General features: G+C 43.5%; 2 protein-coding genes across 4 annotated transcripts in view; one reads left to right on the forward strand and one right to left on the reverse strand.

The window, feature by feature from the left end:
- Positions 1 to 17,175: 17,175 nt before the first annotated feature.
- On the forward strand, positions 17,176 to 58,838 carry Vkorc1l1 (vitamin K epoxide reductase complex subunit 1 like 1). 2 transcript variants are annotated; one of them, XM_005080336.4, is made up of 3 exons: positions 17,185 to 17,421; positions 50,500 to 50,609; positions 54,344 to 58,838. In XM_005080336.4, the coding sequence occupies exons 1-3, from the start codon at positions 17,228 to 17,230 to the stop codon at positions 54,568 to 54,570; spliced, it is 531 nt and encodes a 176-aa protein (XP_005080393.1). In that variant the 5' UTR covers positions 17,185 to 17,227; the 3' UTR covers positions 54,571 to 58,838. The 2 variants fall into 2 exon arrangements, with proteins under 2 accessions (XP_005080394.1, XP_005080393.1); XM_005080337.4 differs by lacking the exon at positions 50,500 to 50,609 and having other exon boundaries at positions 17,176 to 17,421.
- Positions 58,839 to 61,811: 2,973 nt separating this feature from the next.
- The window catches only part of Gusb (glucuronidase beta), an 11,654-nt gene continuing 5,374 nt past the window's right edge, over positions 61,812 to 68,091 (reverse strand). For both annotated transcript variants that reach the window (XM_040731403.1, XM_040731404.1), the window contains 4 exons: positions 66,058 to 66,142; positions 63,293 to 63,469; positions 62,612 to 62,747; positions 61,812 to 62,154 (listed from right to left, as the gene is read on the reverse strand). In XM_040731403.1, the coding sequence (XP_040587337.1) occupies positions 61,985 to 62,154; positions 62,612 to 62,747; positions 63,293 to 63,469; positions 66,058 to 66,142 (568 nt within the window). In that variant the 3' untranslated portion in view covers positions 61,812 to 61,984. The remainder of the gene's footprint in view (positions 62,155 to 62,611; positions 62,748 to 63,292; positions 63,470 to 66,057; positions 66,143 to 68,091) is intronic.

Consider the following 68,091-nt stretch of genomic DNA (forward strand, 5'->3'; position numbering starts at 1 on the left):
GCAGGCCTTAGCAGCGGCTTTCCATTGTATGAGTCCACTTCTCTAGAAACATTCTTTATGGACACAATGTTTCAAATTTGTGCTATTTAACCTAGCATCTTTGGGGGCATACTTGTGATAAACGCTACAGGGTGAATGTCTAGCATATTCCACACAGTGACTCTTCTCTGACTATACCATTCAATCCTAGGACCATGCCCTCTCCAAGAAGGCATAGACCTCCACTTTGAAATGAATCCCTTCTTAGGCATGCTTTCTCAGCCTAGGTAGCTGCTTCTCATGTTAGTGTATATACTAGTGGTTTTTTGTTTGTTTGTTTTTTGTGGTGCCAAGAACTGAATCCAGCTTCTTATGCATGAGTGCTCTCATCTCAGAGGTACACATCAGCCAAACTTTCTATCCTCCTGCCTCAGTCTCCTACTTTAGGGCTACATGTTCTTTTCTTTTTAATAAAACAGTCTCACTATAAAAAAGCCCTGGCTCCCACCTGGAGCTCACTATGTAGGACCAAACTAGCCTCAAACTCACAGAGATTGCCTGCCTTGGTCTCTTGAGAAGGTCATGTTCTTGTTGTCGAGACAGGGTCTCACTCTGTAGTCTTGATTGGCCTGGAACTCTCTATGAAGACCAGGCTTGCCTTAAACTCACAGAGAGCCACCTTCCTCTCCCTCCAAAACTCTAGGATCCACACAGTGCCATGATGTGTGCATCCCTCACAAAAATAAGTTAAAATGTAGTTTAAAAGAACTGCTATCTCTGATGAAGATGCTGTTGGGAAAAGCCAAGAGCCTATGTGACTCATGCCCCAGGGAGTTTCCAGGAGGTAAGAACGATGGAGACAGGACCAGTGACATTCCTTTATAATTAAGATTTGTGTCTTCATTTTTCACTTTTGACCTAGCACTGGCATTCCTGGGACACATGGATTACCCCTTAACTGTCATTTGATTTTTGCAGATTATTGGTGATTTAAGCTTTTACTAGAAAACTGCAAATATGTGGCTCTCTTTATCCTCATTTTGCATCTGTCCTGAAACTCACTCTGTTCTAGGCTGGCCTCGAACTTACAGAGATCCACCCATCTCTGCCTCCTGAGTGCTGGGACTAAAGTCGTATGCTACCACTGCCTGGCATTTCTTGGAATTTTGAAACCATGAGCCAGATTTGGTAGCACACACCTGTGATCTCAACACTTGGAAGATTGAGACAGGAAGACTGCAATCAATCTGAGGCCAATCTGGGCTCTGCAGTGGGTGCCAGGCTGGCCTGGACCGCAGAGTGAGCCCTTGCCTTAAAAAAACAAAACAAAACAAAACCAAACCTGTGAAGAAGTACAAAGTATTGTTAGTAATGAAAGTGAGATTACTGAAGGAAGTCGTGAGTCAACAGGACTTTGCTCTTTGTCACCTTCCAGCAGAGCATGGCAAAGGGCTGGAATGTCTAATCATCATCATATCCCTTCCACCCAGAACAAGAGGCTTTGCCATTATTATTGCATTTGAGGCCATCATCATTAAAATCAACAGCTATTTCCCAAACAGAGCTGTTAAGTAACAGCATTGGTCAGGAAGTGGGTATTGCATTTGTTTGGCCATAACTAGGTCCTGCCCTGGGCAGATGGAATATTGTGCATATGTAGTTGAACCACACAAATGTACGTAAGCATACACTTGAGTGTCAACTTGATGAAGCTTGCAGAAGTCGTATGGGTCCTGGCACCAAGCAAGTTTGACCTCTGCCCTTATTTCCTGTGTGATCAGAGAATTAAGAAATCCTCATGAATGGCTGGGTGGTTCAGTGGTTAAGAGCACTGGCTACTATTTCAGAGAACAAGCTCCCAGCACATGGTAGCCAGAGGGATACAAAACCCTCTTCTGGCCTCAAAGGGGGCTGTGTATATGTGGAGCACAGATAGACATGTAGACAGAACACACACAAAAATATTTTTAAAAGTTTAGAAATACTCAAGAACCTGAGTTTCTTATTCTGAGAAGTGATTATTACAATCTGTACTTTAATGAGTAATATGTAGATTAGACAATCCAGTATATGCAAAGTATCTAGTGTATAACTAAACAATTATTTCTTTTGGCTCATTCTCAATAAATGCTTAGTTAAATTTTTTTAAACAGGGTTTCTCTATGTAGTCCTGGATGTACTGCAACTCACTCTGTAGACCAGGCTGGCCTTGAACTCACAGAGATCTGTCTACCTCTACCTTCTGAGTGCTGGGATTAAAGATGGGTGCCTCCATCACCCAGCTACAATAATTTTTTTTATGGAACCAGGGAGAAGGCTCAGTGGGTAAAAAAGCTTCCTTGGTGTCTGAGTTAGGGTTTCTGTAGGTGTGATTAAAAGACACCAAACAACCCGGGGAGGAAAGGATTGATTTCACCGTACAGTTCACACACTCCATCATAGAGAGAACTCAAGGCAGGAACCTGGAGGCAGAACTGAAGGAGAGGAGGGGAGTGCTGCTTGCTGGCTTGCTCCCCATGGTTTGCTCAGCTCCTTTGTTTTACACCCAGGACCACCTCCAGGGATGGCACTGCTTACAGTGGCCAGGACCCTTCCACATCAATCACTAATGAAGAAAATGCCCAACGACTTGTCTAAGACCAATCTGATGAAGGCATTTCTTTGATTAAGAGTGTCATTTTGGGGGTTGGGGGGGACTGGAGAGATGGCTCATGGGTTAAGAGCACTGGCTGCTCTTCCAGAAGACCCATGTTTAATTCCCAGCAACTACATGGTAGCCCACAACTGTCTGTAACTCCTGTTCCAAGGGATCTGATGCCCTCCTACAGACATATCTGCAGGCAAAACACTGATGTACATAGAAATAAGTAAATTATTTTCTAAAGTCATTCTTAGATAGGTGGTGGTGGTACATGCCTTTAATCCCAGCACTTGGAAGCCAGAGGCAGGTGGATCTCTGTGAGTTTGAGGCCAGTCTGGTCTACAAAGCAAGTTCCAGGATAGCTAGAGCTGTTACACAAAGAAACCCTGTCTTGAAAAACCAGAACAACAAAAATATAAAATATTATATATAGCCAGGCGGTGGTGGCCCACGCCTTTAGTCACAGCACTCGGGAGGCAGAGGCAGGCGAATCTCTGTGAGTTCGAGGCTGGGCTGGACCGACAGCCTCCAAAACAATACAGAGAAACCCTGTCTCGTAAAAACCAAAAAAATAAAAAATAAAATATTATATATAACATATTACATGCACATATGTGTACATAATATATTTACATGTGAATAGTATATTACATAGTATATATACACATTATATATATGGTTGAGGCTAGAAAGATGGCTCAGTGGTTAAGAGCACTTGCTATTTTTGCAGAGGATTAGGATTTGATTACCAGTACCATAAGATGGCTCACAACTGTAATCTAGTTCTAGAGAATCTGACACCCTCTTCTGGCTTCCACAGGAACCAGGCATTCAGGTGGTTCACAGACATGGGTGTGAGCAAAATACCTACACTTATCAAATCAAACCATGATTCTTTTTTATCTACAATTTCTATCCTGGCTCATAGATGCTGTATTTCCTGACTTGGCACATTTGAGTTTCTGTTTAATGATTTTACACTGGATGAAATCTTCATGGAATACTCTTTTTAAAAAAAAGATTAATTTTATGACTGTGTGTGGGTGTGTGCAGGGGAAGCCAGGGCCTACAGAGACCAGAGTGTCAGAGCCCTCAGAGCTGGTTACAGACAGTTGTGAACTGTCTAGTGTGGGTACTGGGAATAGAACTCAGGTCTTCTGCAAGATCACTAGACTTTATGTTTTTGCGACAAGGTCTCACTATGCAGCCCTGACTGACCTAAAACTCACAGAGATCCACCTGCCTCTGCTTCATGAGTGCTGGCATTAAAGGCGTGTGCTTCCATGCCTGGCATGAGTCAGTTACTCTTATTTTTATCTATTTATTTTGGTTTCTGGAGACAGGGTCTCTCTGTGTATCCTTGGCTGTCCAGGAACTCCCTCTGTAGACCAGGCTGACCTACAATTTATGTCTCTATCTCCTAAATGCTGGGATTAAAGGTGTGTTTCATCACTGCCTGACTCATTATACATTCTTTACTGCTGAGTCATCTCTCCAGTCCCCACAGAATATTCTAGATGCCTTTCCTTTAGCTGTTAGTGTGGAATCATCTGATTGTGGTAGTGTCTGGCCAAAGGTCTTGTCATAAGTAGACCATACTATCCTGTCCAAAGGTTTGTAGAATGTTGTCTTTATCTTTCAAGCCAAAAAGCTTAGCAAGCACTGGGCCTAAGCCAGTTCTATGTTAATTTTTACAGGCTTATGATATGTCTTTTCCATCCTCTTCTTCTCTTCCCCTTTCTTCCCACTTCCTTCCTTCCTCTGTCTTTTTGTTTTGAGGCAGGATCTCTCTACATAGCCCTGACTGTCCTGGAACTCACTATGTAGACCAGGCTGGCCTTGATCTCACAGAGATCCATCTGCTGCTGCCTCCCAAGTGCTAGGATTAAAGGCATATGATTGACCATGCTTATTTATTTATTTATTTATTTATTTTTTAGATTTATTTATTTAGTATACAGCATCTGTCTGTATGCCCGCAGGCCAGAAGAGGCTGGAAGATCTCATTGCAGGTGGTTGTGAGCCACTACATGGTTGCTCGGAATTGAACTTAGGTCCTCTGGAAGAACAGCCAGTGCTCTTAACCTCTCCAGCCCTGCTTATTTTTTTTTATGTTTGTTTTGACACTGGATCTCACTCTGTAGCCTAGGTCAGCTTTGAACTGTGAGTGTCCTGCCTTATTCACCCAAGAACTGTGCTACTACACTCAACAAAATTTTTTTTTTTTTGGTTTTACGAGACAGGGTTTTCTGTATTGTTTTGGAGGCTGTCGGTCCAGCCTGGCCTCAAACTCACAGAGATCTGCCTGCCTCTGCCTCCCAAGTGCTGTGATTAAAGGCTTGCGCCACAAGCATCAACAAATGTTTGTATCTAAACTGAGTGAAAACTAGAAAATCAAGCAAACTGAGTCTACACTAGTGTAATGTTTTTGGGTTACATCTTTTCCTATCTGTTGCCTGTCAGATGACTATGTGTTCTCTTTTTTCCTTTCCTTTTCGTGTGTGTGTGTGTGTGTGTGTGTGTGTGTGTGTGTGTGTGTGTGTGTAAGCACACACCACAGTGCATGTGTGGTGGTCAGGGGACAACTTACTTCTCTCCTTCCACTGTAGAAGGCTTGATCTGTGGTTGACCACTGGTCATTTCACCAGTCCTTCATCTTATTTTTCGAGACAGGATCTCTCACTGAACCTGGAGCTCACTGATTGGCTGGACTGGCTGGCCGGTGAACACTCCCACCCCCCACCCCTGCCCCTAATGTTTCTTTTACATCAAGAGTAAGATAATTTGGAGGTTGGGCTAAATTTGCTGGATTGGGAGAGTACTTGCCTGGTATGCATGAAGTCTTGGGATTGGTCCTCAGCACTGCATGAACTGGGCGTGGTGTGATCCTAGCATTCAGGAGGTGAAGTGGGATGACTCAGGAGGATGATCAGGGTTTAAGGTCATCCATCCTGTGCTATGTAACAAGTCAGAGGGAAACCAGACTATCTGAAACCCTGTTTCAAAACATCAAAGAGAGAGGGAAGGACGGACACACACACACACACACACACACACACACACACACACACACACACACACACAGCAACAGAGAGGCTAAGATGAATAAAGCAAATTTACTTCTACTTGATGAGCCTAGCTTCCATGCAAATGTACAAAAAATAAATATTTCTTTTCCATCCACCTCAGGCCTCTGGGGAGGGTATTTGGAGAGTGGCCAACCCATTCCAGCCTTTGGCCTTCATTGCAAACCAAGCCGAGTGTCTTTCCATTCAGGCACATGTGCTGTTCAAGAGCTTGCATAAACACAGGTTGAGAAATAGCACTTGGAAAGGGTGTAAAAAAGGCAAAGGACATGGTGACTTGTCCTCTGAGGTGGAAGCATTTCAGAGGGGCCTCGGGCAGTTTCCCATTGAACTCCAGAAATGGAGGCAGGATCCTGTCTCACTAGACTTCCAGCAAGAGGCTCATTGTGGGAACAGCGGACCCAATGACTGCTCTTCTCAGCTTGGCATTTTAGACCTTTTGCTACTGTGAGAAATGCCTACTAGAAACCATTTGAAAGGGGAAGGGCAGTAAGCACAGGCCTTTAATCCCTGTAATCAGGAGGCAGAGGCAGGCAGATCTCTGTGAGTTTGAGGCCAACCTGGTCTACAGAGTGACAGCCAGGGCTACAAAGAGAAACCTTGTCTCAAGTGAACAAACAAAAGTAATTGTTTAGTCTCTTTGCTATTTATTTACTTTTGAAACAGGGTGCCAGGGTTCAAACCTAGATTCAGAACTTTCTGCTAGGTAAGCATTCTATCAACTAAGTCCCATCCCAGCCTGTCTTAGCCTTTTTGGCACCCAGTTTTCTCATCTTGACAACCAGGGTATGATGTGGTGGGATGTAGTCTGTATTCACAGCAACTGGAGAGGCTCAGACAAGAGTGATTGATGTTTGAAGCTAGAAGTTCAGAGCTAGCCTGGGCAGCATAATAAACCCATATCTCAAGAAATAAAAAAGATGGAAACAAAGAGTAAAATAAAAGTAGAGAATGAAACCACATGATCCCTAAGATAGTCCCCCTCTCCCCACCTCTGGTCTTTTTGAGATAGGGTTTCTCTGTGTAACAGCATCGGTTGTCCTGGAAATCACTCTGTAGACCAGGCTGGCCTCAAATTTACAAAGATCCACCTGCCTCTGCCTCCCGAGTGCGCCACCATTCCGGCCACATAACATGTTTTGATTATGTTCTCCTTCTCAGTTCTTCTCGGATCCTCTCCCTGTTCTCTATCCACCTAACTTTGGGACATTTTTCTTTTCTTACCTTTCCAGACCAATTTGTGTTGCCCAAAATATTCTTGGCTGTGTGGTTTTCCACTGGAGTGAGGTCAGCTCACTAGCAGCTGCCCTCTCAGAGAAAACTGGCCCCTCTTCTTGCAGCAGCAGACAATTGCCAATTGCTCCCCTCTCCCATTCTGGACTTTTATCTGGTTTGGGGTTGCACAGGTTTTGTGCATGCTGTCACAACCACTGGGAAACCGTATGTGCAGCGTTTCTGCTGTGTTCAGGTGTTTCCTTGTAGTTAGCCACTGCCTCTGGCTCTTACACTCTTTCCTCCCTCTCTTTTGAGTGATCCCTGAGCCTTGGTCATGGAAGGATGCATATATATATATATTCCCTTTAGGGCTGAGCATTCAGCAGCCTCTTATTTTCTGTGTCTTGGCCAGCTGTGGGTTTCTGTGTTAATAACAATTTACTGCAAACAGAAGTTTATCCAAAGATGGTTGAGAGAGGTCTTGATCTGATGGGCATATATGGAAAGAATAAACATTTTTAGCCAGGCAGTGGTGGCACATACCTTTACTTTCAGCACTTGGGAGACAGAGGCAGGCGGATCTCTGTGAGTTTGAGGCCAGCCTAGTCTATAGAACTAGTTCCTGGACAGCCAAGGCTGTTACACACTGAAACCCTGTCTCGAAACACCCTCCCTTAAATATATATACAGGCACATACATGCATATATATATATATATACATTTTTGTTTTGAGACAGGGTCTCAATGTGTAGCCCAGGATGTCCTTGAATTAGAACTCTCCCTACCTCAACCTCTCAAGTGTTAGGCAATATACTCTAGCTTTTATTAAAGCTGTTAAGAGACTAGAGTACATTTTGACCTTTTCACCAAGTCCATGGTGTATAGATGCTTACGTATCATGGTCAATGTTGCAGACACATTGTTTTTGTCCCAGCATAACAAGGATTTCATTTCTTTCATTTTCTTATTTTAGACAGGGTTTCACGTATCTTAGGTTGGCTTCAAGCTTGCTGGGTAGCTGAGGATGATCCTGAATTCCTGACCCTTCTGCCTCCAACTCCAGAGTCCAGGGTTTCAAGCATGTTGCGCTCCATATCCAGTTTTATGTGGTTCTGGGTAATGAACTCAAGACTTTGTCTATACTAGATAAACACTCTGCAAACTGGGCTGTCTCCACCTTGCCTGTCTGCTTTCTCTCTCTCTCTCTCTCTCTCTCTCTCTCTCTCTCTCTATATATATATATATATATATATATATATATTTTTTTTTTTTTTTTTGGAGACAGGGTTTCTCTGTATTGTTTTGGAGGTTGTCCTGTAACTAGCTCTTGTAGACCAGGCTGCCCTCAAACTCACAGAGATCCACCTGACTCTGCCTCCCGAGTGCTGGATTAAAGGCATGCGCCACCAACGTCTGTCTGCCCATCTGTTTTCTTTCTCTGTCTGTCCATCTGGCCGTCTGTCCATCTGTCTCCAGTGCTGGGGACTGACTCCAAAGCCTTCCTTGAGCATGGCAGACAAGTGATATACCTCTGAGTCATACCCCCAGTCCCTCACTGGGGGATCCTAAGCAATTTCTATCACTAAGCTACATCCCTAGCACAAGATTCCATTTCTTTTCTTTTTTTTAATTTATTTTTATTGTATGTGCATCAGTCTTTTGCCATGGGTGTCTGTCTCCTGGGACTGTAATTACAGACAGCTGTAAGCTGTCATGTAGGTGCTAGAAGTTGAACCTGGGTCCTCTGGAAGAGCAGTCTTAACCACTGATCCATCTCTCCAGCCCCATTTCTTTTCTTTTAAAGCTCATTTCACTTGTGTGCGATATGTGCGTGTATGAGTGATGGCGCTTGCATGTCTCAGTGTGTATGTGGAGGTCAGAGGATGACTTTCAGGCCCCCCCTTTCACTGTGGGTTCTATGGATTGAACTCAAACTGTGAGGCTTGCACAGTGTCTTAGGGTTACTGTTGCTGTGAAACACTGTGACCAAAAACAAGTTGAGGAGGAAAGGGTTCCACTTTACTGTTCATCGCTGCAGGAAGTCAGCACAGGATCTCAAATGTGGGAGGAACTTGGATGCAGGAACTGATGCAGAGGCCAAGGAGGGGTACTGCTTACTGGCTTGCTCCTCATGGCTTGCTCGGCCTGCTTTCTTATAGAACCCAGGACCACCAGCCAAGGGATGGCACCACCACAGTAGGCTGGGCCCTCCCCCATCAGTCACTAATTAAGAAAGGGCCTTATAATACAGTCTTATGGAGGCATTTTGCCAATGAAGGTTCCCTTTCAGACACCTTTGTGTATCAAGTGTGTGTCAAGTTGACTTAAGGGTAGCCAGCGAGTGCAGGAAGCACCTTTACCGCCTAAGTCATTTCATTGGCTCACAGCATTCCGTTTCTAATCAGGCCATGTGGATGTAGAATGAAAAGCTACTCAGCAAGGGACTATAGTGAAAATACAGGCATCATGTGAATGGTTGGCTTTGTGGGTCTTTTCAATCAGAGAATTCCACCTTTCTATGACCTGCACTGTGCTGGTTTTCTATCGCTCTAACTTAGGACCTGAAGAAATGATCTTAAGGGAGGAAGGGTTCATTTTGGCTCGTGGGTTCAGAGGTCTCAGGCCATGATTGAATGACTGCATTGCTTTGGACTATGGGGACTGCTGAATGCCATAGTTGGAATTTCCTTTGGGGATGCTAGCTCCCCAAAAAATGACATGGAGACTTGTTTGTAGAGAGAAGCTTTCCCGCCAGCCTTGTTCCAGAGCTGTATCAGTCCCAAATAAACACACAGGAGGCTATATTAATTATGAAGCTGTTGGCAGCTTGTTTGGTTTCTTACTGGCTATCTCTGACTTAAGTATTTACTCCATAATTGTTAATCTAAGTATTTCTCTTACCAGAGAAAGGGTCTGGACTTCTTACCCCTATGGCAGCTACATGGTGACTCCCTGTGTTTCTCCTTCCCAGAATACTCCTCGACTCCTAGTCCCACCTATCTTTCTTCCCTATTGGCCAACAGTGCTTTATTGACATATATACAGGACTTCTCCCATCATCTCCTCTTTTTTGAGTACTTTGTATTGGTATGGTTTTTCATTCTTGTTATTAATTATGAAAGCTCAGCCTCTAGCTTAGGTGTGTCCTACTAGCTCTTATAACTTGAGTTAACTTATTTTTTTTGAGACAGAGTTTCTCTGTGGCGTTGGAGGTTGTCCTGTAACTAGTTCTTGTAGACCAGGCTGGCCTTGAACTCACAGAGATCTGCCTGCCTCTGCCTCCCGAGTGCTGGAGTTAACTTATTTCTATTAATCTACATTTTTACCTCTCGTCCTGAGTGTCTGTTCCTCTCTGTCTGATGGTGACTCCACCTGTCTTCTTCCCCAGACCTCTCTGTCCTCAGAAGTCCTGCCTAACCTCTTCCCGTTGAGCTATTGGCCATTGTGCTCTTTATTAAATCATTCGTAGTGACACATCTTCAGACACTGTAAAGGAATATTCCGCAACAAAGCAGCTTGGTGGAAAGCGATGATGGAACAAAGTTGCTCACCACAGGGCAGCCAGGAAGAAGAGAGGGACAGGTAGGAGGGGGTCAGGGCAAGGCACACTCTTCAAATTCACTCCTCCAGTGGCCAGCATCCTCCCACCAAGCCCCATCTCCTAATAGTCCAGTCAGTATGAGTTTATGAGTGGATTAAGCCATTACTAAAGTTAGTACCCTCATTAGGTCTAGTCATCTCTCAGCAGTGCTAACTTCTAGAGACCTAGCAGCCTTCTTGAGGAATAGTGCATATCCAAACCATAGCACCGGAGTGTCTTCCTTTTCTTTTCTCTTCCTCCCTTTTCTGTAGTTGTCACCTTCTGACGTGGGTCCCAGTAATCTCCACCTCATGGTAGTTATCGTGTATTGTAATCTTTTCCTCATTAGTGTAGGTCAGACCTGCTCGATTGCCTGCTTGCTTCCAAGCAACATAATAAAGGAAAGCGATAACATGTCATTCCCACGATTTGATTACAAAAGATTGATGCTTCCGCCTGACTCTGTCTTTCTCTCTCCCCACCCCCTGCTTGCTCACACTGAGGAGACAAACTCTCATGGTGGGAAGATCAGATGAGTAGGAACTGAGGGTAATTCACAGCCACTGTCATCACAACACCGAGACCTATAACTGTCCAACCAATGAAGTGGTAGGTTGTACTAAGAGTATGTGAGCTGGCTTTGAACCTGGTTCTTCTGCAGGTGGACCTTAGCATTGTGGTGTTAGCCAGGCAGTGGTAACACACACCTTTCATCCCAGCACTTGCAAGGCAGAGGCGGGCAGATCTCTGTGAGTTCAAGGGCAGCCTGGTCTACAAAAGCTAGTTCTAGGACAGTGAAGTCTACATAGAGAAACCCTGTCTCAAAAAACTAAAAAACAAAAAATAACCTACTTGCTATTCTTCCATCTTCTGGGATTATAGGTGAGAACTACCATGCCCATCTGAGACTATCCTGTAATCCCAGCTACCTGGGAGTCTAAGGCTGAAGGATCATGAATTTGAGAACATTCTGGGTTACTTAGGGAGACCCTGTCTTAAACCAAGCAAACAAACAAGCAAACATGCAGATCTCATCATAAAGATTACTTAGGCACTTGGAAAAAAAAAAGACTGCCTAGGGCACCCAGACATGGTGGTGGATGCCTTTTAATCTTGGCATTTGGGAGACAGAGACATGTAGGTCTCTGTGAGTTCAAGGCCAGCCTGGTCTACAAAGTGAGTTCCAGGACAGTCGAGGCTTTTATACAGAGAAACTCTGTCTCTAACAAGCAAAAAAATCCAAACCAAAACACACACACACACACACACACACACACACATACACACACACACACACACACCCCACAACTGCCTAGACAATTTTGCTAAAAAATACACATTCCTGCCCTCTCCACAGGAATCCTATTCATTCATTCATTTTATGTTTTGTTTTGTTTTTTTTTTGTCTTTTGTCTTTTGTTTTTTTTAGACAGGGTTTCTCTGTGTAACAGCCTTGGCAGTATTGGAACATGCTCTGTAGACCAGACTGGCCTTCAACGAACAGAGATCTGTCTGCCTCTGCCTCCCCAGTTCTGGGATTAAAGGAGCGTGCCACCACGGCCCAGCTGGTATCACATTTTAAATTATGTATTTCATAGTTGTTGAAATGGAGATAAATTTTGAGTGTTTATTTTAGGCCATTGGTTCTGGAAGGTTTTAATCTTACCCAGTGCTGTGTTTCATTTTCACCCATGGAGAGGATTAAGGTAACAATAGGGAGCATTTACTGAACACTGCCAGGTGTCAGGCGCCAAGCATTTCATCCCTCTTAAGCCCTCCAGGCCATTAGTACAGCACTTCTAATTTATAGATGAAGACAATGGGGTAGAGGGAGCAAGCAGCTTGCCACACCCACAGCTAGTGAAATGTAGGGATCCTAGTCAATGCTCTTAAGCAATGGGGTACTATCTGGGATTATAGTTGGGAACCATTGTTTTCAGCTCTTCAAATATTATTTGCATATAAGATAACCTTTTAAAGAATTCATTCACCTAGTCATTCATTCATTCAAAATCTGCTTAGTAGGTTCCCACCCTTTGGCCAGATCCTGTCTTTCTGACCTATATAGTAGTTAAGAAAATAGAGAAAGAACTTTCACCTGGGGGACTTATAGCATAGGGTAGATACAACAGAAACAAACAAACAATCAACCAAACAAAAAAACTCCAAGATAAATAAGTATAACAGTTATTTTGTTATTCGGTGGTAAAATCCTAAATCTTTTTCTCCTTTCCCTTCCTTCCTTCCTTCCTTCCTTCCTTCCTTCCTTCCTTCCTTCCTTCCTTTCTTTTTGAGACAGGGTTTCTCTGTGTAGCCTTGGATGTCCTGGAACTTGCTTTTAGACCAGGCTGACCTCATACTCAGAGATTTGCTAACCTCAAAATCACAGAGATCAGTTTATCTCTGTCTCCTGAGTGCAGGGATTAAATACATGTGCCGGCACTCACCACCCAGCCTAATTCTGTATGTATATTAGATCATGGCACAGGGTTATTTTTGGTGGTGTTGTCTTTTTGTTGTTGTTGTTGGTTTTTGAGACATGGTTTCTCTGTGAAACAGTCCTGACTGACCTGGAACTCACTCTGTAGACCAGGCTAGCCTGGAACTCACAGAGATCTGCCTGTCTCTGCCTCCTGAGTGCTGGGACTAAAGGAGTGTGCCACCATAGCCTGACTCAGGGCACAGGGTTTTAAAAGTTTGTTTGAGAATCAGGGTCCCTCAGTGTAGTTCAGGTTGGCCCTGAACTTGAAATCTTCCTGTTTCAGCTCTCCCGAGTTTAAACATGACATATGAACTGTACTCATATTAATGAAAATGTACTCAAATATGAAAATAACACCTGTTTCCTCTCCATAGGCTGTTTTCTGAAAGGGACCTGGGGGACCTTGGACATTCAGACTGTATTCTAAAGCTTTCTGGCCCAGCTATTGTTATACCTCAAGACTGCTGCTCAATCCTTGCAGGGATTGTTTCCAAAATGATGGGGGAAAGCACAGAATTCAGAAAATCAAGTCTGAGGTTGTTGAAGAAGCATTCAGAAAACGTCAGGGCGCAAAAAAAAAAAAAAAAAAAAAAAGGCCGGGCGTTGGTGGCACACGCCTTTAATCCCAGCACTTGGGAGGCAGAGGCAGGCGGATCTCTGTGAGTTCGAGGCCAGCTTGGTCTACAGAGTAAGTTCCAGGACAGCCTCCAAAACAATACAGAGAAACCCTGTCTCGAAAAACCATAAACAAAAAACAAAACAAAATGTCAGGGCGTTGAGCTGGCAGCAATCTCTCTCTCTCTCTCTCTCTCTCTCTCTCTCTCTCTCTCTCTCTCTCTCTCTCTCTCTTTTGGTTTTTACGAGACAGGGTTTCTCTGTATTGTTTTGGAGGCTATCGGTCCAGCCCGGCCTCGAACTCACAGAGATCCGCCTGCCTCTGCCTCCCGAGTGCTGGGACTAAAGGCGTGCACCACCACTGCCCGGCTCCCCTCCTGCTTTTGAAATGGCACTTTTTGGCTCTGTAGAGAGACTGACTAGTGCTTCACAGAATTTGACCTATAGAAAAGCAGTGTCTTTACCTAAAGATTTTTCTGGGTGGCAAGGAGTGGGAGAATGCCCAGCAAGAGAGACACTTTAGTATCTTGTACCTTTTCTGCCCCACCGTCCCTTTCCCTTCCTCCTATAAACGTCTCTTTGCATACCTGAGTCCCTTCAGATGGTATTTTGGGGGGAGGGCAGTGGCACCTTCTTAATCTTCTACTTTTTTTTTTTGAGACAGGATTTTTCTGCACATCCCTGACTGTCATGGAACTTGATCTATAGACCAGGTTGTTATCCTCTGCTCTTTTATTTGTTTTTCAAGACACGGTTTCTTTGTGTAGCTTTGGAGCCTGTCTGGGAACTCACTCTGTAGACCAGGCTACCTTTGAACTCACAGAGATCTGCCTGCCTCTGCCTCCCAAGTGCTGGGATTAAAGGTGTTTGCTACCACTGCCTGGGCTTTTCTCTTAAACCTGACTTCATTTAGCCAAATTTCTCTGAAGTATTGGCTTTCAAGTAGCAAGCAGATGAACCTAAGTCCTATGATACTCTCTCCTTTATTCCAAACAATTATTTCCTCCCATATATATTTTTTAATTTTAAGTTTGTGTGTGGGGGGGGAGAGAGAGACAGAGACACACACACACACACACAGAGTTTTTGTACATATATGTGTGGATGAATGTACTTATTTGTTCATGGAGGTCAGAAGAGGGCATTGGATTCCTCAAAGCTAGAGTCACAGGCCTTTACAGGGACGTGGCTTGAGGCATAGACTCCAGTGCCTGGTGGGACTTCCTTCTTCCTAAGTAACAATGTATGAAAGTGATAGGATATCTTTTCTGAGAACATGTAACAATAAAAGACACAGGCCAGAGAGGTGACTCAGTTGGTAAAAAATGCTTGCTGCCCAAGCATGAGGACTTGAGTTCAAACCTCTGGCACCTACTTAATGTGGCTGTATGTGGTTGCACCTATTCATAACCCTGGCACTGGATGTGGGGACAGGCAGAGACAGATGGATCCTCAGAGTCTGAGCAGCCAGATTCCAAATTCAGTGACCCTGTCTCATGGAAGTAAGTTGGAAAGACACTCAGAAGATTACACTCAGTGATCTTTGTGTCTTCACATGTGTGAACGCACACACACACACACCAATAATATAATTTTTTCTTTGTTTTTTTGAGATAACGTTTCTCTATATTGTTTTGGAGGCTGTCCTGGAACTCGATCTGTAGACCAGGCTGGCCTTGAACTCACAGAGATCAGACTGCCTCTGCCTCCCGAGTGCTGGGATTAAAGGCTTGCGCCACCAACACAAGGCCCAATAAGATAATTTTTAAGGATTTCGATTTCATCCCTTCTCTCTCTCCGCCTGGGGAGGTTTAACCCAAAGCCTGGAATACACCACCCAAGTGCTCTAATGTTCATATTTCCCTTCTTTTTGACCCCTTACTATGGCGGCAGGGGTGGGGGGGTGCTGCATTTTCTGGAGATGCAAATTGGAACTGTTGTTACTGCCAAGCAGCCAGAGTGAACCTGCAAGAGGACGCTCAGGGTTTGAGATAACTACAGCCCTGCCTCACATTTTATTTTGATCCAAGGCAGAGGAGGAGAGGAAGACAAAGATGAGAGGAAAGGTGGAGACACTCCAAGCTGGAGGATCATGCTAAATTGCATCCAGATTCCTGACCCAGAAAAACTGGAAAAAAAAAAAAAAACAACCCATGTTTTTGCTTGTTTAAAGCTGCAAAAGATTGGGGTGATTTGTTACCTTAACATTGTATACTTAGTTGAAAACATTACTTACTAGTCAAAGTAACTATGTAGCACCCCCAGAGCCTGAGCGCTGCACTGGGCAAAAGCTAGCAATATCCATAATCAGTTTATTTCTTCATAGACACAGATGCCATTACATGTGTTTTCCTTCCCAGTTTTGGCCACTAGAAAGCTCAGAGTCAGTTATGGCTCAATGTTAACAGTTGTGCAAAGCCCCTACGACCTGCTTATCGATTTTCTCACGTCTCCCCTTTCGTTCCCTTTCCCATGTCTTGATTTGTTGTTGTTCATTTTTATCCTTTTTGTATGAGTTAATGTTAAGTCCATATCAAATCCAAATTATAGAGAAGTATTCATGAACACATTTAAAAATAGGTTTTTTGAAATATAAAAATAGTTTTGCATATTTAAGAAAAAAGTTTTTCACATGTTGAACACAAGATGACTGGAGGTGGTGCCTGGGTAGATCATGTCATGCAAACGTGTCTCTGGAGCTCTGGAGCCATTGGTCAGGGATAATTTGGATTGGATAAGAAATATCAAGTGATAACGACGGAAAGGAGGGGGAGAAGGGCATCTGACTGCTACCAGGGGCCAAGTGCTTACCCAGTCATGCACAGTAATAGCATCTTTGAAATCGATCCCTTACAACATCCCCCCTAGGGCTAAACCAAGCCACCTTGCGCCTCACCCCTTACTCAGCCACACCCCTCAATTCCCCCGATCGCGCCTCGGCCCCCTTCCAACAACACACCAGTGGTTTTGCGCTCCACCCTTTCCCTCCGCTCGCGCCTTCTCCGCCCCACTTTACCCCGCCTCTTCTTTGACCGCGCCCTCCAGTCTAATGAATCCAATACCTCAGTCCCGCCTTCCACTTGCGCCACGCGGCCTTGGCAGGTTGAGACCTCCGCCTCTTCCCCGCCCGCGCGCTTCTGCTCCACACCGCCCCTTTTAAGTTAAACCACGCCCACTCCGGCAGCCACGCCTTCCGTATGCGCCGCGCCGCCTCCCTGCTGCTGCGCGCTCCGCCTCCTCCCTCCCCACAGACGAGCTCTTTCCTCGCCCCGCCCCAATTCTGGCCAAGCCCCGCCCTCCCTCAAGCCCTTCCCTCCCTCAGACCCCGCCCCCCGCATGCGCCGCACCGCCTCCCCGGCGGTTGCGCGCTCCGCCCCTCCCTCCGTGCCCGCGCGCGCCTTCCCCGCCCAGTCCGCCTCACTCCTCTCGGGGCGGTTGGGCCGCGCGCCTGTGGGGGCGGGGCCCGGAGGAGGCGACCGAGCCAATGGGGCGCGGCGGTGGCGGCGGCGGCGGAGGCGGCGGCGGCAGCGGCGGCGGCTGGGTCGGGCCCCGACGGGCGGCGGCGTCTGAGGTGGAGGCGGAGGGAGGCGACGGCGGCGGCGGCGGCGGCGGCGGCGGAGGGGGGAAGATGGCGGCGCCCGTCCTGCTGAGAGTGTCGGTGCCGCGGTGGGAACGGGTGGCCCGGTATGCAGTGTGCGCCGCCGGGATCCTGCTCTCCATCTACGCCTACCACGTGGAGCGGGTGAAGGAGAGGAACCCGGAGCACCGGGCCCTCTGCGACCTGGGGCCCTGGGTGAAGTGCTCCGCCGCCCTGGCCTCCAGGTAGCCCGGCTTGAGTGAGGGGAGCGCGACGCGGGTGGCGACGGGGGGGGGGCGGGGAGCGCGCGGGGAGCTCCGGCCTGAGGGAGCGGGGCCCGGGCCGCGACACGGACGGTGGCGACCGGGGGGGCGGCGGCCGAGGGCAGGCCGCCGGGATGAGGTGGCACGGTGCAGCCGGGAGGGCGCGGGCGCGTCCTGGCCGGCGTGACTTGTCTCCCTGTTGTCGCTGTGCGAGGCGCCGGTACAGGGATCGGCGTTGCCAGTGTCCATCCCCGGGGTCCTCGGACCTCGGCTGCCCCGGGGCAGTGTGGCCGGATGTGCACTCTCTCGCGGGTGACTGTCCCCACCACCCTCCGGTTGTCCAGGACAGGTGTTTTCGGTGCTCAGGCCTCTTTGTACTCCGTAGAGTTAAAGAGAATTGGCAGCCTTCTGGAGGCGACAGTGACATTTGCGGGTAGACACGCATTTGACCCTACTCTGGAAGAGAGAGATACCAGCACTTAACCTATGTGATTTCTTGGATTTTTTTTTCCCTCGTGTATTTCATGAAGTGTGCCCAGCAGGGGGAAAATGGCCAGAGTTTGGTTCTACTTTAAGTTTTGTGTAAAAGATGAGTATGTTGCGTGTAGTGAAGATGTTATATGCACATACTACGATGGCTTTTATTTTGAGAAAGGATCCACACTGCCCTGGAACTCATCTGGCTGAAACCACCGTAGCTATTCTTCTGCCTCAGGCTCTTGAATGTCGGGAAATACAAGCATGCACCACCATGCATGGCTTAGAATGACTTTTAAATGTTGCTGATTAGTATTAACGGGATAATCCACAAAAGATTAAATAGGCACAATTTTGCTAAGCTGGTTTGTTTGAACAATTTTTGTTTCTTGGAAATACAGTTGATTTTTTGTTACATTTTATTTAGTACGCTAATTTGTTTTTCTAGCAAATTTCCAAGTAAATTACTTGGGAAAATTATTTTACGCTTTTTAATAACCCTTTTTTAAAAAAGGATAGCAGTCATTAAAAACAGCAAAAGTGAAAAGAGTTAATGCAAAATTGATAGCTTGTAATTTTAGTAGAGACTTCCTACCCCTAATAGTGAATGGTTCTTAGTGTTTACATTTTACTACATTTCTTTCCCTCCTTTGATAAATTGCCATGGAGACAGAAATACATAGCTTACTAGTTTATTTTGACCTCCATATTGGTGGAGGAATATTTGAACAGGCTAGGTTTGGGGTTTCTCTTGTGTTTATTTGCAAATTTAAGTATGTTGATCTTTTCCACTTAGCCTTTTTCATGGACCAGGTAGGCTGTCTCATTTACTCTTTTTTTTTTTTTTTTCCCCGAGACAGGGTTTCTATGTATTGTTTTGGAGGCTGTCCTGGAACTTGCTCGGTAGTCCAGGGTGGTCTCGAACTCACAGAGATCCTCCTGCCTCTGTCTCCCCAGCACTGGGATTATAGGTGGATGCCACCAACACCTGACTGGTTTTTGTTTTGTTTTGTTTTGAGACAGGGTTTCTCTCTATAGCCGTAGCTGTCCTGGAACTCACTTTGTAGACCAGACTGACTTTGAACTCAGAGATCCTCTTGTCTCTGCCTCTCTAGGGCTGGGATTAAAGTCTTTTTTTTTTTTTTTTTTTTTTTTTTTTTTGGTTTTTCGAGACCGGGTTTCTCTGTATTGTTTTGGAGGCTGTCCTGGAACTCACTCTGTAGACCAGGCTAGCCTGGAACTCACAGAGATCCGCCTGCCTCTGTCTCCCGAGTGCTGGGATTAAAGGCGTGTGCCACCATTTTTAACATGTGACAGAGAACTCACTGGAGTTCATTTCCATCCAGGTTAAGTCTTCTTAGATGTATCTCAGGCACTTTGAGAACCACTGAGTGTAACTTGCTTTTATTGCACTTGTTTATGTCGAGTGGGAGTGCAAGCAGTTGTGGAGGTTGGTGGACAACATATGAGCATCAGTTTTCCACCATGTGGGTCCTAAGGATTGAACTCAGATCATCAGGCTTGGTGGCAAGCATCTTTACCAGCTTAGTGGTCTCACTGATCCCACTGAGTATTTTATGCACACATTTTTTTTATGTTCTTTGCACTTTTGGAAAAGGTTTTTATACTTAAATATCATAACACCCAAAGTTTGTTGACTGAATAAATACCGAATCAAAAGAATATGCAGCAGCATATTTCAAGTACTTACAAACTATGAAATAAAAATGACTGGTTGATAGGTTAATATGAAATTTAGTTATAATTATTACCAACTTAAAATTTTTTAATGCAGTCTATAAAAAATTTCTGGACCTTTTATTATATGGTCATATAAAAAGTATTTCTCTGTGTGCTTAAGTTCTTAAAATAGGCTTTTCTTTAAGAGACTGCCTCTGATCCATTTAATAACTATACACTAAATATTCTCATAGTTAATATGCACTACAAGAAAGAATTTTCATGCTTTATGTTTTTGAGACAGGGTCTTGCTTTGCAGTTCTGGCCAGCCTTGAACTGAAAGCTCTAACTGTCTCAACCTCCTGAGTACTGGTATTATAGCCTTGCATACACATATGTCCTGTCCTTTTTTTTTCTTTTTAATAAGACATGGTAAAATGATATTTATTAACTTCAGTTAATGAATTAAAATTATTTTAAAGTATATTAGACTAAAAATCTCTCTGTCTTGCTCAATGGTACTGGAGATTAAACACAGGAACTCAGTAATATAGGCACACTCTTTGTGACTGAGTTTCATCCCTGGCCCACTTGTTTATTTTTTTGTCAGATCTTACTATGTAGCATTGACTGGCTTGGAATTCAGAGGTCGCCTTGCCTCTGCATCATAAGTGTTAAGATTGAAGGTTTATGTCACCATGCCCAGCATTGTTTCTTAAGACAGGTCTCATGTAACACAAGTCAGCATTAAACTTGCTATGTTGCAACACAAGTTGAGGCTGGCTTTGAACTCCTGAGATCCTCCACTACTTGTTCTGAGATTGCAGGTATGCATCATCATGCCTCACTCCTGTATCTCTGTAATATATAAAGTATGAATATGGTATGTTGTGGCTGATGTTTAGTTATATAGTGATGTATACAAATACCTTGAATTTGCACTGGAGAGATGACTTACCAATTCCCAGCACTCATACTAAGTGGCTCACAATCACCTGTAACTCCAGCTCTGGGAGATTCAGTGTCCTCTTTTTTCTTTTCTTTTTTTTTTCCAGATATATAATTTTATATGAGTCTTTTGCCTGTATATACATATATATATATACATACATACATACATACAAACATATATACATATATATATATATATATATATATATATATATATATATATATATATATACCACCTGTATGCCTGGTGTCTGCTGAGGTCAGAAGGCGTTGGGTCCTTTGAGACTGGAGTTACAGGTATTTTGAGTAGCTCATGTGGGTGGTGGGAATGAAACTCAGGTTTCCACAAAAACAAGGGCTCTTAATTGATGAGCCAACTTCAGCCCCTAAGTGTCTTCTTCTGACCTCTGAGAACACCTGTACATATGTGCACATACCTACACATAAACACATACCCGTAATTAAAAATAAAGTCTTTAATATTTTTAAATTTGATGGCCACCAAAGGATAGGTAAGAAGTAAGGCATTCTAATAGGGCTAGATGTATCCTATATATAAAACTATTTTCAAGAAACAGCCTTTTTATTAACTATCTTGAGGGGTGTGTGTGTTTTTAATGAAGATAAGGGGATTTAGACTAAATTTCCTTTATAGACTGATTTTCTTTTGTACCTGGGTAGAATAAACATCTACAAGATGCTCTTGACTGTGTGGGAAAGCCCTTAAATGAAGCATTATTAGAGATTTCACGTTAGTTCCTTTGGTTTGAAAACTGAGTGCCAGATAGCAGTAGCATTAAAAGATGTGGCTATTTTAGGAGAAGGAAGCTTGAGCCCAAGAGGTAGAATGATTGGTAAAGGAAGTTAACAGAAGAGCAGATTCCTGAGCAGAGTTATTCTTTTTTTTTTTTTTTTCCAGACAGAGTTTCTCTATATTGTTTTGGAGGCTGTCCTGGAACTCACTCTGTAGACCAGGCTGGCCTGGAACTCACAGAGATCGGCCTACTTCTGCCTCCCGAGTGCTGGGATTAAAGGCGTGCACCACCAACGCCCGGCTCATTTCTCATTTTTTAAGTTTCTTAACTGAAATAGAATAAGGTAGGCATTGATATTAGGCAGTTTTGAGGTCTCTGTGTCTAAGGCCTCTAGTGTTTTGGGAAGTATAATTGCATAATAGAGTAGTTCCAGACTTTTGGATTTCAAAAGAGACATTGCCCTCAAAGTTCAGAGGGAGCATAATTGCCAATAATAGCAGTAGCAATGGAGCAGGGCATGGTGGCATACATCTTTAGCCCCAACACTCATGAGGTAGAGGCAGGGGGAATCTCTGTGATTTCAAGGCCAGCCTGGTTTACATAGGAAGCTCTAGGACAGCCAGTTACTTAAGGAGATCTTGTCTCAAAAAACAAAAATTAATAATACTACTTTCTGTCACCATCTTCTTTTTTTTTTTTTTTTTGGTATTTTAAACAATTTGGAAGAACAGAATCTTTACATTAAACATTAATCTCCAGTACCACAGGGAAGGATCTAGAAACGGGCTGTTTCTTTATCAGAGTAGGATGTGCTGAGGCTCACAGAGGTAGTGGCATGGTTTCTAGAGTACTGGTGTAGAGCTTCCCCACTTCACATCCTTTCTTTTGGAGACAGGTTCTCACTATGGCGCAGGCTGGCCATGAACTCAACATTGATCTGCCTGTGTTTCCCTAGCAAAGACTGAGTACTACTATGCTCAGCCTAACCGGTTTAAAAATTTAAACAAGTTTTCATCATATGTTCTGACCCACCTCTTGCTTTTTGCTAAGCATTATTTCTACCACTCAGGGCCTGCTTCCTCTGTGCCTGGTAGTATCTTTACATATATTTGCTTGTAACAGTCTTTTGAGCTCAGTAGCTCATTACTGTGTTGTAGATGAGAAACTGAGGCACACAGTGTGAGTGAAACAGTATGTAATAACAGAGGCCTGACTCGAATGCAGGCAGCCTGGCTCAGGACTCCAAACCCCGTACTATTTTTAAGTTCTTTCATTATTATTATTGGGGGAGGGGAGGTGTATGTGAAGGTTAGAGAGCAACTTGTGGCAGCTTTTCTCCTTCTACCTTTACAGGGTCCTAGGGATCAACCCAGGCTGTTAAGCTTGTGCAGCAACCACCTTTACCCATCTCACTGGCCTGGCCAGGGTATTGTTTTTACTTCTCTTTAGTTTTCTTTTCTGAGCTAGGGTCTCACTATATAACCTTGACTGCCTAACCATGCAACCTTCCTGTTTAACCTCTGAGTACTGGGTTTACAGGTATGTGCCACCATGCCTAGCCTTTTACCATGACTTTAAATTCCACTTAGATGGAATGCTGATTTATAGTGGTGCCCATATTAGCAAAACTGAAAACAATTATGGGAAGTGCTGAAAATTTTTTTTAACGCAAAGGCATGGGAAAATGCCTGGGGTTTTAGTATAGCTTTTTACCTGTCTCTAGCAGTCTTTTTGGAAAAACAAGGACATTACTAAGAAGGTGTGGTGTTCAAGAAGTAAGTTCCTGGAGTGTTTGCCCTCTAAGCCTAGATCTGTGAAGGCCTGCCCTATGTCACACCCAGGGGTAAACCAGATATTCAGTGAAGTAGCTATAGTGAGGACTTAGGAGATTAGCCAGTGAACAAAGATAAAGTGAATCTAGGCATCTGCAGGGAAGGGGAAAGTTTGAATTTGTGTTCGGGTAACCCAGAGGTTCTCAATCTTCCTAATGCTGCGAACTTTTAATATAGTTCCTCATGTTGTGGTGACCCCACCCCCACAACCGTAAAATTACTTTCATTGCTACTTCATAACTGTAATTTTGCTACTGTTATGAAGTGTAATGTAAATACCTGTTTTTCAGTGGTCTTGACCCACAGGTTGGGAACCACTAATAACTGGAGAGATGAGGTGAGTCTTGTGAACATAGAAACAGGATTGGGCCTTGATTGAGCTTGCTAAACCAGTAGGTAGAACTAAGACTTCACCTGCAATTGTTCCCTGTATGGTCAGAAACAACTCTAGAAAATAGCTTTTGGAAAGGCATGAGCATTGGAAAACTGTCCATTAAGGAATAAACAGCTTGTGTTGTGTTTGAATGTGACAGGCCTACTTCAGTTCCACAAGGACTGAAATCTAGAGCTCTGAAAGCCCCACCTTCTTTCACATCATGTTCTTGAAACCCAAACAGGAGCACTGAGCCTTAGATTTTTCTCCTATAAAATACTTGTGCAAGACTGCTGGACCAATACCTGTCTAAAATTTGTTCCTGGGAATCCTTGTTCTGTGTCAGAATTTCACAAGTGTTTTGATTCCTAGTTTAGTGTTTTAACCTTTAACATTATAGGCATTTATATAGGCTCAAAGGCATTATCATGCTAACCTTTTGATGTATTGAGGACCACTGATTTGTACTGCCAGGCTGTCTCAATAGACTTATCCTGAGTTGGGGATAGCACCAGACTTAAAAGAGTGCATGTCATGTCTTATGAAAGAATTTATGTAACCCTGAAATAACACTAGAGACGAGGGAGGGTTAGTTGCTGCAAGGAGTTAGTAATGGAAGCCAGGAGGTGGTGTGGTTCTGAAGAAGTAGCATGAAGGGTTTTGAGGGGCAGAACTAGCTCTGATAGCAACTGTGATTACACAAAAGTATGACTGAGATAAGAGTTGCACCTGATGTGAGAGCTGAATGAACACTGCATCACATCAAGGTCAAGTGCTTGGTTGTGATAGTGAACCTTATATTATCAAGGAGGTTCGCTGAAGGGTGCTTCCAGAATTTTTCTTCTTTTTTGCAAGTTCTATAATTATAGAATTTTGAAAAAGTAATACAACATATTTAGAATATTTGGAAGGAAAAGGAAAATAAGCAAAAGGAAGAAGTTTAAATTACCTGTCATGCCACCTCTCAGGATAAACATCCTAGGAATAGTTTCTTTTTTTTTTTTTTTTTTTTTTTTTACGAGACAGGGTTTCTCTGTATTGTTTTGGAGGCTGTCGGTCCAGCCCGGCCTCGAACTCACAGAGATCCGCCTGCCTCTGCCTCCCAAGTGCTGGGATTAAAGGCGTGCGCCACCACTGCCCGGCTTCTAGGAATAGTTTCTAAGTTTGTGCATATCCTGGAGTTAGTCTTCGCTGTAAAGACTGGCTTTATGACAGTAGTTTAAGAATCCTGGCTGGGAGTGGTGGCATATCCCTATAATCCTAGCATTTAGGGGGTTTGGGGCAAGAGAATCAGTCATAAAGGTAGCCTGAACCACCTAGGGTGACTCTTATCTCTGTCACACACAAAAAGAGTCGTGCTTGTGGCTGTTTGTTCATGCTATATACGCTCATTCAGGACTAATTCAGTTATTGCAGTGACATGAACATATAACTACCTTATACATGTAACTTTATCACAGTTACCATATATTTATTTTTACTAAAGCATTGGCAATTAGCAAGTATTCATATTTTAAAATAATGTACACATTTAACTTGGAGATGTAGTTTGGTATAAATTTAACATGTGGTTTCATTTTTCTTTCTTTCTTTCTTTCTTTTTTTTTTTTTTTTTGGTTTTTCAAGACAGGGTTCCTCTGTAGCTTTGGAGGTCGCCCTGGAACCCTCTCAGTAGAGCAGACAGGCTTCAAACTCACAGAAATCCACCTGCCTCTACCTCCGAAGTGCTGGGATTAAAGTTGTGAGTTACCACCGCTCAGCTGTTTTTTGATTTTTCAAGACAGGTTTCTTTGTGTAGCCCTGACTGTCCTGGCACTCACTCTGTAGACCAGGCTGGCCTTGAACTCACAGAGAATCACCTGTCTCTGTCTTCCGAGTGCTGGGATTAAAGGTGTGCGCCACCACTGCCTGGTTGAATCAGGTTTATCTTGATGCGACATAGACTGCCTCAATCATCATAATTAATTTTTTTCACTAGGATGTTACAGATTTGGACTTACTAAGTATACTGATTTACAAGAAGATAAAAGATAGGGCCTGCTAAATGGCTCCTGGGTTAAGGACCTTGCTGCCAAACCTGATGCCCTGAGTTTGATCCTTGGGACCTCCATGGTGCATGTAGAAACAGATCCTCCGAGCTGTCCTCTGATCTCTCTACACACACACACACACACACACACACACACACACACACACTTTTAAGACAGAGTCTTGCTATGTAGCCCAGATTGGCCTCAAATCAGAGATTTTCTCCTCAATTTACCAAGTGTTGGGGTTATAGCACATACCACACTATTGTACAAATTTGATATGGCACAGACTTTACTTGGTAAGACCTATTGTTCCAGTACTCTATTGGACCCCTGTGACTTTACATAGTAAATTTGGTATCTAATAGTGTAATTGTGCTTGCTTTCAGACTCTTCTGAGCTATTTGCATGCATATACTGTCATGGGTATTCTACAAATGTCCCTTTGGGAACTTGGTTAGAATTGTACTGGCTTTGTGGATGACTTTGGAAGGAGTCAATGTTCTCTGTTTTTTTTCCAGCCAATGCTTCCATATAGTGCATCTTCCTATTCTTGAGTTGCTTATTTAATGCCTTTTAAATCTAGATTCCTTTTATGTTTTTTTTTCATTCTTAAGGAAATGTATTAAAAAGATATCTATTGCCAGGTGGTGGCAGCAACCCATGCCTTTAATCCTAGCACTTAGGAGACAGAAACTTTTGATCTCTGAATTTGAGGTCAGTCAGGTCTACAGACCTACTAGTTCCAGGACACCTGTGATCTTTTTCTTAATGTTATTCATATAATGACTAAGGACTGTTTCATCAAGTTGATAACTGAACTCATACTTTTTCCTTTGTTGGATATTAAGGATACTTCCAAGTTTTTGTGTATGTTTTTGCATGTGTATGCATGAGTGTTCACATATGTGGGTAGAGACCCAAAGTTCTTGTTGGGTATCTTCCTTAATTGTTCTCCACTGTATTTATTCAGGCAGGACCACTGAATCTGGAGCTTGCCACTTCTGGCTAGTGTAGCCCCAACAGTCTCCTGTCTCTGGGATTACAGGGACCATCATGTTTGCCCATCTTTTACATGTGTTCTAGGAATCCAGACTCAGTCAGTGGATAAGTACTGCAAGTACTCTATCTAATGACCCATCTCCATTGCCTCAATTCCAAGTTTTGATATTGCATTTCAAAATGGCCTTGAAGAGCATGTTTTAGCTTCTTTGGGAAACATCTCAAAAAATGAAAAAGAAGCGTCTTTAGGTAACCTGTGATTGTGAACAGTGCACACACTATGGCAGCATGTAAGGGACTGTCACCTCTGAAGAGGTGAATGCCATTTTCCAAATTCAGCTCCACACACCTTCTTGTTCTTTTCTCCATGTGTTTAGGTCATCTATACTATTTGTGAAGTTTGGTAAAAGTTTACTGAAGGAGTGCCAGGGCAGGAGGGCGGGTGGGTGTTACTTTAGTCTTGCTTACTTGTGTTGAGGCTGGAGGTTCTTGGAACTTTCAGAACATAGTGAGACCCTGCTTTAAAAAAAGAAAAGAAAAGCTGAGTGGTGATGGCACAGGAGTTTAATCACAGCATTCAGGATGCAGAAGCAGGTGGATCTCTTGAGTTTGAGCCCAGCCTGGTGTAGAGTGAGTTCTAGGACAGCTAGGGCTATGCAGAGAATCCCTGTCTTGGGGCTGGGAGTTGGGGGGAAGGGAGGGAGGGAGGGGAGAGAGAGAGAGAGAGAGAGAGAGAGAGAGAGAGAGAGAGAGAGAGAGAGAGAGAGAGAGAGAGAGAGAGAGAGAGAGAGAGAGAGAGAGAGAGAGAGAGAGAGAGAGAGAGAGAGAGAGAGAGAGAGAGAGAGAGAGAGAGAGAGAGAGAGAGAGAGAGAGAGAGAGAGAGAGAGAGAGAGAGAGAGAGAGAGAGAGAGAGAGAGAGAGAGAGAGAGAGAGAGAGAGAGAGAGAGAGAGAGAGAGAGGAGAGAGAATATAAGACAAAACTTCAAACCCTTGGCATTAAGAATTGTGAATTCTGCTAAGTGTGGTAGTCCCAACACTAGGGAGGCAGAGGCAGGCGAATCTGGGTTTAAGTCTAGCCTGGTTCACAGTGTGAGTTCTAGGCCAGCTAGAGCTACACAGAGAAACCCTGTCTTTAACCCCCCCTCTTCTGGGAAAAAAAAAAGAATTTATATATTGATGGATCAGTTGTGTTTGTGTTATTATTATATTTTGAGACAGGGTTTTGCTTTATAGCTCAGGGTAGCCTGGAACTTGCTATATAGCCCAGGATGGTCTTAGACTTATAATTCCCCTGCCATCTCACTGATCCTGCTGTGCTTGGTTTTAAAATTTTTATGTATATAAATATTTTACTCAAACCATATGCATGCCCTGCACCCTTAGAGGCCAGAAAAGGATCAGATCCCCCAGAGCTGGAGTTAGATAGTTGGAACCACTCTGTGGGTGCTGGGTACTGAATCTGTGTTCTCTACTAGAGCAGTAAGTGCTCTAAACTGCTGAGCTATCTCTCTAGCTTCCCAATCCCTGCCCTGCCCCCACCCCACCCCCTGTTTTATTCTTAACTAAGACTTTGGCACCAAACTTTAAGACAGAAGACGGGCATGAGCTCAGCTGGTACATGTAGAGATGGTATTTTTTAGACTCTTAAGTTAAACTTATATTATTCAGACTAAAATACTGTGAGGTGAACTATCTCTAATTTTCAAATATGACTAGATCTTGCCTTGAAGATCTGAGCAAAGCCTGATTTCACTAGGTCCTGTCACCTGCCCTGGGGCATGTAACCAGAGGAGCCCATTTGCCTTGGCTGACTGCTGACCTGCCTTGGCCACCTGCCCCCAGCCTGTTCTGCTCAAGTCATAGCCTTGGCCCTGGGTGTCTCCTGAGAAAAGAGTGTGGGGGGTGGGTATTGAACCTTCTCCTGCCAGTTCAGACACATGGAAGGAGCTGAAAGGTGAGCCATTCCCTCATGCTGACCTTTTAATGGTGACACTGTCCAGTTGTACAGACTCAGTGCTCAGAAGGCTGCCATTTCCCTCCTTGAGAGTCCGAGCAGAGCAAGAGGGCTGAGATTGGTCTCCTCACAAGACAACTCAGAATTACTTGCATCCATTCTCAGAAGCAGCTACTTCCTAGTGGGATGCTGCTTGACTTGAGTCAGCAAGAAAGGGTGGAGTAGAAACTTGCTTGCTGACTATTACCCGTAATCCTTATCCTCTCTAAGTATGCATCAACCTGAAGAGTGACTTTCTCTTGCTTAATGGCTCATGATGTGTTTCTTGTTTTCCTCCTGCCACTTGGATCCTTCCCTTCTTTTCTTGTTGACCTACTCTGTATCTGATCATTAAATACTGCATGGATTAGTTGTGGGCCTTCCCATGACTGTTTTCTCTTGACAGTCATCTTCCATAGGCTTGTTTCTAACAGGTTCACTTAGAGAGGAATCCAAAGTTTTATCTCCATCTGTGGCCTCTCTTCCGAGCACTGATCTGCATGTCCATTTTCTTACTGGACATTTCTTTGGCTATTTAAAAGGACTTTAAATTCAGCATGCCCAAGATTAGTTTGTATTCACTTCTTCCCCTAAAAATGCTGTCAGTGAAGGGCATCACTTCGAGGGCTGTTGCACAAGCCAGAAACCTGTGGCTTGTCTGTGGCTCTGTTCCCTCCCATACCACGTATAGTTGAGTCAGCAGATTATAAAAAGTCTTTTCCATATAATATTCATAAAGCATGGTAACCTCCCCCCCACCTGTAACCAACAGTCAGGTGGTAAGTACAAGGCTCTCTTCTGATCAACTAACCTCTAGCTTGAAACGGCATCTGTCTTAATTTTCATAAGAACCACTTTCTTTTTTTTTTTTTTTTTTTTTTTTTTTTTTTTGGTTTTTACGAGACAGGGTTTCTCTGTATTGTTTTGGAGGCTATCGGTCCAGCCCGGCCTCGAACTCACAGAGATCCACCTGCCTCTGCCTCCCGAGTGCTGTGACTAAAGGCGTGCGCCACCACCGCCCAGCTAAGAACCACTTTCTTTTTAAGCTTGAAAGTTCAGTGCCTTTTTCTAATGCTTTTGTTTGTTTGCTTGTTTTTGTTTCATTGGGATAGAGCCTCTCTACCCGAGCTGCCCTGGGGCTCAAAATGTAGACCAGATCCACCTGCTCTGCCTTCCCTAGTGGTGGCATTAAAGGTGTGTGCCACCATGCCCAGCTTCTATTGGTTTTTTTTTAACAGTCTAGCTCTTTTTTATTTCATTTTATACATTAAATTATACATTAAGCCAGGAATTCATAGGGAATGGCTCTAGCATTCTGACTATTTTCCGCTGGTTCTCACAAAAGGCTTTTCTGGGTAGAGAGCCTGGTGCTTCAGTTGAACCTGGTGCCTTCTCTTTACTTTTTTCTTTAAGATTATTTCTTCATTTTCTTTTAGTTGCTTCAGAAAGCTGTCTCTGCCCTCAAAGTACTTAATCTGTTCAATCCACACATTAATTCTCTTGACAGGGATTTTGCCCTTAATTTACTTGTTTACAGCAATGTCAACAGCATGACTCAGTTTTGCTATGTGAACATTTATGGGCCATTCCTTTTTGAATAGCAACCATTCCCTTGATGACTGTAATATTACTCTTCTTATATGTTTAGATATATGTGGCCAAAGGAACATCTCCATATTTTTCTGAAGGCCTGGAGAGCATGTATAGTAGGCGACTCTCCTCTTTCTGTGTGTTTGTCATTTTGGTGCATTTCTGGAAGATGGCTGCTCAGGTGAAAGGCAAAAGTTTAGTTTTTGAGGTGGTTCACAGAGTAGCCCAGGCTGGTCATCTACTTATTTATTTATTTGTCTATTTATCTATTTATTTATTTATTTGGTTTTTCAAGACAGGGTTTCTCTGTGGCTTTGGAGGCTGTCCTGGAACTCACTCTTGTAGACCAGGCTGGTCTTGAACTCACAGAGATCCACCTGTTTCTGCCTCCCGAGTGTAGGGACTAAAGGTGTGCGCTACTACTACCTGGCACCCAGGCTTGTCTTAAACATGAGGTCTTCTCTCTTCATCTTGAGGTTCTCAAGTACCAGGCTTATAGGTGTATATCACCACCACTCATTTGAACTTCATTAATGGAAACTTTAATTTTGTTTTCTTTATTCTTTGCCTTCGCTCTTTTTTTTTTTTTTTTTTTTTTTGAGACAGGGTTTCTCTGTATTGCTTTGGAGGTTGTCCTGGAACTTGTTCTGTAGACCAAGCTGGCCTTGAACTCACAGAGATCCGCCTGCCTCTGCCTCCCAAGTGCTGGGATTAAAGGCGTGCGCCACCAACGCCCACCTTTTTTTTTTTTAAAGAGAGAAAATGTTAGAGAAACAGGCAGATAAGGTCACATTACGTAGACCAGGCAGGCTGGTTTCAAACTCAGATTTGCTGAGTTCTGGGATCAAAGTTGTGCATGACCATGCTCAGCTCAGTTAGTGATTCTTTATATACTTGTTCATTAGTCATTGCTAGATAAAATTCTGTTATGAATAGTATAATGGATTCATTCATTTACATGTTTTATTTAATTTTGTGTTTTATGTGTATGGGTATTTTGCTTCCATGCATGCCTGGTTCCCACAGAGGCTGGAAGAGAGTGTTGACTCTTCTAGGACTAGAGTTACAGACAGACAATTGTGAATAACCAAGTGGACAAAGGGACTCAAGCTTAGGTCCTCCAGAAGAGCAACCAGTACTCTTAACTGCTGAGCCATCTCTCTAGCCCTCATTTATTATTATTTTTTGATTGAAATTTTAGTTCCTAATTTACAGCGATTATGAATATTGTGTATATGAACATTTTTGTACATGCTTAGTTTTTGTAATGTCAGACCAAGTAACCAAGTGGTTGCTTTCAATAGATGTCTACTAATATATGTGGGAACTCCTGTTTGTTCTTACAAAGCCTTGAAACTATTACTTGTTTTTTTGGTTTTTCGAGACAGGGTTTCTCTGTGGCTTTGGAGTTTGTCCTGGAACTAGCTCTTATAGACCAGGCTGGTCTCGAACTCACAGAGATCTGCCTGCCTCTGCCTCCCAGTGCTATGATTAAAGGTGTGCACCACCACTGCCTGGCGAAACTGTTACATTTTAAAAAAAGATATATTTAATTTTTAAAAATTTAGGCATGTGTGTGTCCACACATGCTTACTTGTGAGTACAGTACCCTCAGAAGCTAGAGGAATCGGATCCTTCTGGAGCTAAAATCACAGAGATTGTGAGCCACCCAGTGTGGGTGCTGGGAAGCAAACTCAGATCATCCGCAAGAGCAGTATGTGCTCTTAACCTCCAAGCCATCTTTCCAGGCTCAGGCAGACTTCAGCACTGCTAATTCATTCTGTATTTTGAGCTTCTTAAGAATGGGGTCATGTTGTATTTATTATTCTTCACTGTTTGGCATTGTTTACCCAGTGTAATGACTTTTCTAATTCATTGAACTTGTTAAGTGTATCAGTTTTTAAAATCATTACTACTAGTGCTGAGTTCTCTTGTCTAAATATATTTCATTTTTATTGAATGCTGCTTCTAAGAGTTTGATGGTTGTAAACTAAGCTGCTGTGAACAATCACATGCAATTTTTTTTTTTTACATCTGTTCTCATTTCTCTTGGGTATTTCTTTAGGAGTGGTTTTCTAGGTCAGAGAGTGAGTGTTCGTGAGAAACTATAGAACAATTTCCCAAAGTGGTTGTACTATATAACACTCTCTTTTGGTTTTAATTTGCTTTTCCCCGATTACTAAAGAAATTGAGCAGTCTTTCAGCTGGGCTGAAACTTCTCTTTGAAAGACTCATTAAAATTTTTTCCTCATTTTTCTAGCAGGTCTTCTGTCATTGTTTCACTACTGTGTAGGAGATACACAGACATATACATACTTACAAGTACCCCACACATTCACATACTCACTCCCCATATATGGCTTTGCCTTTTCTTTGTTCTTAAAGAGACACCCCCCACCCAACCTCTGTGCGAAGCTCTAGGGATTGATCTAGGGCTTCACCCATGCTAGCAGTGCTTTTCAACTGAACTACCTTCCCAGCCCTTTTTTTACTTTTAGATGGGGTCAGCGAGTGGTTCAGGCTGGTTTGGAACTTATTAGAGCCCAGGCTAGCCTTGAATTTGCAGTCTTCTTCCCAAGTGGCTGGGATTTATAGGCTTGGGTCTTTTTAGAACAGGGTCTCATCTAGCCCAGGTTGGCCTTGAGGTTGCTACTTAGCAGAGTTCTATTTAGCCTGTTCTTTTGATTTTCTGCCTCCTCTCCCCATGTGCTGGAATGACAGGCTTGCTTTCAAGTATGTGTGCATTGCCACTGTGTAGAGGTTAAAGGACAACTTTGGGAGTCAGTTTTCTCGAGTTACCCTATAGGTATCAGGGATCTAGCCAGAGTTGTTTGTCTGGTCTGTTTGCATTTGCCTCTGTCTACTGAGCCATCTTGCTGGTCCCCCAGCTAGAAACACTTAATATTATAAATGGCTTGTTTTTGAGATGGTCTTACTATATTGCTTAGGCTTCTGAGTGCTGGAATTGCAGACCTGGGCTGTCACATCCAACTAATTTAAATTTGTATATTATCAGCATTCCCCTTTGGAATTAAGAGCTTCTAGCTTCTAATGTAAAGATAGTCCATATCATTTTCTGTCTTACTGTTTGTATCAGGTAACAATTTATGGAATTTATTTCTCCTTTTAAAGAACTTATAAAAATTATGTTTAGGTATGCATAACCAGCTCCCAAATAAAGACAGCACATGAAAAGCCCCCAGCATCCATGTTATTTACATTAGGACACTCACCAAGCTATGTAGTTAGGATTTTTGTGCTTTCTGAAAGTACACTGTATAATTGTCCTTTGGTGTGTGCTGGGATTATTTCTAACCATACCCACCATGTTCCAGTTTTTCATATACAACCGAGTATTATTTGTGTATAACCTGTATACACACACACCCTCTGTGTACTTTAAATCAGCTGTAGATTCCTTATACCTAGTAGAGTGTGAATACTGTGGAGCAGTTGTTGTTACACTGTTGTTTCAGGAATGATGGTATACATGTTGAGTACAGTTTCATCATAGTACCAGTTATTAAACTTAAGGCCTTATATGTGCTATGCAGGTATGCAGGTGTTCTAATTAAGCCTCATCTCCAGCCTTTTTTTTTTTTTTTTTTTTTAGCTCTTATTTTGAAGCAGGGTCTCACTAAGTTGCCCAGGCTAGCCATTAACTGAATTTGTAGCCCAGGCAGGCTTTGGACTTGTGATCCTCCTGGTTCAGTCTTCCAAGGAACTGGAATTACAGCTACTTATAGCTGGTTAAACTCCACCCCTTCTTTTTTTCTGTGTATTTCATCCACAGCTGATTTAACCTGCACATGCCAATCTTACAAGGGCCACCTATACACCAGTAAAAAAAATTGTATGTGAAAAATACTGTGTATGAACACAGTAATGTGAATACATTCTCTTTTTCTTCTAGCAATTCCATTGTTTGTGTAGGCCTGGCTGTCCTGGAGCTCACTCTCTAGACCAGGCTGGCCTTGAACTCATAGAGATCTACCTGCCTCAGCCCCCTAAGTGCTGGAATGAAAGGTATTCGACACTACTGTCTGACTTGTATTGGTCTTTTTGTATTTGTTTTGCTTTGAAAGAAGGTCTTATGCAGCTCAGGCCAGCCTGGTCTTCTTGCCTTTGGAGTGCTGGGATTATATGTATGTGTACCACAACTGAATAGTTTATTTTACTTTATATAGTGCCTCAGACTTCATCCATATTATTTCACAACTTTTGAAATATGTACCTGTACTTTGTTTATTACTTATTTTTAAAAATAACATAAAAAGACATCATCAGCTGGATGATGGTGGCATACGCCTTTAATCCCAGCATTCCGGAGGCAGAGGCAGGCAGATTCTGTGAGTTCAAGTCCAGAACCACACTCAGAGAAACCCTGACTCTAAAACTTAAGGGGGGAGAGAGAGAGAGAGAGAGAGAGAGAGAGAGAGAGAGAGAGAGAGAGAGAGAGAGAGAGAGAGAGAGAGAGAGAGAGACGCACTGGTTTAACTATGAGGTTAAAAAGTTGATAGCTAGTGTTCATGTTTCAATTCAACCAATACTGAATATCAAGATGTTTGTCAGAATAGCTTTATGTCAGAATTCTATTTGAAGCCTGATATCATTGTGAATTTCTCCTTTATCAGTGTCCACAGCCTCCCAACCCTGCTCAATAGTTTTTCCTCTGGGCATACCCAGCGTTGGTACTGTCCTCAGTATCTACCTCTTTCTCCCCACACAGTCTTGTGCACCAGGGTCATTGCTTCATTTTTGATGATTTCTCTTGAATCAGATGATTTCCCTGACCTGGAAAAAATGGCTTTTCAGTGCTATTCTGAGACCACTTTTCTAGGCCCCTCTGCAGTATTCACTGTTTGTTTGTTTGTTTGTTTGTTTGTTTGTTTTACGAGACAGGGTTTCTCTGTATTGTTTTGGAGGCTGTCCTGGAACTCACTCTGTAGACCAGGCTGGCCTCGAACTCACAGAGATCCACCTGCCTCTGCCTCCCGAGTGCTGGGATTAAAGGCGTGGGCCACCACCGCCCGGCTAGTATTCGCTGTTTTCTGTGAATTGTTTATGCCAAGTTTGGGCTTTTGTTACTTTTTAAATTATTTTCCTTTCATGAGATACAGCCTCAAATTGTGATCTTCCTGCCTCAGCCTCCTGAGTGCTAGGATTCACAGGTATGCACGGCAACCCTGGCTACAGTAGGATTTTTGTGTGGTGTGGTAACGAAGAAGAGAGTTGAAATGATTGAGGCTTATTGGAGGGCTATGCATCATTAGAATGGAGGAGTTCATGAAGGTTGGAGGCGGAAGATATGTGACAGTTTAAAAAGTCAGTTGGAGAGAATGGTTTGCAAAACCAGCTACAGCTGTGAGCTGTGGTTGACGTCTACAGGCCCAGTGCTCAGGAGGCTGAGGCAAGGAGCTCATGCTGCAGATTTAGAGCAGCCTGATCTGCATGTCTTCATATAAACACACTCTCTCTCCCACTTTTACATCTCATTCTCTTTGTGTGTATGTTTGTGTTCTAAGAATATGGAAAAAAGATTGTCTTTAAAAAAATACCCAGAACAGTTTTTTTTTTTTTTTTTAAACAAGACAGGGTTTCCCCCTTGTACCCTGGCTGTCCTGGAACTCACTCTGTAGACCAGACTGGCCTCAAACTCAGAGATCCACCTGCTTCTGCTTCCCAGGTGTTGGGATGAAAGTCGTGCGCCACCATCTCCTGACAGGGTCATCTTTCTTAACATTGGAATGGAATTAACTTCTGGTTATGTATGCATTAAAAAGGGTGGGCTGATTTTAAATCATAGTTGATTACATCCTAAAGTTTGTTTTTCTCATCTGGGCTGTTGCTAAGTGAAGAAATCAAGGCACTATGGCATTGTAAAGGAAAGTCAGGAGACTTACAAGAGTTCAGTATCAGACCAAGAGTGCAGCAAGTGTCAAGAAAAAGGAGGAAAGTCATTGGTTAGAGATTACAAGGAGGAGGTGTTGAGTTGAGTAAGACAAAGGCTTTAGATTTGAAATGAAGGTGATACTATTGGATTTACAATATTCTGTCCAGCAGTAGTATTAAAACAAGGGCTGGATTTAATCCCCTGGCTTAGTTTCTTTTCCAGTTGCTGTGACAAAATAACCTGACAAAAGTGACTTCAAGGGAGAAAGGGTTTCTTTTAGCTTATAGTCTGCAGGGACTTGAAGCAGCTGGCTCTGTATTATCTTCAGTCAGAGAGCAAAAATGCCTGTGCTCAACTTACTCTTCCCATTTTATATAGCCCAGGGACTGGTCCAGCCTACAATTACGATGGATCTTCTCACACCAGTCAATGTAATCAAGATGGTCCCTCACAGACTTGCCCAGAGGCTTATCTTTTTTTTTTTTGGTTTTTTGAGACAGGGTTTCTCTGTAGCTTTGGAGGCTGTCCTGGAACTCACTTTGTAGACCAGGCTGGCCTCGAACTCACAGAGATCCTCCTGCCTCTGCCTCCCGAGTGCTGGAATTAAAGGTGTGCGCCACCAACGCCCGGCCAGAGGCTTATCTTTCTTTCTTTCTTTTTTTTTTTTTTTTTTTTTTTTTTTTGGTTTTACGAGACAGGGTTTCTCTGTTTTGGAGGCTGTCGGTCCAGCCTGGCCTCGAACTCACAGAGATCCGCCTGCCTCTGCCTCTCGAGTGCTGGGATTAAAGGCGTGCGCCACCAACGCCCGGCGAGTCTTTCAAGTGACTCTAAATCCCATGACTTTGGCCATACTAATGATCACACCTTGCTACCCTATAAAACCAGAAAGTAGGGCTGATGAGGTGGACAGCTCAGTGGGTGAAGGTTGACCTTCGATTCCTGGGATTGACCCATATGATCAAAATAAAAAACTGACTTCTGCAATATGTCCTCTGACTTCCACACCTGAGCCCTTCCCTCATAAATAAATAGGAAAGAAAAGAAACCAGGAAACTAGTTGGGTATAGTGACCTGTGATGCCAGCACTTGGAAGAAGGGTAAGAGAGGAAGGATGAGCCTCTCAAATTGGAGATTGTCTCAAAGAATAAGTCAGGTGTTGTGGTAAACAACTGAGGGTGAGGCAGGAGCATCACCACACATTTGGAGCCAGCAGGGTTCAGTCAATTTCCTTTTTCGAGATAGGATTTCTCTGTAGGTTTGGAGCTTGTCCTGAAACTCCTCTGTAGACCAGAATGGCCTGGAACTCACAGAGATCCACCTGTCTCTGGCTCCTGAGTGCTGAGATTAAAGATATGCCCCACCACTGCCCAACTGCCAGCAGGGTTTATATAGTGAGCTCTCATCAGGCCAGAGCCACATAGCAAGACCCTGTCTCAAAACAAAGAAATAAACCCCAGAAAACTAGCTCAGTGGTACAGTATGCTGCCCAGCCAATACAAAGCCCTCAGTCCTGTCCTCAACACTAACAGAAAAAGAAAAAAACACTAGCAAGCTGTTAGACATCGTGTAAGATAGCAGTTTGTGGGTACTGGGTAATAGGTCACATTGGCCAGTGATCTCTGAGAGAAAGGAGGCAGACCTGAGCTCTCTGATTGCCCCAGTTCATCTGGAGGAAGTTTATAGGCTGCAGAATAGAGAGTAAAGACCTCAAATAAAGGTTGGCCTTTTGCTGGTTTTGTTTTGTATTTTGAGACAGGATTTCTTCCCTGGCTGCCCTGGAACTTATTCTGTAAACCAGGCTGGCCTCAAACTGAGAAATCCACCTGCCTCTGCCTCCCAAGTTCTGGGATTAAAGGCGTGCGCTACCACGGCCACCATGTTTGGTAGGTGATCTTAACTTGGTTGAGAAGCTAGACATAAAACTTGGGTAGAGTAGGAGAGGAGGAAGAAAATTTTGTAGGTAGATTATACGGTTGGGTTGGGGGGTGGGGGATAGAGCTCTAAACAGAGGGTCTGGTGAGCAGTGATCTGTGTGTGTGTGTGTGAGAGAGAGAGAGAGAGAGAGAGAGAGAGAGAGAGAGAGAGAGAGAGAGAGAGAGAGAGAGAGAGAGAGAGAGAGAGAGAGAGAGAGAGAGAGAGAGAGAGCGCTACTCAGCCCATGGAAAGCCCTAGGCAGAGTAATCTAAGACCTCACACTGTGCTGGACATAGTCTGTTCCTACTAACTAGAGTGCTTACAGGCCACCAAAGGGGATGAGGCTCAGTCTGCTCTAATTAAAGACTGTTGCATCCATCCTCTCAGTACAGATGCAATTTTGGAGGCTGATCCCAAGAAACTTAACACCATGTCAAAATAAAAACCTAGCACTCAAAAGAGAAAACAGTGTTTTAGCATTCAAAAATTACGAAGCATGGAAAGAACCAGGAAAATGTGCCTTAAAATCAGGAGGAAAATCAGTCTCAGATAGCACACATTGGGATTAAGAAATACATTGAAACAAATAAGGAATCTTTTTTTTTTGTTTGTTTGAGAGTGTAAATGAAGGTAAAAGAAATGGATAATACAACAGAGATAAAAATGTATATTCTATTCAAATAAAACATTTTAGAAGTAGCAAAGACAAGGCACCTTATAACTCAGTGAACTTGAAGATGTAACAAAATTTTTTTTTTTGGTTTTTCGAGGCAGGGTTTCTCTGTGGCTTTGGAGGCTGTCCTGGAACTAGCTCTTGTAGACCAGGCCTGCCTCTGCCTCCCGAGTGCTGGAATTAAAGGCGTGCGCCACCAACGCCCGGCCAAGATGTAACAATTTAAGCAGAAATAAAATGTGAAAAAATGGAAATAGTAGTAAGTCATCAGTCACTGGACCAGGGCACAGTTTAAAACAAAAACAGTCTAACAAGCTGGGCGTTGATGGCATACACCTTTAATCCCAGCACCTGGTCTTTCGAGCGAGTTCCAGGACGGGCTTGAAAGTCATACAGAGAATCCCTGTCTCGAAAAACCAAAATAAAATAAACAATCTAACATGTATTTGGAGCCCCAGAAAAAAGAGAGGATGTTGTAAAGCATTTGTAAGTGATGCCAAGAAAATTACAAATACACAGATAACAAGAAACTCAACAGAAAGGAGACTACACCAAGATCAAGCCAGCAAGTACTCACCAGCGAGCATTTATTTCATTATGGTTTAATCTGCTCTTTGCTGATTCTAAATTTCACAAGACATGCATTTTGATTTTCTTTTCTCATTTTTTTTCCTCCCCGAGACAACATTTCTCTGTATAGCCCTGGTGTGCTGGAACTTGTCTGTAGACCAGGTTGGCCTCAACTCAAAGAGATTTGCCTGCCTCTGCTGGAATTAAAGGTGTGTGCCACCACTACCCAACTGGCAAGACTTGCTTTTTATGTGTGGTGTTTTTTTGAAAGATAAGATTCACTTTGTGTTTTCTAAACTGGCTTTGAATTTGTTGGTTCAAGCCCTAGGCCCACCTTAGCCTCCCAAATGCCTAGGACTACAAATACCACTAAGCACAGGTTAAAATTCATCTCTCTGAAGCCTTTTTTCTGATTGCTCAGTTAATATCTCACTTTATGATGGTCTACAGAGAGGAAAATGTCCCCAAATCATTCATTTTTATTTTGGGGGATTTATTAAAAAATTTTTTTAGTGTAATTGTTTTTCCTTTGTGAGGAGGCCAGAAGAGGACATCAGATCCCTTGAAGCTGGAATTACAGGCAGTTGTGAGCCACCTGACATGGGTGCTGGGAATCCAAGAACAGTTGCACTCTTAACCACATCTTTCCAGCTCTCATAGCCTGTGATTTTCTACTGAGGAGCTAGAGGGAATTTTATGCAGAATGGAAATGTAGGATTTTGTTTTGGAGTAATAGGGGATTTTCATTCATTAGTAAAAATAAGTTAGAACTGGATTGGATGGCACACAGTTGTGATCCCAACCATAGAGAGGCTGAAGCAGGGCTGCTATGAAAGCCTAAGGGCAACTTGTACTACATTTTGAGTTTGGGCCTACCTAGTCTGGCAAGGCCCCACCTCAGCCCCTTCACCCCAAGAGTAAGATAACAAAGAAGTGCTTAATCTAAGGTAAAAGACTTGGTGGGACCAAGTACATTCTCATTCCTATTCACAGCCCTCAACACCTCCAGTAATGCGACTTCCTATGTAGGTGTGAGTGTAAAATTCAGCTAGTGTGTTTACACACAGTGAATGCTTTGAAGGAGAGTGGGAGTAACAGGGAAGTGCTCCACCCGAAGCCTCAGTCTAGGAATGTGACTTTCAGAGGGCTCACAACTCCCTACATTTAACAACTTCGTCATTCAAACCAGCTTTTGATTTGCTTCCTCATACTTGAAAACTTACTCAGTGGCAATATCTCTGATAGCCTTTCCCTGGTAGTTACCTTGAAAGAGCCTATAGACCTGCTTTCTCTCCTCCAAGAGTCCTTAGTAGACCTTCTGACATATAGTTACTTGCAAATACCACCGAACAAACACCACTATTTATCTTAACTCTCAAAGAAAAAGATCTCATATGTTCTTTTTCTGTTTTTTCCCCTCCCTCCCTTTTTTCTTTGAGACAGGGTTTCTCTGTGTACTTTTGACTGTTCAGGAACTCATTCTCAGGCTGGCCTCAAATTCAGAAATCTCTGCCTCCCAAGTGTGGAGGTTAAGGCTTGCACCACCAAGACTAGAGAGATGGTTCAGCAGTTAAGAGTACAGGCTACTCTTCCAGAGGACGTGGGTTCAATTCCTAACATTCACATGACAGCTCAATAACTCCAATTCCAGGGGATCTGACACCCTCACACCAATGCACATAAAATAAAGTTAATTAAAAAAAGAAGGCTTGCACCACCTCCACCCAGCTAGAAGTTCTCACATTTTCACTGCTGCTAGCTGGGCTAACCATCCTCATATATCTTTGAGATGACTGTTTAATTGTTGCTTGAATTAAAATGTATGTAAGTTCTGGGGAGTCTAAGCTTAACAGAACATGTTGGTATTTCCAAAGATAATTTGTTATTTGTTAGTCTGACATAGTTAGCTTTTGTTTAGTGGCTCAGTTTGTAAAGTGGTTGCTACAAAAATGTCTAATATCCTGGTTCAGGATATTAGACATTTCTGTAGCATCAAGAAAATAAAGATGGAGAAGCTGTTGAGGAAGCCAACCCACATTACCCTGGGCCTCTGGGCCTCCACATGCTCCAGGCACATACACATAAAAGTTTCAGAGGATTCCCTGCCAGTCTCTCCTCTTTAACAATATGGATACAATGCTAGGTTAATAGGAAGCACCATGTCCTGGCTCTGGTTTATTACTTAACTGTGGAAACGGGAAAGCCGCGTGTGAGATCTGTTAATTTGTTGGTTTGTGAAAGCCGAAGTATTCTACATGTAAATATTGACATGGTTAAAAATATGCTCTTCTAGCCGGGCGTTGGTGGCGCACGCCTTTAATCCCAGCACTCGGGAGGCAGAGGCAGGCGGATCTCTGTGAGTTCGAGACCAGCCTGGTCTACAATAGCTAGTTCCAGAACAGCCTCCAAAGTCACAGAGAAACCCTGCCTCGAAAAACCAAAAAAAAAAAAAAAAAAAAAAAAAAAGTTCCTCTATGCTTCAGGTTTCTAGTTTTTAAATATTAAAATTTTAAATTACTTAAAGTGTTAACAAAAATCTCAAACATCAGAGATTTATTCAGAATTTTATCCATTTTTAATTTGCTGACCAAGCTAAAGAAGCATGTAACTTGCTAAGGCTAGCCCACCGTTTCCCAGATTGTGGTGAAGAGTTTGTAAAATTTCCAATCCACGGCCGGGGAGTGGGGGCGCATGCCTTTCTTTAATCCCAGCACTCGGGGAGGCAGAGGCAGGTGGATCTCTGTGAGTTTGAGGCCAGCCTGATCTACAGAGCCAGTTCCAGGACAGCCTCCAAAACAATACAGAGAAACCCTGTCTCGAAAAAAAAAAATTTCCAATCCAGAAGCCAGAGAGATGGCTCAGCATTTAGGAACAGAGGACCCAAGTCCAGGTCCCAACGCTCATCTAATCGTAGTACCCTTTTCTGATCCTCTCTGGCACCAGGCACACGTGGTGCACAGACATACATGCAGGCAAAACACTCATAGACATAAAATAAAATAAATTAAAATTTCGATTTCCAGTTCAGAGGCTGGTGGGGTTTGGGGTTGGCTTATGTGGCATAGTGCTTGCCAGTACCCACACAGAAAGACTGGTGTGGTCCTCATCTTCTGTCATCTTAGTGCCAGGAAGGCAAAGACCAGAGAATGCCTGGGATCCCCTGGCCAGCCAGCCTAACATAGTCAGTGTCAGATTCCAGGGAGAGACTGCAAAAGCAAGGCAGACAGCTTCTGGAAAGCAGAACCTGAGGTTGACCTCTGACCTATACTCACACAAGAGCGCGAGTGCCTCAACATGAACTCACATACCCACACACAAATACTCATTTCCAATCCATTGTGGACTGTAGTTTGTACCACTAAAACAATGAAATCAGACATGCAAAATATAAGCTCAAGTAGTTTAGGCAACTGACAATCACATTTCAATACTTAACTACATAGAAGAGGATAAAGAATTATAAAAACTGGACATAGAGTCAGTACATAGTTATTTTGCGGTTGTAATAATAAAAAACTACAGGAGAGCAGTACTTTGTACTAGCATACTATTTCATCTATAGTTAAAATTTTTCTGTAATATTTTTGAGACAATAATTACATCTTTTCCCCTTCCCTTTCTTCCCTCCAAAAGCTCCTATATAGTCTTCCCTGCAGAACTAGTTTATATCTGGCAAGCGAGAGTGCCCCTGATTGATGACCCGAGAGTAGTACCACTCTCAGATGACAACTGAACTTTGCAATGCATTAACTGAATAACCCCCAGAAGTACAAAACCACTGTTACCACGTTCTGTTTATAGGTTTAGAAGAAAAGGCCTTGAACAGTTGGTCCTATTCAGAGTATTCATTCTGAATTTTACACAAAATGAAGTAATATATAGCCTCCAATGCATCCTTGTCTTTGAACAGTAGCCAATTCATAGATTTTTGTGTTGTGGGTAATGAAAATAACTTTACATGAAGGGATTAGATTTAGTTCTGTTGCGTTTTTCTTTAAGTAGCTCTCATTTGGTTGGAAAATCAAGTTTGATTTTTTTTGTTAAGTTTATAACATAATTAGTGAAAAACATTTTTCAAAGTTTATCCGCACCCTCTCCCCAAGTTCCTAACTTTTGTTTTCACTATTTAAAATTTTTTTCTTACATTTTTATTTTATATGGGAGTCAGGAGGTGCCATGCGCCATGCATTCATTTGGAGATCAGAAGACAACTTTCTGGAGTCAATTCTCTTCCACTGTGTGTATCCTGGGAATCAAACTCAAGTCATCTGCATGAGTGGCAGTTGCCTTTCCTTGTGCTATTCAGGATTCTCTAGAGAGCTCTTGGATTAAATGGGATGAGTATATATTACATATGTACATATGTATGTATTAAGAAATTTAAGTCAGCTTGCATTAAAACAGCAATTGTTGAATCACATCCAGAGACTGAGAACCTGTTAGTTGCTCCGGGTTTTCTTTTTTTTGGTTTTTGGTTTTTGGTCTTTTGAGACTGGGTTTCTCTGTGGCTTTGGAGGCTGTCCTGGAACTAGCTCTTGTAGACCAGGCTGGTCTCGAACTCACAGAGATCTGCCTGCCTCTGTCTCAGGAGTGCTGGGACTAAAGGCGTGCGCCACCAACGCCCGGCTTTTGTTTTGTTTTTTGAGTTGTTCAGGTTTTTTTATTTTGTTTTGTTGAGACCAGGTCTCTGCAGAGCCCTGCCTGTCCTGGAACTCATTGTTCTAGGCTGACCTCCAACTCACGGAGATCCATCTGTCTCTGCCTCCTGAGTGCTGGTCTTAAGGGTATGGACCACCATACCAGGCTTGCTCATTTTTGAGGCTGAGTGAGTGACTCAGCACCCAGAGCAGTCCCACAGTAGTTGTCTCTCACTCATTCAAGCTGAAAACCCAGTGGTTGCCTAGTCCACAAGGCTAGGTGCCCGAGGAGTTACAGTTTGGTGTGGGAAATCTGAAAAAGGTTCCTGGAGAGCCACTGGCCCTTTGTCCACGAGGGAAGCCTGGAAACACTGGTTCTGACACCAGCAAGGAATCAGCAGCAGCAGCAGCAGGGCGTATCAACTCCTTGGCAAGAAAAGGCCAGGCAAGCAAAAGGTGAGCAGTCATCTTCAGCCACACCCTTCTGATCTGCACTGTTATCGGGACAGTTCTCAAGAGAGGCATCCTACTTAGGTCATTATGATTTCTGGCAAGTTGACATTAAAACCAGCTATAATACTTGCTGAGCCATCTTGAAGGTCCCATGTTTGCACTATTTAAACTTGTCTGCCACTGACAAGAAAGTATTACAATCTCACCAGGTGATGATGAGCCTTTAATCCCAGCACTAGGGATGCAGAGGTGAGCAGATCTCTGTGAATTTGAGGCCAGCCTAGTCTAAAGAGTCCAGGATAGCCAGAGCTATGAAGAGAAACCCTGTCTTGAACACCATCCCCCACCCCCACCTCTGTTTTTTTTTTTTTTTTTTTTTTTTTGTTTTGTTTTGTTTTGTTTTGTTTTGTTTTTCGAGACAGGGTTTCTCTGTATTGTTTTGGAGCCTGTCCTGGAACTAGCTCTTGTAGACCAGGCTGGCCTCGAACTCACAGAGAGCCGCCTGCCTCTGCCTCCCGAGTGCTGGGATTAAAGGCGTGCGCCACCAACGCCCAGCCCCACCTCTGTTTAAAGAGTATTAGATAAAGAAAGCTAGGAGTGGAACTCAGAAATAGAGCACCCTGAATTCTGTATTCAGCTTTTCCATTAAAGGGGGGGGAGTGTTGAAGATGGCTCAGTGGTTAAAAGCTCTGAACACTCTTCCAGATTCCCAGTTCCAGGGAATACAGATCCCTCTTCTGACTTCCACAGGCATTGCGTACATGTGGTGCACAAACCAAAATTCTAATAGCCAGACCTTTAATCCCAACATTTAGGAGGCAGAGGCAATAACTTCATGGTAGCTTACAACCATCTCTAATGAGATCTGGTGCAGAACACTGTATACATAAATAAATCTTACATTGTAAATTATGCTGGGCATAACAGCATGTGCCTGTAATTCAAGAGGTTGAGGCAAGGATTGCCATTAGTGTAAAGCCAGCAATATAACAAGTACCAGGCCAGCCAAGGCTGCATAGCAAGACCCTGTCTTTAAAAGGCAAAGCAAAGCAAAGAAAGATCTATATACATGCTAAAAGCTATAAATGTGCTGGATGTGGTGATGTACTGCTTGGATCCCAGCACTCAGGAGGCAGGTAGGCAGAGTTTGAAGCCATTCTAGTCTACGTAAATGTTTGTGGGCCTGCTGTGCAAGTATGAGGAACTGAGTTCTGATCCTCAGCACCCACACAAAATGTTAGAGGTTGGGAGAGCAGTGACAAGTAGATCCCTGAGACTCAACGAATTCTAGACTCAGTGAGAGACCTTGCCTCAAAAGATAAAATGGTGGGTCATGGTGGTATGTGCCTATAATCCCAGGAATCTGCTTCCAAGGCTTCTAGAGGAAACTATTGTTGAGTCCTCTCCCTTTAACACTGTAATTTTGCTTTTTGTAAAAATAGTAAAACATAGGCCGGGCATTGGTGGCGCATGCCTTTAATCCCAGCACTCGGGAGGCAGAGGCAGGCGGATCTCTGTGAGTTCGAGGCCAGCCTGGTCTACAGAGTGAGTTCCAGGACAGCCTCCAAAGCCACAGAGAAACCCTGTCTTAAAAACCAAAAAAAAAAAAAAAAAGTAAAACATAGAACCAAACTTCATGACACTCATCTTAGACCTTGTGCTCTGTCTCATTTCCAGAGTGTCAGGGTTATAGGCTTGCTTCGTCATGCCTAGCTGTCTGAAATGTTAAAGCTAGGTGAGGTACCATTCCGGTAGTCCTAATACTTGAGTGGCTGAGGCAGGAGATTACCACTAGTTAAAAGCTATCCTGAGTGAATTGATGCTAGCTGGGAGACATGGCAAGATCCTGTCTTTTTAAAAATGAGAGTGCAAATCTTTCCCTCTCCATTAATTATTAATCTCCTTTAAAGTGCAACGTAAGAATATATAGCTGTAGGTGTTTTGGCAACATTCCTTTAGCAAATGAGGTGTTCATAAGAATGTTCCCTTTAGAAGTTATTAAGACATAATATCAACATTAAATTCCAAGGAAGCAGTTGTATGTAAAAGACAGTGCATACCTTTAATTTCTGTACTTGGGATGCAGAGGAAGGTAAACCTCTTGAGTTTGAGGGCAACAACCTGGTCTACGGAGCGGAGCGAGTTCCAGGACAGCCAGGGCTACACAGAGAAACACTGTCACACTGTCTTGAAAAACAAACAAGACAGTGTTGTCCAAAGTCAGCTTTCTGGTGGTTATGGCTGATTCAGGAGTAAAACTCAGCCAGGAACGGTGGCTCACACCTGTAATCATGCTTGGGAGGCTGAAGCAGGAAGATTGTTACAAGTTTAAGGCCAGCCTGAGCTACATAGTTCTAAGTCAGTATAGACTACAGAAGGAGAGACCTTGTATCAAAAACTTACAGAAAAAAAAGGGCAAAGTCCATAGAAATGAGTGGTTGGAATGAGCTCAGAAGAGTCCACAGAATGTTTCCCAGCCAAATTCTGTGTGTATGTGTGCCTGGTCATGTGGAGGCAGGAGGTTAATGTTGGGTGACTTCCTTAATTTCCCTTTCCTTATTATTATTTCTTATTTATTTGTGTTTGCTTGTATATATACACCACAGGATTATTTGGAGGTCAGAAGACAATTTGCAGTAACCAGTTCTCTTCATCCACTATGTATATGGGTCCTGAAGATTGAACTCAGGTTGTCAGGTTTAGCGACTGTCTCACTGGTAGGGGACATATGGTTTGGCTAGGCTGGCTGGCCAGCAAGTCCCAGGTATTCTGTGCCCACTTCTTGGCTGGGAATGACGTGCCACCACACCTAGCATTTTACGTAAGTTCTGGGGCTTGAACGTGTATCTCCCTGCTTACATAGCAAACACTTTACCAAATCAGTCATCTCATCCCTTCAGCCAGGTTTTGATAGGGACAATTAAAGAGAAAGCCACCAAATCTGGAGTTAACTTGAAGAAACTTAGTGTGTTGGCTGGGTGTAGTTTTACTGAAATATGACATCTGAGAATATCTGAAGGCAAAGGATTGACAACTAAAGCAATAACAGTTGTGGTTCATGTGAACAGAAGCAGAAGTCCTTAACCACGTGTTCACTCTTGCCACCTCTGATGCCATTAATCTATCAAAGGTTATCGTGGATGTCATAAGTCTCCTGACTCTAAAATTCCACCCATATCCTGACTACCATTAAATTTATCTCTAGCAAGTTCATACATCTAATTGTTTATCTGTCACCTGTACGTAGATGGCATAAAGGGCAATATGAACCTGTGTCCAAATCTGAGTTTCTGATCATATCCTCCCTAACTCAGAAAACACAACTTCTCTTCCCAGCTACTCAAGTCAGAGTTCTCAGTGTTGCATCATTTCTTTCTGTCATACTTTATGTTCCATCTGGGGCAAGTTCTGGGAGCTGCACCTTCCAAATACCCTGGGTCTAGCATTTCTCAGCACCTAGTCAACATTGAGACTAGAATGCCTTTTTATGTATTTATTTATTTGTATTATAATTACTGTTGGTTTTTCAAGACAAGGTTTCTCTATGTAAGTGTTCTTGCTGTCCTGGAACTCACTTTTGTAGACCAGGCTGGCCTCAGACTCACAGAGAGTCTCCTGCCTCTGCATCCATAGTCCTGGGGTTAAAGGCATGCACTCCCCCCCCCCCCACACGTAGGATGCCTTTGTAAACATTAAAATAAAAATATTTGGCCGGGCGGTGGTGGCGCACGCCTTTAATCCCAGCACTCGGGAGGCAGAGGCAGGCGGATCTCTGTGAGTTCAAGGCCGGGCTGGACCAATAGCCTCCAAAACAATACAGAGAAACCCTGTCTCGTAAAAATAAAAAATAAAATAAAAAAAAAGTAAGAGTGTGTCTCAGTGTGTCTGTGTGCCAGTCAGAGGCCTCCTTGTGGGGGTTGGTTTTCTCCATCATAGTAACTCCTGAGAATTGAACTCAGGTTATCAGGCTTGGTGACAAAGGCCTTTGCCCCCTGAGCTATCTCACTGGCCCTAATTTTTTTTCCTTGAGACAGCGTTTCTCAGCCCTAGCTGTCCTGAGACTCTCTTGTAGAACAGGCTGAACTCACAGAGATCCACCTGTCTCTCCTTCCCAAGTGCTGGAATTAAAGGTGTTCCCCACCACTCCCTGGCTTCCTAAATGTTTTTTAAATTATTATTGTATATAGACGTGCATACTTGGTTTAGGCAGGGAAGGTGGTGGATGACCATGGCACACCTGTGAAGTCAAAGGACAAGGTTGTGAGGTCACTTCTCTCCTTCCTCTCTTCCGTGAGTTCTGGGGGTTGAACTCAGTTACCCACAACATGCAATAAACATGAATGTGCAGGCTTGGAGTGGTTCAGCTGGGTCAAATGGGAGATGTGTTTCTAGTTGATTATTTTTGTTGTTGTTTTGACACAGGGTCTCATTTTGTAGCCCAGGCTGTCCTAGGACTCATTGTGTAGCTCAGGTTAGCCTCACACTCATGATAATCCTTCTGCTTCAGCCTCCAGGGTGCTGGAATTACAGACTTGCACCCCAGCCTCAGCTCCTTTTGCTGAATGAGTCTTAGCCCCACTGCCAGCCCACTGAAGCAAAATCTGCACTTTGACAAGTCCTCACTAGGTGACTTCATTTTACCAAGTGCTGACCTGGGATGCCCCACCCCCAGTCTTCTGTGTATCTGAGTAGGCTTGTCCAATCCTGAAGGTAATGTACTTGGCCATTAAAAAAATTATATTTATTTTTTTGGTTATAACTAGAATGGAAGTTCCACGAAGGGCAGTGCTGACTGTTGGATGCTGTACCTCAGTGTCTGTAATATTCAAAAAGTATTTGATGAATGAAGAGAACATATGCATGGAATAGAACTTGCTTTGTGGTTTGAAATGTGTAAGTCTGTGTAATAAAACTCCTCTGTAGCTCTCAGTTCTAAGATTGGGGTGATCATTGTTTTGTTCTCTTGCTTGGGCATGAATTCCTTTAAACCAGTGTACCAGCGTGACTGGACCTTTCATTCTTATTTTGAGACGTTTGTCTTTACAGCAAAGTTGAGGTTATGTTCCAGTGTACCTATAAACTCTACAGTTATTTCCCTTTTTATATTTAGAAAGCACTGTCATTCTGAGTTAAAGCTCAAGTTCTTTGGGTTTTTATCCAGTTATTGTTGGTCTGCTTGTTTATCTTATTAAATCAGATTTTAGTAATGAGTTTCTTAACAGTAAGAGGATTCTAGGGTGGGAAATAGAGGTGGGAAAGATAATTAAAGGGAGTGAACAGAATGAGTTTTTTTTGTTGTTGTTGTTTTGTTTTTTTTTTTTGGTTTTTCGAGACAGGGTTTCTCTGTGGCTTTGGAGGCTGTCCTGGAACTCACTTGGTAGTCCAGGCTGGTCTCGAACTCACAGAGATCCGCCTGCCTCTGCCTCCCGAATGCTGGGATTAAAGGCAGAATGAGTTTTTATACATGTATAAGACTGTCAAAGAACAAACTGAAAAGCTACTTAAAAAGATTCTGAAAATGTGAAGTCACATGCAAATTTTAAAGTTAAACTTTGAGTAAAAGAGTGGAATGTGAAGTATCAGCTTTATTTTTTACTTGGGAAGTAGGATTCTAGAAGAGACCTATGGTTTCTGGGATTGCTCTGCCTTCAAAGATCTGTTCCCAGGGTATCTGCTCCTCATGTTTATATTGGTGAAATTCCAGTAAGCAACTTCTCCATCTGTCAATTTTGAGTACAGCTATGGAACGGACCACATCAGTTTTCATCTAGGGGTGCTTAGCAGTGACTGAAGGTGTTGGTTGATGATCACAGCTGAGAGTGGGGAATGGAATGGGTGGAGGCCAGGGACCCTGCTAAACATTTAATGCAAGAACAGCCCTCACCTCACAGAATCACCTGCTTGGAAAGGCCTGAGAAGATGATTGAATGGAGAGAGGCTTTCTCTTCAGTATTGTCAGTAAAGAAATCTTTGCCTACCTCAGAAAAAGAGAGTCTTTAGATGGAGATACAGAGATTTTAGGGTTATTTTTTATTAAACTGCCATTTTAAATCAGACACAGTATAGGAATTTAATGATTGGCCTTACCCTGTGCATAAATCACTCTTGGGACAAAAGACGTTTAAGCACTTTGTCAACATAGTTGATTTTGGAATTGGATAACATTCTCAAATAATTTTACATTTTAAAAATTAGGGAATCTCAAATATAGGGTTACTGGTTTTCCTTATTTTACAGATGGGGTCGAGGATTTGGTCTTTTGGGTTCCATTTTTGGAAAAGATGGTGTATTAAACCAGCCAAACAGTGTCTTTGGACTTATATTTTATATACTACAGTTATTACTTGGTAAGTATTTATACAGAGATACAGAAATAAGCTTGTTATACCCATGCAGTGCTTGTGTCTTCGCCCTAAAGTGTATCTGCATAGTAAAAAGCACACGCTGATTATAGAGGACCACTAGGGTGCTGCATAGTTTTGTATTGTGAAATGTGATTCATTGCTTTTTATGATGTGTTGACCTTGGTATCAGTGGACATTTAGTTATGACTATCAGTATGTCATGATGTCCAGAAACCTAGCCCCATTCATGGAAATTATTACTCCAGTCTTCCTTGTAAGCTTGTTTTTAAAAATTGTATTGTAGACTCTAGCTATTTTTAAATACCACATATTAAACAGTAGCAATAAGCTGCCATAATTCCATCACATTTCTGTATCTACTGTTTCCCTATCTTGTGGGTCTTTTGCTTGCCCCCTGTGGTGCTGGGATCAAACCCAGAGCTGTATAACTGAGCTACATCCCCAGCCCTGCCTTTCGCTTTTTAAAGAAGTCTTGTGGCTTCTTATTTTCAATATAATTGTCCTCAGTGTCTGAATATTTCAGTTTCACATTTTTCCTAAATAATGCCACTGGGATCCATTTTCTTTAAAGCACCCCTACCCCCTTGAGTTATTCTCTGAAAAAAATTTTCAGGTATGAGGTTAATGAGTCAAAGAAGAAAAAAAACTTTTTAAAAAATGGATTTTAATAGTTATTGCCAAATTGTCCCTGTTGTCTGGTCTCCATCTAATCTTCATTTGAAACGTTTGTTTGTTTGTTTGTCAGATTTATCAAGTATCAGTAGCCATCTATGTATTACTGTATTTTAATGTCCTTTTGCTGCCCACTAATCTTATTGTGATCTTTTTATCCTTTGAAGTGTTGGTTTTGTGGTTATGCTTTGGGTCTAGTACTTCCATTTGTGCTTTGCAGTTCAACTGTCAATATTTTATTCCATTGTTTGTCAGCTCTTCTGTGCAGTGATTGGTTAAGCCTGAAGTTGGCTTGCTATGATTCACAATTGGAATATGATTTTTTCTAAGAAGTTTTTTTCAGCTTGCCCAATTCTGAATATACATATTTATCCTGAAGAAACAGGAAGATGTACATAATGATAGTGCCATTTAAAATAGCAAAGCTGTCACTGGGGACTCAGCAGTAAGTAATGACTGAACTAAAAGGGCATATCCATGCCAGAAAGTTCTGTATAGCCATTAAACCAAAAGTGAGTGTGAAAAGATTAAGATGCTGTCCTTAAGGTATAAGGTAGTCATGTTTGTATGCACATGTAAAAGCATTGTGAGGGATTCTGTGGTTGGAGGGGAGACGTTTCATCTCAAATTTATTATTCTATGGCATTTCTAAAATACAAACCCCAACTCAAGAGCAGCTCCTTCTTCCTTAGTAAGAAAGTGCTTAGGAAAAAAGTCATCCATGTTTATGTGGGATGAGATGAGACAGGCTTCCATTTCTAATATTAATGTGTTGGTTCCAATTCATGTGTGTAATTTCATCATATGTATTGTTTCCACTCACAATTTCTGACTTTTAGTTTCCACATGCTTTCGTAATGTCAGTTCCTTTGAATCATCTAACATCCAGAGCTTGTCACCTCACTCGTTTGTAGAGTTGTGTAGCTGTCATCATTCTAACTTTTTTTTCACATAGTCCAAATGTTAAAAATGCAGGATGCCATGTGGTGAAGAGCACTCCCAGCTCAGCCCCACTTCGTTCCCCTGCCCCACCGTCACCCCATCTTATGGTCTGGTTTGTTTTTGCATATATGTAAAAAAACAAACACATCCTCTTAATTCTTTCTCCTTCCAGAACATAAAAAGCAAATGCTGTGTTCCCTGTCCTACAGCTTACCTTCTTTTTTCCCCCCCTTTTACTTTTTTGTTTGACTTAATGATCTTTTTTATGTCTTTATATGGATACATTAATTGCTTTTGTTTTATTTTTCACAGCTATAAACTAGTCTGTTAAAAAGTCTACAGTTGGCCGGGTGTTGGTGGCGCACGCCTTTAATCCCAGCACTCGGGAGGCAGAGGCGGGCGGATCTCTGTGAGTTGGAGACCAGCCTGGTCTACCGAGTGAGTTCCAGGACAGCCTCCAAAACAATACAGAGAAGCCCTGTCTCGAAAAACCAAAAAAAAAAAAAAGTCTACAGTTTTCCACGAACCCCAAGTGCCTGCATATACCACAGTTAGTGCAGTAGCAGCCCTTCCAGGGCACTCTGAGTTCCTTATTGTAGCTCAGACAGTCAGGCTTTCACTGAGCTCACTTACTCCTGACTTAGGAGGTAGCGTTAGTACTATCTGCTATTGAAATCCGAGGAGAGAAAAACACAGTCAATATTTGCATATCATTTCATTCTTTGTCTGTTTGCTTGCAGTGTTGGGGATTGTACCCATGACCTTGTGCACCTAGATGGCAAGAGGCCTGCTAGCGAGCTTCACCTCTAGCCTACCAGTGTCATTTCTCAAATATTTGTCCATTTATTTATGTGCACATCACAGACCAGGCTGGAAGTCATAGTCTTGTCTGTGCTTAGATCCACAGAGGACCTGCCTTAGCCTCCTGAGTGCTGGGATTATAGAGTGGATTGCCATGCCTGGTTCTTGCATCATTTTAAAACTTTGATGAAGCTAAATGTCAACACTAATTATGTAGGCTTAGATTTTTAGTCTAGGTGAGGGCAGTACTATTTGAGTAAATTGAACTTAGTCTAGGCTTTGCTGACCCACTGGCCTTTGGATAGACAGGGAGTTTAATAAGCTCTGCATTTTTTTAAAGATGTATTTATTTATTATGAATACAACATCCTGTCTCCATGTATGTCTGCACACCAGAAGAGGGCACCAGATCTCATTATGGATGGTTGTGAGCCACCATGTGGTTGCTGGGAGTTGAACTCAGGACCTCTGGAAGAGCAGTCAGTGCTCTTAATCTCTGAGCCATCTCTCCAGCCCTAGCTCTGCCTTTTTTGACCTTGAAAATAAGTGTATAGTCATTGGGGAATTGTAGAATAGTGCATATGAAGGTAGTCAGGACTCCAGGCACACTTTTATCTTGAGCCCTGGCTTTAAATACCTGACTACTGCCTCTCACCCCTCTTGGGACAGGGTCTTACTGTAACCCAGGCAGACCTCCAATCTTTAGTCCTTCTGCCTCTGCCCCAGAGTGCTGGATTATGGACATATGCCACAACACCTGGCTCACACTGCCTTATTTTCTGACCTGTTTTGATGCACATGTGGCTTACTGGCCTGCTGTAGTTGCCCTTATCCACCAGATCGCCATCCTAAAGTGTTGCACCACTTTCTATTTTGTTTTTTCCTCTTGGGGTCTGGGGTTTTGGTGAATTTGATCTAAGCATAAAAAAGCAACACTCTACTCTCCCCAGCTAGGGAGGATCTTACCCAATAGGTATGACTTGGAAGGAAAACTGCAGTCCTCATTCCTATGCTCATTAGAAGACTGCCAGTCGGAGTTTTTGCTTAAAATGATTGCAAGCTTTCAGAGTTTGTGTGCACACTTCGGTAACATAGTAACAGATCAGAAACCTGGCAGCTCTGAACCTGTCCTTTCAGTAAAATTCAGCCTGCTTATTGTTGAAAACAGACGGTCTGTTTCCAGAGTCAGAAAGGTAAGGTCAGGATTGAAACACTTCTGCTTTTAGCCACAGCCTGCCACTTGTCAGTTGAGAAGCTTCTGCCAGGCCAGGCCCTTACCTAGCTGTGTCTCTTTCTTGCAGGCATGACAGCCAGCGCAGTTGCAGCTCTTGTCCTCATGACCTCCTCCATCGTATCTGTGGTGGGGTCTTTGTACCTGGCCTACATTCTGTACTTTGTGCTGAAGGAGTTTTGCATCATCTGCGTCACCACATACGTGCTGAACTTCATTCTCCTCATCATCAATTACAAACGACTAGTTTACTTGAATGAGGCCTGGAAGCGACAGCTGCAGCCTAAGGAAGACTGACGGCTGGCGGATTCCCATCCAACTGTCTCAAACACTTCTTTCATTAAGTTTATTTTGCAAGTTTTTTTTTAATTCACAACAGACACTTTCCCTGAGAATCTTAAACTGATTTTTTAAAATACTGTAAATTAGAAGGGGCCCTAGCTATTTTCTGTGTCAATCTTCATTTTAAATCCGGATACAAAAAAGGATACGACGAGCCAATCAAAGACAAGCTTTAACTTTACCTTGAAGATGTTTCTGAAATAATAAAATGTAGCCCTAGCCCCCGGTCCTCAACCGTAAAGTGAGCAGCCATTGCTAGTAATTCTTTAATGTGCATAAATTCAATTTCAGGTATAACAAATGTGATCATGAACATGAAAATATTTTAGAGTAGATACTGTATTAAATATTGCCATGTTTACAATATGTAATATGTTTTTAGCCGATGGATTTAAACCTGTAGATTCAATTAGAGTCCATTCGTGTGATATTTGTAAATAAAGGTAGAAACATTGGATCCACCCCTGCAGAACGTACTGTACAGTTTAGTTGAAGTGTAGTAAGAAAGAATTGTCAGCTCATCGTGACTGCTAAGTAGTGGAGATAGTAGACCCCATCAGAACATCTTGGGAAACGTGCTGACAGCCCTGGTGCAGGATTGACAGCAGACACAGTAGGATGCTTGGTTCCCTTCCATCTCTCACTCTGAGAGGAAGAGGCTAAATCTGAACATCCAAGTCGAGTTTGACTAGTCATAAAACTGGATGGATCCTAACTGCTTAGAATGCCGTGTGACCGGACCTTTAATTCCAAGGCTCTTGGGACACGGATGGTAGGAGATGGACGTAGTCTTTGGAGAAAAACTGAAACCACTATGGCATTTTTGGGCAAAGCCTCTTAGCCAGTAAGTAGCTGACCTTTCAGTATAGATGTGTTCCCTTGATACTGGTGCCTGTCAGCTCAACAGTATTAGGACTGGGATAAGCACCGGCCAAGTGCTCGAAGTCAGTCCATAGTGTTTCCTTTCTCATTCCTCTTTCACTAAGGGTTGTCAGTGAGTGTTTCAGAACCACATACTGAATTTGTAAACCTTAGGGCTGACTCGGAAGAAACACAACACATAGAAAGACCTGGAAGAGAAACATGGAAACTTTGTTGCATTCTAGTAGTCACACAGAAGCAGTGAGAAGAACCCAGAGGTGATCTGAATAAACCCTGATGAAATGGTGACTGTGTTTCTCTGGTTAGCATCTTACAGGAGATGTTAAAAGTGCCTTCTGTCTTAAATCTCAAACCAAATCATTCTGTGTGTTGAACTGGGGCAGAAGTATCCCTCCTTTCATTCCTTACCACGAAGCAGAGAACTTGCATTCTACCAGAAGGGGCTGTGCCGCCATTTTATTCCTTGAGTTGAGAAGTAGTGGCAGTGTTTTTGTTTATGATTTGGTTAATCATTATGTTAAAAATAGGCAACTAGATGGCATCTTTTGAGAGCTTTTATTTGCCTTCTTTTGGAGGGAGGGAACAGGCTTTGCTTTGTAAAGAACTCCTGTGGTCAGCAATCCGTTGAGTGGTTTACGACCTTCAGTTACAACTGATGCACCATAGGATTTCTGGCCCAGGGCAGGTATAAAATATGAATTGTAATGCCCTTTTTCTTAAAAATCAGTTTCTTAAAAGACAGATTAATTTGTATTTCATCAAAGGTTGTGTTTCTCCACGAATGTGAACATCTCCATGACTGTCTACGTATGCATTGTTGTCTTCTGAAGGAGTTAAAGAATGTACCGAATGGTGTTTATGGAGAACCAAGTCCTCATGGGAGAACTGTACAGTGAGGTCATCTTGTAGCCCTTCATCCAGGTCTCCCAAGGCAGTAGCCAAGACTTCTGCTACTTACACATCAAGGCTGTGCTAAACAAGTCCCTTGGGTCCCAATTCCAAAGGATCTTTTGTATCTTTTATCACTCAGTAGAGTGTCGTTAAAGCTTGTCTTGACATTACAGGTGTCTTCAGCACTTATTCAGGAAAAGGTGAGAGTATTCATCCATCAGACCCTTCATGGTTTCCCTTTGCTTTCCTAAGTCTTGGAAGTGCCACCACTGTAGATTGTATGGACTTTTTGTTTATTACATTCCTGTGACCTAATAGAATGAACGACCCCTTTCTCACTGAGAGTTAACAGGTGCTGTCTGAATAGCAGCCTTTGCTGACCAGTGTGCTCACGCTTGCCTATGGTCCTGCCACTTGGGAGGCAGAAGCAGGAGGATCAGTGGTTCAAGGTCATCCTTGACTACATAGCAAATTAGAGACCAGCCTTCGCTACAGGAGACCCTATCTTTAAAAGAAAAAAAAGAGAGAGAGAGAGAGAAAGCATTTGCAAATATATGTTCTCAGTAAACTGCCCTGTTGTGTTTTATTTGGTAGTTTTTGCCCTGAGGAAATTCAGGCTCCTCTCTGTCCTTCTATTAAGTGGTATGGGGGAGAAAAATGCTGTGTTATAAAACTGCTAATATTGTCATGGCTGTTTCAGACTGAATATTTAAACACTGAAGAAGCAGTGACACAAACCTTGAATCCCAGCACTTGGGAGGCAGGGGCAGGCGGATCTCTGAGTTGGAGGACAGCCTGGTCTAGATAGTGAGTTCCAGGCCAACCAGGATTATATGGTGAAACCCTGTCTCAAAAAGCCCACCCACAAAATAATGACAGACATTGATTGACGCATGACTAGCAGTATGTGTGGGAGGACAGACGGGGGAAATGACTCCTGCAGAGATTCTGTGAAGCCTTTCATTGCACCTCATAGTGGTAACGTTGAAGGAGTGAGAGAAGTCCCAGCAGGCATGCTCCAGGGACTGTGGCTGGCCTGTGGGGTTTCATGGGCCTTCCCCACAGCTGGTTTCTATCAGGGAGGGGAAACTGGAACAACTCAGGTTTAACAAGCTGCACTAGCTGCATTCCAGGGATTACTTTTTCTTCGTATGTGTAGCCTCTCCTTCAATCTTCTGTTGTTGTTCTTTTGTATTTTTTTTAAGAGACACATTATCTCAATCTATAGCCTAGGCTGTCCTAGAACTCAGTACATAGCCCAGGCTGGCTTCAAAGTTGGCATTGCTCCTGCCTTAGCCTCCCAAGTGCTAGAATGAGTGGTTCAAATTCATTATACTTACAAATGTTGAAAGACATTGACTTTTTTCATATAAGGAGATACAGCCCACTTGTCATTCTTGCAGAAGACCTGGGTTCAGCTCCTAACACCCACATGCCAGCTTAACAACCATCTGTAACTCCAGTTCAGGGGATCCGATGCCCTCTTCTGGCTTCCAAGGGTACTGCATGCATATGGTGCATAGACATACATGCAGGCAAAAGACCCATACATATATGAAAGTATTTCATTTGGTACAAGATATTCTTTGCCTATGAGGTAACATAGAGGACAATAAAATTAATGTTGCTTTTTTGTTTGTTTTTATTTATAATTTTTTCAAAAGACTACAGTAAAAGTGCAGCCAGGCATGGTAGCATATACCTGTAATCCCAGCACTTGGGAGGTGGATGCTGGAGGACCAGAAGTTCAAGGACAACCTCAGTTATATGAGACCTCATCTCAAAAGCAAAAATTAAAAACACAGAAACTGCTCAGCAGTTACTTCCTAAGCTATAGTTAGCATCACCGGTTGATTCTGATGAATATTGACAGGTAGTGGCTTTACCTTAAAAGTCAGGAAAATGTCAGCAAGGCTCCCCGCTGTCGTTTCCAGAACAGTGGAAACCCACCTGGGGTATGGGTGTCAGCCACCCCTGTGCTTTCCTCCAGCATACATCAGTGAACCTGCCCCTCTACACGTTTTAGCACTTTCCGCAGCACATTTAAGAATCCTAATTTGTGAGAGAACAACCCTACAACCAAAGGGGCAGAATAGGATTCCAGGCAACTTGATCAAACAGCCCTACCCCCTCTGTAAACTAATTGGCCCAGAAGAGGTAAAATGTTATGAAGCTGTATTGAGCATGACCTAAATGATAGGTGTATATGACCTGTGAAGTATGTTCCATCTAAAATATTACTCATGCTTCGAAAGCTCCTGAGTAAACATTCATGTAAAAAGGAGTTCACTGGGAAGATTCCCCCTTTAATATAGATAGAAATATTCTTTATCAGAGATTTAGGATACCATTTTGCTAACTGGTAAATAAAAACATGTAAATATGTAAGAATGTTTATTTGTTGCACATAACTTTTTTGGTATAAAATAAATGTAGACGTTACCTGTGGACATTGTGCTGCCATTGTTCTTACTTCAGTGTGGAGTCTTCAAAATGAAGCTGGATGAAATGAAGTCTAGAGTCAGGAAGAACTTACGCATCTGTTACTGTAACCCTGTCCCTACAGGTACTAATTTCAAGCCTTTTCTCTTAAATCCCGGGTAACTTAGAGATGATACAGACGTTTGGATTCCTGTGGGTTTATTACTTATGTGATTGTCAAGAGTCCATGACAGGGCTGGATGCTGTGGTAGCTTATGCCTTTAATCACAGCAGAGGCAGACCAGCCTGGCTCACATGAGTTTCTAGGACAGCCAGAGTTACTTGGTGAGACCCTGCCTTTAAAAAAGAAAGAAAGAAAGAAAGAAAGAAAGAAAGAAAGAAAGAAAGAAAGAAAGAAATCAGCAGTGGGCTGTTGCAGAGGACCTGGGTTCAGTTCCCATCATCCACATGGTGGCTCACAACAGCTCCAGGGTTAAAAAGAGAATCCACGAAAGGGCTGGGGATATAGCTCAGAAGGAAAGCATTTGTGTAGTGGCCTCTAAGTTTAATTCCCAGCAGGAGAAAAAAAAGGGGGGGGGAAAATATGCCAGATATTGGTGGCACATACCTGTCATCCCAGGGCCTGGGAGATAGAAGTTTGAGTCTCAAGAGTTTGAGGTCGTCTTCAGCTACATACTGTGTTGGAGGCCAGCCTAGGCTGTGTAGGATGCTGTCTCAGAAAACAACTGACTAAGAATGGCTCAGGGGTTAAGAACTGGTTGCTCTTGGAGAAGACCATTAAGTTTGACTCCCAACACCCCACATGGCAGCTCACAGCCATCCGTAACTCCAGTCCCAGGGGATCTGATGTTCTCAGGAACCAGGTGTGCAAATACAGTAGGTACAGACTTACTTACATGGAGGCAAACACCCATACACACACATAAAAGGGGGAGGAAAACTGACAATAGATACATTACATAGAATGTTTTAAGATGTCTTTCCATAGCTTTCTTTGAATTTTCCATTCCGACAGTCCTCTAAACAGGTAACATTTACAAACAGATGATTCCATTTGAAATCTAACTTAGCCATCCTTCATTGACTAAAACGTGTTTTACATGAAACTTTAGGACTTGGGTTGCAGATATAGTCCTGTTAATAGCTTGCACGGTGGGTGTATAAGGCCCCAGGTTCGGTATAAACTGGGAGTGATAATGAGTACCTGTAATACCAGCACTTGTGAAGTAAAGGCAGGAGGACCAAAGCATTCAAGGTTGGACCAGTGACATGGCTCAGTGAGTTATGGCACTTGCCATATTCTGACAGCCTGAGTTTTATTCCCAGGACCCATATGGTTGAAAAAGAGCACCCATTACCACAAGTTGTCCTCTGACATCCACACATGGACTGTGTAATGAACACGCAATAAGGAGATTAATAATTTTAAAAATTTAAGGTCATCCTATGCTGAATACTAACTTAAGAGACTAACCCAGCTGGGTGTAGTGGTGAGCACCCTTAATTGCAGCAGAGGCAGGCAGATCTCTGAGTCTGAGGCCAGTCTGGTCTGCATAGTGAGTTCCAGAAAAGCGAGGATTGCATACAGAGAACCTGTCTCAAAACAACAACAAAAAAAGAGACTAGCCTTTATAATACATGAGATCCTGTTTCAGAAAAACAAAACAAAACACCATTTTAGGACTCATGAACCATATCTTATCTCTAATTTGTTAAATGTTTGCATGTCGCCGGGTGTTGGTGGCGCACGCCTTTAATCCCAGCACTCGGGAGGCAGAGGCAGGCGGATCTCTGTGAGTTCGAGACCAGCCTGGACTACCAAGCGAGTTCCAGGACAGCCTCCAAAGCCACAGAGAAACCCTGTCTCGAAAAAACAAAAAACAAACAAACAAAAAAGTTTGCATGTCTGTTCCATTTAGCATATTGTCAACTAAGAAACTTTATTTAAATTTATGTTAAACTAGGGGCAGACTGGAGAGATGGCTCATTAATTAAGAGCAAAGGACTGATGTTCAATTTCCAGCATCTACATGGTGACTCACAACTTCCTATAACTCCACTTCCAGGGGATCTGACATGTTCTGGCCTCCACCAGCACCAGCCCAGTCATGCACAAGGTACCCAAACACTCACACACAGAAAATAAACATTAAATTAATAAAGTATGAATAAAAAATATATTAAGCTAAGACACAAAACAGGATTATTTTGAAATTTTTAAGAGGTCCATGGTGACATGAAACACAGCTCTCCTAAAATTCCTTGAACTAAATAATATTTTTAAATGATCTTGAGATATTAGGAGGAGGCTCTCTTCTTTTCATGGGTACAGGAAAGGAAGACTGGAAAGGGATGTGTATAGAGCCGTGCAGCTGATCCTGAGGAAGGAGTCCAACCGTCTCCAGCACTGCATATGGCCCCTTGTCTTTCACCTGACTGACAGCTCGGGAGCCCCCTGAAGGACATCCATCCTCACACTAGTGTTGATTTTGGGAAGAACACTGTGCTATATAGTGGAGCCTCTGGACCAGGGAAACAGTAACAAATCCCCAGGGAAGGACTGGAAATGGAGTTTCTAATAGCAGTTGGCCACCAAGTAGGTGCCAGGACTGGAACTTGGAATCTCTGGAAGAGCAGTCAGTGCTCTTTTTTTTTTTTTTTTTTTTTTTTTTGGTTTTACGAGACAGGGTTTCTCTGTATTGTTTTGGAGGCTGTCGGTCCAGCCTGGCCTTGAACTCACAGAGATCCGCCTGCCTCTGCCTCCCGAGTGCTGGGACTAAAGGGGTGCGCCACCACCGCCCGGCACAGTCAGTGCTCTTATCCTCTCTCCAGCCCCTTACCAGTATCTCTTAAGGAAGTATGAGTGTCCACACGCAGGTTTTCCAGAGTATACAAAGCTAAGGTCAAAAACTGATGCAGAAATGACCTCCAACACTTCTCAGCACATGTTACTGAGCTTAAGCACAGACATCCATAGCAAGTTATTATTCCCATACAAGAGAAGCTTTATTGTCACTTCTAATGTCCCCTATTAGCAGATCACAAAATCCAGAGTAAAAATCTCTAGAGTCAGGACCTGTGAGAACACCTGGTCTGTTGAGAAACTGTGTCTCACTTCATCAGAGGTTGGGCCTGCAGTGAGGTAGTTCTGGCTTTAGAATGTGAATGGTCTGGTTCCCAAACACTGCGTCCTTGGCACTGAATGGTGATGTCTGGTTTCGTTGGCAATCCTCCAGTATCGCTCTCGCAAAATAAATGCCACGTTTTTGGGGTGTCTCTGGCGAGTGAAGATCCCCTTCTTGTTCCCTATTACTCTAGTCGGTGCTTAAAAAACAAGGGGGCTAGTAAGATGGCTCAGAAAGTAAAGGAACTTGCCATTAAACCCAATCACCCCAAATTCAATCACAGGCACCCAAGAGGAAGGAGCAAGAGTGGTCTAGCCTCTACCTGGGTGCTATGGCATGTGCACATACACCCTCCCCACTTCCTCACATGCTAAATAAAAATGTACTAAAGTTTAAAACGCCATGGAGGAACACACCTAGCACCCAAGAGGCCATCTGGTCACTTTGAGTTCCAGGCCAGCCTGGTATACAGGCCAGCCTGAGACCCTATCAAAAGTTGGAGATTAATTGTCCCAATTTTAAGTAATGTAAAATAGGCCAAAACAAGTACTTCCCTACCTAAGCCATTTCCCCAGCCCCATTTCCGGTATTCTTAAAAATGCCCAGAACTGGAAAAGCCAACCTGAGAAAAATCCATAAGCCTAACAGGAACTTACTCTGGTTGGTCATAAAGTCAGCAAAATTCCAAATGAGCTCTCCAACCACATATTCTTTTCGTTTCTGATCGAAAACCGAATGATAGTTTTCCAGGAGAGCTTTCTGGTACTCCTCACTGAACATGAGAGGTGGATCCTGGGATTCAAGGCAAAGGGAATGTCAGAGTTGGGACTGAAGTGTTAGATAAAAAAATCAGAGACCCAGCAGGGTGGTGGTGGTGTACGCCATTAATCGCAGCAATTGTGAGGCAGAGGCAGGTGGATCTCTGTGAGTTCAAGGCCAGCCTGGTCTACAGAGTGAGTTCCAGGACAGCCTCCAAAACCACAGAGAAACCCTATCTTCAAAAACCAAAAAAAAAAAAAAAAAAAAAAAAAGTCACTGTTGAGCCCCGTGTGGGAGCACACACCCATCACCCAGAACTCGAGAGGCTAGGAGGGAGAGTGTGAAGTTGAGGCCAGCCTGGGCATCAAACAGGCCTCAGAAAAAAACAAAAACAAAAACGTGGTGGTGGGACTGGAAAGAAAGCAGAGGCCTGCATGCAGGGGCCACGGTGTTGTGTAGGGTTGGGAGACTCCTAAGAGCTAAGGCGGGGTCACTGGTCCAGCTGAGGGCAGGTAAAGCCTGATGAGATTAGTGTCACCACTGTGGTGAGTGGCAGTGAGGCATTCTATACAGTTTACCTCGTGAAACCCTGCGATTGCTTCTGCTCCATATTCGCTCTGGATAACCGGCTTCTTGTGAGTCTTATACCAGTTCTCAAACTGGCTCTTCAGCTGCGGCTGGATCACCTCCAGATGCCCATAGTCATGATACCAGGAGAAGTAGCTGTTCACACAGATCACGTCCACGTACGGGGCCTAGGACAAGAGTGGTCAGGTGAGTGCCCCTCACACTGAGGGCCTCTTCAAGGTCAGCATAGAATGCAGATGATGCAACTAACCCCACCCAACATGTAGGAAATAAAGCCAAGAACAGACCCAAATGGGCTAGTCTCTAATGCTAGGTGGAGGCTTCCAACTGGGCCATGGCTGGAAGCAATATCCCTGGCCTTGTTGGATCATACTCCTCTCTATTCCTGTCACTGGACTCCTGTGGCCTTGCCTGGAGATGTGATCCAACCTGAAGTGTGGATTTTCTTTTCACAGTTGAATTTTTTAGATAGACTTACGTAGCCCAAGCTGGCTGACTTCAAACTCCCTATGCAGTCAAGGCTGATCCTGAACTGATGACCCGTCTACCTTCACCTCCCAAGTGCTGGGATCACAGGTGTGCACTGCCTACGCCTAGTTTTCTGCCTTGCTGGGGATCAAGTCCAGGGTTTCAGGAATTGGAGGCAAACACTCTTATCAATGGCACTACATCTCCTGCTCATTTTTTAAAGGGAGGGCACTAGGGTTGCAACCCAAGGGCTTGTGCATGCTAAGCATTGGCTGTATCACTGAGCCATGGCCCCAGCTCCTCACAGAGTCTCCTTCAATCCACAGTTGAGAGGGCAGGTCTGTGAGCGGGTAGACTGGCTAGACTTCCTAGGGAGTGTTGAGATCCACGGGCAGGGGCAGGATGCATCTCGGCAGCAGGAAAGAGCTCTGCATCCAGGGGGCTAGCCTCCAGGTCACACATACTGCTCCGCTGCAAACAAAACTGCCCTTCGAATGATGAGGACTTTCCCAGAGGACCTCAGACCCTCTCCAGGCTGTGGTGGCAGGAAGATGCAGTCAGTAGGAAGTTATGGAGGATCAAATGCCACTTCATAAAAGCACACTCCAGGCAAAGATGCCAGCCACAGGGCACCCAGCAAAGCCTTCCCCTTGCACACAGAAGGTAAGGCGAGCATCCGAACGGCCAGCAACAGGGCCTCAGTGAGTGCAATCTGTGTTTTTGAAGAGCGGGCTCTAGAAATCTAGAGAAGGCAGGGCTAACAATACTTGCTGTTAATTATTTTCAGATATTTAATTTATAAATGAGTGCTTTCCCTGTATATTTGTATATGCATCAGGAGGTGTCAGATACCCTGGAACAAGAGGATTATGAGCCACCACCATGTAGGTACTGGGAACCTAACTCTGGTCCTCTGTAAGTGCTCTTAGCCTATCAGCCGTCTCTCCAGTCCCGACAAGGCTTGCTTATCCATGAGAAAATGACTGTGTTGACAGATCCTGTCTCAGAAACAGGAGGAGGAGGTAGGTGCTGCAGAGATGACTCAGAGCTAGGAACTCACACTGATGGTTTGAATGAGAACAGCCCCCATAGTTCGTATGGCGGAATTCCTGGTCTACAGTTGGTGGAACAGGTGTATCACCCGGGGTGGGTTTTGAGGTTACATTCGAGGTGGCTGGATCACCTCCAGATGCCCATAGTCATGATACCAGGAGAAGTAGCTATTCACACAGATCACGTCCACTTACGAGGCCTGGGACAAAAGTGGTCAGGTGAGTTTGCCTCTCACACCGAGGGCCTCCTCAAGGTCAGAATAGAATGCAGATGTGACTGCATTCAAGATGTGAGCTCTCAGCTACTGCTCCAGCACCATGCCAGTCTGCTGACATGCACTGCATAAAATTAGTGAAAAGGGCAGGGGACAGAGTCTAACCGCATGATGGCTCATTCACACCTGTGATCCTAGAGCTCAGGAGGATTTTGTTTGGTTGGTTGTGTTTGTTTGTCTTTTGTTTTTCCAGACAGGGTTTCTCTGTATTGTTTTGGAGGCTGTCCTGGAACTCGCTCTGTAGACCAGGCTGGCCTCGAACTCACAGAGATCTGCCTGCCTCTGCCTCCCGAGTGCTGGGATTAAAGGCATGCGCCACCAACACCTGGCTCTCAGGATTTTGAGTTCTAGGCCAGATTAGGCTATGTAGTGGGATTCTGTTCACCAACAAGCAAAAACCATGAAATTCCAAGGGAGACTGGTTGGGGAAAGGAAATGGATCAGTGGAAGTTTGAGATGGACAGGGGAGGGAAATGGGTGTGACTATGGTCAAAATTCACTATATACACATATGAAGATATAATAAACCCTACATAGCCGGGCAGTGGTGGGGCAAGCCTTTAATCCCAGCACTTGGGAGGCAGAGGCAGGCGGATCTCTGCGAGTTTGAGGCCAGGTTGGACCACAGCCTCCAAAACAATACAGAGAAACCCTGTCTCAAAAAACAAAAAAAATAAAATTAAATAAAGTAAACCCTACATATATAATAGATGCTAATAAAAATCACCATTAGAAAAGGCCAAGTCTACAATGCAAACAAATACATTGTCATGGCTGTAGCCCAGCCTTCTTGGGGTTAGAAGCCACACTACCTAGGGGATAAGCAGGAAGTTAGTAATTTTAACCATTTGTGAAAATGGCTGGACTGACCACTGCTGGTTTCTGTTAGCAAGCACAAGATTAAAGGCCACGCACAGGTGAGCAGAGGCAGCGTGGGGACCGCCCCACCCCCAGGCTCACCCCCAGGTCTGCATCATATTTGGTGTTGGTCACAAAGGTCACAGGACGGGTGGGGTCCAGGGTTTTGGTGTGGGTGATCAGCGTCCTGTTCATGGAAGGCAGAAGACAGGCTGTCAGATTGGGAGGGGCTCTCAGACACCTCTCTCCCTTCCCATTTCCCCATCAGTGGTGGCTCACAGCGAAGGCCATGGCTGCACGGAGCCACGAGAGCAGAGATGAGTACAAACCGAAACGTCAAGAGGCAGCAGAGATGAAGGAGAACGGAGCACCCAGGGGTGGGGTGGGGGCATGATTTAAATTAAGAGCCGGGGAAAGATTTCCATTGACTCATGAGGAATGGAGGAGAGGACCCAATGGAAGGAATAGTCCTAGGGTTAAGGTTTGGTGCCTGGGACCTATTCCTGGCCTCCACATCGCAGATCACCATCTATCACCATTGGAGACTACTTTTTTCTTTTATATTGTTTTGATCATTACTCTTGCAGTATGAAGGATGTGTGTTGCCCCTTGGACTTAGGTTCTGAACCCACCTTCTCAAACAGCTCCAAATCAGCAAAACCAGTCTGGGCTACTCCAGCCTAGCCAGTCCCTGCCTCATCCCTGCTGTCCCCTAATGATGCATGTCCCTCACCACTTCCTGAAAAAGTTTGGGAGCCTCGGGAAGCTATTTGCTTCCCCTTCAAGGCAAAAGTCCTATCCACCCAGCCCCAGTCCCAAAGTCCCCTGTATATCGTGAGCTTGAAAGGGCTGTGAGTATCCAGAGCTGTCACTGGTCTAAGGGAAGGGAATTTCTCAAACCCCTTACGTACTCCGAGGAGCACAGGTTACTATGTGGGACTGGAGGCAGCGTCAGAAGGAGCTTAGATTGCCTCTGTGTGACAAGCAGCGTAATTCACCCTAAAGACAAATAACAGTCTCATGACGGATGAAGGCTGGGCCTGGAGGTACTCTCAATGGTAGAGCCCTTGCCTAGCATTCGTAGATAGGCCCTGTTGGATCCCCAGCACTAGAAAATATTTAAAATCTTTGTGTTATTAAAAAAAAAAGTACCCTTGGCCTGGCGTTGGTGGCGCACGCCTTTAATCCCAGCACTCGGGAGGCAGAGGCAGGAGGATCTCTGTGAGTTCGAGACCAGCCTGGACTACCAAGCGAGTTCCAGGACAGCCTCCAAAGCCACAGAGAAACCCTGTCTCGAAAAACCAAAAAAACAAAAACAAAAAAAGTCCCCTTTTATGGTACTGGACAGATAGTCCAGTGTTTGCTCTCTTCCAGAGAACTCGGGTTCAATTCCCAGCACCCACGTGGTGGCTTACAACAGCTCTAACTCGTTATTAGGGATCTGATGCCTTCTAGCCTCTGAAGGCAGCAAGCACACATGGTACAGACATACATGCAGGCAAAATGCCCATACACACAAATAACTTTAAATCCCGTGTGTAGTCTCATGCCTGTGTAAATTGGTTTTCTAAAGATAAACCCAAAACGTCACAAAGTGGTTTTCTAGTTTTCCACGTGTTTCTGTCTAGAATGAACGAGTGCACAGATGACTGCCAGGTTCGATAGACCATGCCTGTAATCCTAGCACCGAGAAGAAAGTAGAGACACAAGGGTCAGGGATTCAAGGCCCAGCTTTGGCTACATAACAAAATTGAGGCTAGCCTGCACTATCTGAAACCTTGTTAGGAAAAAAAAATCAGGCAAGGGACTGGATAGATGACTCAGTTGTGAAAAGCACTTATTGCCAAGCCCAGAGACTCGAGTTCAAGCCCCAGGACTTCCATGGTGGAAAGAAAACCAATTTCTACAAGCTGTCCTGTGATCTCCACATGTATGTCACAACACACATAGAAATAAACAAATTAAAAATAAATCTTAAAACCAAAAGATTGTCAGGCTCGGTGGATCATATATGATCTCAGCACTCAGAAGGCAGGATCAAAAGGGTTAGTGCTTGTTTGAGGCCAGCCAGGGATATACAGCAAGACCCTCTCTCAAAAATTAATAATATATGAAATCCAAAGCTCTGTATATCAA

This window comes from Mesocricetus auratus, unplaced genomic scaffold (genome assembly GCF_017639785.1).
Source record: "Mesocricetus auratus isolate SY011 unplaced genomic scaffold, BCM_Maur_2.0 Super-Scaffold_100025, whole genome shotgun sequence".
Lineage (NCBI taxonomy): Eukaryota > Metazoa > Chordata > Mammalia > Rodentia > Cricetidae > Mesocricetus > Mesocricetus auratus.

Bases quoted from the DNA above. Each gene is read 5' to 3' on its own strand.
- Vkorc1l1 (XM_005080336.4), top strand. From the start codon at position 17,228: ATGGCGGCGCCCGTCCTGCTGAGAGTGTCGGTGCCGCGGTGGGAACGG. The intron at 17,422-50,499 runs GTAGCCCGGCTT...CTTATTTTACAG, and splicing joins TCCGCCGCCCTGGCCTCCAG to ATGGGGTCGAGGATTTGGTC. The intron at 50,610-54,343 runs GTAAGTATTTAT...TCTTTCTTGCAG, and splicing joins TATACTACAGTTATTACTTG to GCATGACAGCCAGCGCAGTT.